A 72,089-nucleotide genomic window follows, 5' to 3' on the forward strand; every position below is an offset into this window, starting at 1 on the left:
AGATAGATAGATAGATAGATAGATAGATAGATAGATAGATAGATAGATAGATAGATAGATAGATAGATAGATAGAGAGATAGATAGGTAGATGGGCACTATAGATAGAAAGATACTATAGATAGATAGATAGATAGATAGATAGATAGATAGATAGATAGATAGATAGTTAGATAGATAGATAGATAGATAGATAGATAGGTGGATGGGCACTATAGATAGAAAGATACTATAGATGGATGAATACTGCAGCTAGATGCAGCAGATACAGCCATGTTGATAGATACCTTTGAGCGACAGATGGTCAGACTCCAGCTGAGGACCCCTTGTGAAACACATAAAGTGACTGAGCATATAAGAAAAAAGGGTGTCTTGGTTACTTAATAAGACCACGTTAAACGTCACTGAGCCCAGTGGACGTACTCTGCCTCGTCCGCAGACCACCGTGGCTGCTTCTCGCAGTCGAAACACGACAAGGGGATCATTCATACATTTGTTTACTCCTTCAGTCTTTTGCTTGGTTTGTCCTGACTTCAAGGCGCAGGGTCACGCCAGCGCTGTGATGTAACCGGCCAGCTCCCACTTCAGCTGATGGACGGCCTGCGGGCAATTTCTCCGCAGACTGCGCTGACCCACTTTCGCCATTTGCCTCCCTATAAACAATCGCTTGTGTGCTTACGTAAGAGTTTCAGACCTCGTTTCGAAGGGAACCGCTTTGCTTTGAGGTAATGTGACTTCCAGACCAAGAACTAGACCTTCTTTTTTTTTTTTGTTCAAAAGTTGAAAATGAGTTGTGTGTGAGGTGAGGTATCTGGGAGTCTTTTAATCGCTGCATCCTCAGTGCTCCACAGTTCCTGTTTTTTAAGACTCGGCCCACGCAAACAAAGGGAAAGGAATTCTAACTGGAAATGGCCAAAGCATTATAAACACCTGCAGATGGCTATGACTCAAATAAGAGACGTGGAATGTGGCGGCCGTCATGTGAGCGAAGGCCCTCTCTCGAGCTCGCTCCTATAGTTTCTACCATATGCTGATAAATCATATGGCTTACTGTAAGCCTGTACGCCCTAGGTCATCATTGCAGCCGTGAAAAACCTGTTTTCGTTGCAAAACTTGTTTTGTTTTTTCCCTCCGAGCCTTTCAGCCAAAACATCATGACCCACTTCCAGAGTGGGTCTCTTGGAGTATTTAGCGTCAAACGGATCCTTGACATTTGAAGTAGTAGAGTGGCGTACGATATGTTTCGCAGACGTGCATCTGGTTCTTTTAGGAAGTCTTGTAAGGCACAAATGGCTTGTTGGTCAAAACGTACTCTGCGAATTGGCGGTTGCTAAAAAACGCAGCAGAATTAAAGGGCTCCTTGGAGAAGCACCAGGAGTTCTGTCATTGGCTGGGAGAGATTGAAAATAAGGCTAGGTGCTTTGAAAACAGAGGGCCTCGCAACCCCACATCACAAGCGGCCTAAAGTCTCGAGTTTTTTGGCTGACAAATGACTTATGGTGGTTATTCCATGTGTGTTTTTGAAATTCTGTGGTTTAGTAGCCCACTCCCGATGCACATTCATATGCTTTGCAGCTGCACAGCAGATATAGGGCAAACAAAAGTAAAGTGCACATTTTCTGGGCGGTGTGCAATAACATCAACATGCTCTGATGGGCTTATGATTAGTACTTGGGAATAATACTTGACATTTATTTTCACCCTTTGACTCCACCTGTAAATATCTGCTACGTAGGGCACACTGTGTGGATTGAAGCATGAGAATATTTGCCTTAAGGTGTTATTTCTTAAACTGCAGGCACACATCCTACAGCTGGACTACCCAGTCTGCCAGGAACAGCAAACCACTATAAAGTAGGCAGATATGTTTATGAGGCAGGTTGGGGGTTGGATTTGCATTGTAATCTATTACACTTGTTCACAGCCAAGGTGCCCAGACCGCACAGGAAGTCATGAAATTATTTCCTGAATCTGAAAAATCTTCATTTTATCAATGACTTTGTTTCATCAGGTATTAAATATTTGATATACTATATGTCTTCTATTCGAGGACTCTAGCCTTTAGCATCCAAGTTCTCCATTATATGTATTAGTGTCTGCCACATTGGATTTTAGACGTTACTTGATTTTGGTTTTTTTTTTTTTTTGAGGGTTCAGAAGCCAAAAAGTTTAAGAAGCACATATTTTAACAGACCACGCCTTTGCTACTATAGTATGATCTATAGTGGTGCAGTGGTGTGTGTGTGTGTGTGTGTGTGTGTGTGTGTGTGTGTGTGTGTGTGTGTGTGTGTGATGTCAGACAGCTGTTGCTGGTTGTCCAAAAAAAAGTGGAAAGAAGGGAAACGGGGAAATGGAGATGTGCCAGTGAGCAGCAGCTCTCTATGCATTCCCAGCAGCAGGTTTCCTGAGTCTCTACGCTGGGGTACATGTGTCCACCTCCCCCCAACTCTGACGTAGACATAGGCCCCCCACACGATTTCCCGCTTTGCATCCGTTGACCTGATTTTCTGCACCACAAATTATACCAGGAGTACAGATAGCACAGGCCTCGCAGTTGTTATTTAATGCGGTCGTATATTATCATAAATCCAGCCTTTTTTTCTCTGGGAGTGCAAACTATTCATTCGTTCTGGAGGTTGAGACCGTGTCAGGCCATGGAGTGCAGTGGAGAACCCGCTGTTTTTAGGATCTCAATCCAACCAAATGCTACACTTAGCTGATTTCTCAAGTAGTCCGCCCCCTCCCTTGCTTATCAGCGAAATCACATAACAAAGTGGTGGTGGTGAATGGATAACCCTGCCTACTCACTCTCAGTAACACATGGCTGAGACCAATCGTTTCAGAGATTGGTTATAGAATTTATTCAGGCCTACCCTTTGCTCATGAGGTTTCCAGTGTTGCATAACGGATCCCATTGTATCTCAGATAAATTCAAGACAAAAATCTCCTTTTTTGATGAATGATTTCATCGTAGAATGATTTCATGCGAGATTTCATTGTAGAAACCAACACTGCGTAGTTAGAAGAAAATCAGTCCTGAAATGGAGAAACCACAGGTCCAATACCCACAACAACTTATTAGGCAAACAGTATCCATGTATCCTTCAACAAAGTCACTAAACCTTTTCCCTCAGCTGCCAGGGACTTTTAAGCCACATTCAGCTCAGTGTTGGAGTTAAGTCTTGTTCATCCTTCAATGCATCGCACCCATTGCTGTTGGAAACATCGCCATTGTTGTTGTTAATGGTACAATGGGCCAAGTTCTTGACCCTGACGTTCCAGGTGTGTGTGTGTGTGTGTGTGTGTGTGTGTGTGTGTGTCCATCTGACAATATCTTCCTCTTTCTGTATGTGCCTCTGTATGTCAGTGTCTACGCCCTTGTGCTTTTCATGTTTTCCTAGTTTGTCAAGTTATATCTGTATGGCTGTCCGTCTATTCATGTCTGTGTTTCTATAGATCCACGTTCTCAGGTGTTGTGTATGTTTTTTTTCCAGTTTTTCTATTTGTCTCCTTTTCTGTCTGTCTGTTTGTCCGTCTGTCTGTGTCTGTCTGCCTCGGTCTGTCTGTCTCTCTCTCCGTCTCTATCTGTATAAGCTTTCTTGCATTGCGTACAGTAATGACTGGTGGTGATATTGGGTGTGTGGGTTAATAAATGTATTATAACCATCAATAGTTCACACTGCATCACATCCGAGAACCAAGTTACAGCAACGACACTATATACCTTATTATATCAAGTGCTGTACAACAACACCATAGAGAAGTACCTACAAGAATTGCCTGATGCCCAACCCCCCCCCCTTTCTCTCTCTCTCTCACACGCGCACACACACACACACGCACACGCACACACATTCTAATTTTGTCAGATAAATGTTTCAAATCCACAATTCCTTGTAGGGTCCAAGTAGTGTCTCCTCCAAAAAGCTAGCATGGGAAACAGAAAAAGGAATTCTTAGCTACACTTGCTGTTAGCCAGTCCTTTCATTGGAAACACAGACTTGAGATTTTGCCATTTGTCCTGTTGTGTTATTTGATCATCGTTTGGACGATGCGTCCCCAGTCTTTTCTCTTCCAATTTTTGCTCTAAAGACATCAAAGAAAATGGATGATTAGGTAAATAATCCACCTTGTTCATGCTAACGCCTGCGCCCACCTTCCCCTCCCCGCTCTCCTCACTGTAACGGTACGGTACTGAACGAATTTTGCCCAAATGATCAGCAGATCAAGGGGGCGTGGCACGCCACCTGTCACTCACTTACTACAAAGCTGATGTGTGGAAGCTGATGCTACTGTGTTTGGGCTATAAAAAAATAAGCCCAGTTCGATATATCCTGTGTTTTTCTTTGACTATTTGATGCTGTTGCTGCTCAAGGTTTTCCCAAAATGTAAAATAATCTGTTCTAAGGTTTTTAACAATAATTATATCATCTTTATTGTAAAAGATAGGGAGGGCTTTTTAGCCCTGTTAGCCCATTTATACCAGCCCTGATTGGGTGTGTATTTTGTTGGGAGATGTTGTGGGCCAGTGGGGAACAGCCCAGGGGCGTGTTTGAGTAATGAGATGGATGTCCAGTCAACTGCCTCACCTCCCTCCTTCCTCTGTAATTACGTACGCTGTGGCAGACTTACCGTCACTGTGTGTGTGTGTGTGTGTGTGTGTATGTGTGTGTGTGTGTGTGTGTGTGTGTGTGTGTGTGTGTGTGTGTGTGTGTGTGTGTGTTCTCTGATAATCACTGCTGTGCTCAGTGCTGTGTAGAATATAGTATCTCCGCCTTCACTTCCAGGACCCACAAACTCTCTATTCACAAGTTTAGATATTTTTTGCTGAGAACACTGAGAAGTTTAGAACAAGACTTGTAAATAAACACATAAATTGTTAAATTCAGAAATATGTCATGCATTTTCTCAGACTGGGTCTGAGGTTCACATCCCGGAAAGGTGGGGTTAGTAGTCTTGCATATAGAACACCATTGAAATTGGCTGTTTTAATACCGCCAATTCACTAATTGTATATTCAGACAACAACTAAATGCCTGGAATGTGAACTGAATGTAATGGCATCAACAGCCATTTAGGACTCGTCTAATTGCCATGTTTTTGGATGAAAGGCTGAGGAAGTGAACCGGTGAAAGGGGAGGAGGGACACTGGAGGCTTAACGCTCTTGGCAGACAGCTTGAGAATGCACGAAACGAGCGATTAGCATGTTACTTTTTTGCTTTACTGGCACTTTCTTCCTGCTCCTCCCTTCCGTTATGTGTAGAATAGACTTTTTTATGGTCTCTTAGTATTTCACATACTGCCTGTTTTACCCACACCCATTCAGTGATGCTCCCTACTTTATCAGTGTTGTCACGCAACAGAAGAGTTTGAGTTTATCTTTGTGTTTTAGTTGAGATTTTATTCATTGAGAGACAAGTGTGCACATACTAGGATTTGTTCTCGGAGAGCTACTCAACATGAAGACACGGCGGCATCAAAATGATGTTCTGGGGAAGAACAAACTGAATACTTCCCAGTATCCATAGAAGAGTATTTACATCACTAAGCACATAAAATACCAAATGTCTTAGGTTGGTGAGTAAGTTAGGAATTAGAGAAATATAGGTATATTTGTGTACAGAGGAGGGAAAAAAAACAAGCACTAGTGTTTTTAAATTGGCAAAATCTGTAAATGCATTTATTTCCATGGAATATAAATGCCTTTTTTTGCTAAAGAGATAAGGCATTAATAATGTTTTGTCTTAAATGTATGCTTGTGATGTGTTTACATTGCATTGTACAGTATGTATTGATCACACTATATGTCATAATCCTGGTGTGTTTTGTCTTGCACTGAATTACTGTCTTGTAGTGTGTCAGTACTAATGTGCAGTAATGTGCCAGCAGCATTTAACCACATTAAATCCCCTGTAAAATTGTTGCACTTGGCAAAAGAAACTGATTTCAATTTGTATTCTGATTTTATTTATTTACAGCCAGATGGTTGTAAATATTTGTCTGCATTGATGTAGTGTTAAATGGGGAGGCAGTTCAAACTGGTGATCATAAAGGCCAAACAACCATCAATACAGACAAAGACTACATTTCTTAAAGAGTTTGTTTATTTTTATGTATTTATCCTATTCTCTTATAACTTAAGTCGATACAACATACAATGATGTTTATGGCGAATTAATGTCTTTCTAGATGAATGTCAACCAGAAAGGAGTGGGTAAACACAGTTTAACAAATCAAAATTTTAATACAATGATTTATGGCGTTTTACCCCCGTTTATTTCCCAGGGGCTTCGCTGGCTTTTCGTTCATGCATGTTTTTTTTTCTTCTTCACTGAAATCTAGTCTCTGCTGCAGTCGTATTTCTATTAATTTAAGCACAATGAGAGAAGAAGACAATATTGTTCTGCGTGAACGCACCAAACGGACCATTGACAAAGCAGACAATCGCGTGTATCCTACCTAGCGATTGATGTTGCTGCGCTGACGTCACCCAACAAACTCTCAAACCCGGAAGAGAAGAGTGTTGGCGTGCGGATTTTCACGTTTGCTGCACACATCAAAATGAGCCCACCGACGATTAACTCGACGAACTCTGTTTCAACTTCAAAAAGTAAGAATGTATGAAGCAAACGTATTCTTCCTTCACCACCGTTTGCCTTGCAAGGCGTGGAGTCATGTAAGGCAGCTGTGTAGGTTGGGTGTTAGCGTTAGCCGCGCTAACAGCGGAAGGGTTTAGACAGATAGAGATGTTCTGTTTTTGTTTTTCGTAGGCAAACTGACGCTATTTATTATGTTTTATACATAGGATCCTGCTTGGGGTCAAACTGAACGATTTGATTTCGTTTAACCTTGACAGGGTGACAACGCTTATGTTTTATCTTGATTAGTTTTCTCGTCCTCAACCTTGAAGACAGCTGATGGGTTGTCTGTAATGTTAACTGACCCCAGCAGACAACATTCTGATGTCCACTGAAGATGGATATGAGTCAGTTACTATTCCTAACTGTTACTATATTATTGTCACAAGCAAGGCTTCTCATCAATGCTAGTTAGATATGTTATTTTACACACACAACTGTCTTATTTTAGACGCAATTAATGTTAAGTTAAATGAAATGCATAATGTTAGATTGATTCCTTGGACCACCTTGCTGCATACTCTTTACACACTAATATTGTAGATGTCCTATGTACCCAAAGAAGCTTAGACTTTCAGCCACCACTCCAAATGCATTCAATGTATTCAACAGTTTTCTTTTTCCTTTTTTTTTCGTGCACACAGAGAAGCGAGATGCCGAGCGCTCTGTGAACTGGACAGTAGAGGAAACCCAGGTGTTGCTATGCGCCTGGAGCGATGAGCGCATCCAGAAATGCCTGGCAGAGAACCTCCGCAACCGGCATGTCTTCAAACACCTGTCGGTCCGCATGAGTGAGCTGGGTTTTTCCCGTAGTCCACACCAGTGTCGCCTGCGAGTCAAAACCCTGAAGGCCAACTACGTTAGAGCCAAGCAGCAGAGAAGTGCTGACCCCTTTCAACTCTGCAGCTTCAAGTACTTTGCTGAAATGGACGCCGTGTTGGGGAGGAGGTCACTGGATGGTGCAAGGGAGCACAATCTTGACTCTGAGGAAAGGATGGCAAGGTGCTCTTTTGGCGCCACTGATATGATAGGAAATGTTAGGCCTCATTTAGGCTTGACAACTGAGATAGGAAATCTCCATAGTGGTTCTTCGGAAAGGACAAGGAGGCAACATTTGAGCTGTTCAGAAGAAAAAGGGTTTCGACAGACATGGCAACCAGAATCCGAGGTCAAGTTGGAAGACGACAGAGAAGAGTTAACAGATGAATTTGAATTCAGTGACACACAAATCTCGAGACTACAAAGAGATAGATGCCATGACAGCTTTTTAGAATCCACTGTTCATCATGAACCTGGCGGTATGTACTGAGGTCATACATTACAAGATTTATCAATGTCTATTGTAGTGTGATTGCAGACATGAGTTAGACATTTCTTTTTTCATTCAAGGCAACTATACAAAAGCATCACACAATTTTTTTGTGCTTTCAAGATATTTAGGAAAACTAATTTGAAGGCCACATTGCCCAGACAGCAAAAGAATACATTGTCTGGAAAGCTTTTTGCAGCAATCTTACCAAACTCCAAGAAGTTTCTTGTGTTGTGCGAATAACTATTCTTGTAGTTTTTTATATTTTCTCAAATAATTGTATAGTCCTAGTTTTACCTATTGCCACCTCACTTGACTACAACCTCATAATCATTAGCTTTCTAAAATTCCACATCCATCTTGAGCCTACTGGTTGGCTGTATTGTGTAATTATATTGCTCATGATTGGTCAGTGTCTATCACATGACGCGTGCATCATATTCCTGAGTTAACCCATCCTCATTCTTTCCTCTGGATTTTAGGCACACCAGCGGAGAGCAACCTCAGCACTCCTCCCCCAATCACAATCCCACCTCCGTCCTCTGCTCCTCATCCCTCTCATCCTCCTCTCCCCCAACATACTTCCTCACCCCTTCCTCCTCCACCAGACCCCAGCCCAAGCGCCATCCCCACCTCCAGCCTCCCCCACACTGAGTCTCCCTCCCCCGATGCCACCCTTAGGCACCTGTCAGAGTGTTTCCAGCACTTGGTATCGGAGACGCGTGGCCTCCTGGTGCAGCTGGAAGGCCAGAGGCAGGAGGAGGTGCGCAGGCACCAGGAGCTCCTAGCCCACTGGCTGGAGAAGGAGGAGCGCAGGCAGAGGGAGGCAGCCGAGCGAGAAGAGAGGAGGGAGAAAGCTCGCATGGAGCATGAGATCAGGGTGCTGGAGCTACTCACCAGCCTGGCCCGGGAGAGGCCAGGGATGGGGGAACGTGGGTGTAGGTGTGGAGGTGTCGGGAGTGGTTCAAGTCATATCAGCAAAGATGGAAATTAGGTTAATGAACTCTGAAGGAACTTTGGCAGAGCTAGTACAAGAAGATCCATGACTCCAGTTGGTAATTGATCAATTTTATTGATTTGTGTTGATGTTAAATCTGCCAAGAAGTGAATTACATTCACCTGTTGCCTCGGGTGTGGAAATAAAAACCCAGGAATTTCTGATACATCAGGTGACTATAATGAACTACCTGAAAGCATAGAAAACCAGCAGTACTGGTGGCATCTGAAGAATCACTGGCCTTTTGCACTGGGTCAATAACAGAGCAACATTTAAGGAGCTAGCAGAGACTCAATAGCTCTTTCCGAATTGTTCATACTACATACTATTATTACATAATAGTGTGCAAAGTGTTAGTATGCAGAATCATGCATACTGAATAGATGTGTGTGTGTGTGTTTGGGGGGGGGTTACTATGGAGCTTATGTCCCATAATTCTTTGCACCTTTGTTGTATCCATAGAAACAGTTGGCCAGGGGAAAACTTTCCTAAGCAAGTCACAGAGTGGTGACTCAGTTCATCTGGACACAACGTTTAGTGGGAGAAACATTTCATCACTCATCTAAGTGACCTCGTAAATCTAAATTGACTGCAGGTATCCCCAACCTTATAAACAGTACAGTTGCATAACGACTGAAACCAACAATTGGTTTCATATGCAAATAGGCGTGACCATTAACTAGAGTTTCAATGGCCATGTGTTGGGGGAAGGTTTGTTAGGTTTGGGGACACCTGCAGTCAGTTGAGACTGACAAGGTCACTTGGATGAGTGACGAAACGTTTCTCCCACTAAACGTTGTGTCCAGATGAACCGATTCACGTTTCTGTGATCTTCTTACCCGGATTACCGAGCTCAATGCATAACATGCAACACTTTCCTAAGCAAGATGGATGACAGCAAAGTGAGTGGGGGTCAGCTGAAGATGTTTAACTATAAAACATGTCTTTAGCGTAGTGTATAATACCCTTGATGTCATTAAGAAGCTATGGTTAAATTGAAACAAGCGAGGCTAAAGCAAAAAAGTTCTTATTTGGAAGCGGCAAAGTTTTTCTTCAGGTGTTACAAGTGGTCACTTCCGCTTGAACCTGAGTCCACCAAATGTAACGTACATAGTATGCGACACATACTGCATTCTATATACTGGATAGTATACCCCAATAGTGTGCAGTATATATACATACTTTTAAGTATGTAAAATATACTAACAATTCAGACACTGCTAGTGTTGTAAACAACGTCAGGAGAGGAAATGCTAGGTGATTCGGGGGCTGGGTTCTCAAGTACTTCTGGTTTTCTTTCCTGCCAGATAGTAAGTTATATTTACCTGTTGTGCAATGGCTGAAAAACTCCCTGGTTAGATGACTAGAATACCTGGCAGGCAGAACAGAAAACCAGCAGTACTAGGGGCTCCAAAGGACGCAGTTGCGAACCACTGCTCTCGATGAAGGGTGGGTTCCCATCTCCATGCACCGGCCATCTTGATGGAAGTACATCTGAAAAACAACACACACATGGAGCTTGTGCAAGAATAGCGAGGGGACGTGTGGCTGCAGTGAAGGACAAAATGATTGGTCTAAACAGCGAGTGTTAACCGCTGACTGTGTTAAACACTGTCCAAGCACCCTGGTCTCGCTCACCTCACACTGGCCAAACTAACCCCCTTTTTGATTTGCTTGTTAAAACATCAGATATTCTGTAAATTTCAGAACACGTTCAACAAATGCAACGTTATTGCTTTGTCATCTTTTATAAAAATGATAATAATAAAACATTTTCTGGTGTCCATTAGAATGTTTTTACGTTCTTCATCCAAGTCCTTTGAGAATTGCGCCTAAAAGCAAAGTGGTGTAATTAGCACTGATAAAGAAGGTGTTAATCTTTACCACTGCCTAATAGCACTGTCACATCTGACAGCTGAATGGCTGTCTCAGCTCGCACCTGGACGACTGACAGCTCACGTGGGCTTCCCTCGCTTCTGTGTAGGCATGGATTTCCCCTGTGTGGCGAAACCTGCAGGTGCTGCTGGCACAGGTCTGTTCTGCATGATACCTGACAAGCTTCTTAAGAGACGAAAATAATACATTCAGAAGCTGTTTCATTAACCAGTAAAATTCACACGTACAAAGAATTTGACTTGGAAAACTCAGATTGAACACATATATGTCAGAAAAGTTCCTTCCTTTATTTGGGTTATGCTATATAGCATGACTACAACAGAAATAAATCTAATGTGTGATTGCTTTCATTATCTGCAACTGGGTGAATTTATCTAATAATCTTTGTTGGAAAAAATGTGAAAAAAAAACCCCAGCTCAAAACTCATCACAACTGTAATGCGGTTTATCTCTCTGGGAGAGAATTTCCAGCCCACTGTGGCACTCAAGATTATATGCTTGCATAGGAGACAAAACACCAGAGAGGATGACAGCTTATTACCAGTCTTCCACCCTTAGACGGTGTGTTGGCTGTAGCTTGAGCATGACATTAGCATGTGGTCTGTCCAGAAAGACAGTGTTACTGAACTTATTAACTCGGGCCAACAGTCAGTAAGCGCATGCCATCTTGTATTATGTGTGACATTTTGGTGGATGCCTGTATCCAGATTGCAAGCAGTGTGGATGGGCCAAAATGTGGGGGGTCACACCCCGAATTTCCGCCGGGTCACACAGCGATGTCAACATTTATATTTTTATACAGTGAAGGTTGTAAGTCTTTAATACTCTTTCTTTTCCTGCAATGCCCTTCTGCACAGTTGCGTATATTCATGTGTTGGAGCTGCTCATTACAACCCTAGTCTCTCATATTTGGCTGCTGAGAAATTGGGCTGAATGATCAGGGGTGGTGTCTAGCTCAAGGGCGCTGAAAGAGCATTCAATGAGCCTGTTTTTTCCAGACCATCCACAGGCTAGTGCAGACTACACAGTTCACAGCCATTCTCCACAGGTAGCCTTTCTGTGGCAATTATAATACTGACACTGAAACCAAAACGAAACACCCGATTTCACCTGAAAACAAAACCCACCAAATTTAAAGAAATACAACGACGAAAGTCACATATTTGAGTCGCAAACAACACAATGTTGTTGAGTTCGCAGACGTGACGTTGATGAAGCAGTCTAATATCGTTTTCCAGCAGCGCTGCTGTTGAGTTTCTCCGAATAATGGCGCCACCAATACAACTAAAATTCAAAATCTAACTGAAAAAAAAAGGTGATTAAAAAGGTTATGGGGAAATTACGATTCTTATAATAGTGTTTTTTGCGAAAAGTAAATATCTGTAAGCCTACCATTAGGATTAAGTGACATTATATGTGGATCTCATTACTGACCATGTAATCTTATTGTAGTGCCCTCACATTCTCCCTCTGGGTTTGTTTGGCCAAGAGAAAATCTGTATTAGGGTATATATACATAAATCTGTGCTAATACCAGATTGCTGTTGAGACATGAGATCCCCATATCAATAGTAGCCTTAATGTAGACAAATTTATATAAGGACAAGAAGTTTTGAGCTGGTGCTGAACAGGTTCCTACCGGGGCCCGTTTGCTGGGTATATAAGTATATGGTATACAATATATACTATAGCTGCTTCCTCAGGAGGAGCTGTTTGGGGATTTCAAACTTAGTTCTCTTCAGTCATCGGAAGTTCTACAGCAAAGGGTTTGGTAACTAGAGGAGAAACACTTGGGTTTTCTTTTATGCTATGCAACTTTGTTTCTTTTGGGTAATGAGCTCGGTCTGCGGTATTAATGATGGAGGGACCTTCGGTGTATCCACCCCTGTCTTTACCAAGCCCATTTTCCTTTTGTGCAGATTAAGCTGCTGGAGACGGCGTAGTTTTGCAGGCCAGACCATGGTTCCCTCCGATGGGGAGGAAAATGGGGACTGGGATTGAAAATGGTCCAAAATATCATCCAGGTGGTGCAGCTGCTGCTCAGCGACTACTGAATACTGGTCCTGTGTAGTTCAACAGGGAGGCCAAGGCACCAGCACTGACGGGAGCAGGGTGTCCATCCCTCCTGGGAATACCTACACTTAAATGTATACACCCCCTGCTGCAAGGCCCTTAGAAAGAATGGAGTAAAGTATGGTATATATTTCAATCAACTGATCAGTCAATCAGAACTTTATATTGTAGCTACATTTCGTGTATTAAAATGCAGTGCAATGCGCTTTAGACTATATCAAAGTGCACAAATCAGTATGTTATGATAAAAGAACATAAAAATATGGGATCAATAGAAATTTAGATAGATTTTAAAACCATCCAAGCAGTCGAGGAGCCATCAGTTGCTTTTACAGAGAGCAGTCACCTGTAGTTATTTGAAACTAAATGGAGGTAGAGATTGATCTGGCATCATGCATTTACTCGACAGATTATTTAAGTGACCGATCACACGGTGTGTAAGATATTTAAGAGCTATGCGGCCACATGTTTCCTCGGTAACATCCGACCAAGGAGAGACAAGAATGTGTATGGAGGGAGGGAAGGGCTGCTGGGAAAGTACAGAGGTGCGGAGGAGAAAGAGAAACTGAAAACAAGGGGGGGCGAGAGAGCGAGAGACAGACAGAGGGAGAGCGAGCGTATGTGTGTGCGCGCGTGTGGGCGCGCGCGCTCATGCTCGTCTGTGATTGGTCGCCGGGTCCGCTTCATAGTAGTATGCAGGCAGACCCGGGTCTCTGGTCTCATACAAAACAATACAGCGCTCCGACTCCGCACGGCAAGTCATCGGACGTAGACTATCGTGCCCATTCATGCGGCCTCCTCGAGCGACTCCTCAAACTGCGGAGTTGTGGGACCGGGAATACGCGATTTTTCCTCATTTGCAAATGAATATGTCGCGTTGGTAGACCTCTGGTCGGGGGGTTCAGCCGCGGGTGTTTGGGTTTAAAAACTCCGGGATTCACCGCCTCATTGGCCGCGTTCACCCCACACAGGAAGGTCCTGCCAAGCGCTCCCGTATCGCGACTTGAAAGGACACAGCGAATTCACCTACGAAGCCTTGATTCTGAGGTGAGGCACAACTTTGAATGAACATGTTCCCCGTGAGAAAGGATACCGAGTGTTTCGTGTTACTAGCGCTCCTTTCCCACCCAGCCGATGCGGGCTACCCTCCCTCCCCGTATTAGATTAGTGGGTGCTCAGTTTGAAAAGAGCGTCTGCGCTTTCCGACCCAAACAGGAATTGTCCGTCTAAGTGATCGCGTCGCGGAGTCTCCGGACTTTTTCTTAAATTCTCTGGCTGATTTGGACCTGGCGGCAGTTTAAGTGTGTAAAAACTATTACCTTCACTTTATTCGCGAGATATGGCAAATGCAGATAATATGTCGTATCAAAGCATTGCCTGCGTGTTTTCTCTTGATTGCCATGTATTGTGATAAATGCCCCCCCCCCAAAAAGGGGATTTCTGTGGTTTGTATCAATAGTGGACTATTTTAACCTCCCCACCCCCCTGATAAAAGGATTGCCTCATCTCGTCCTACACCAGGATCAGTGAAGGTAATCCCATATCTACCTGCTTAGCAGTGTCTATAATAAACACGCATTCCTCCTCGGTCATGTGCTCACAAGTGAAATCCGTTTATCGGTGATAGGACGGGACTTTGTCCGTGGGACAGTGACAGGCTGAGAAGTGGAGAGTTGTACAGCGAGAGGGCGAAGTCGCCACCACCACCACTACCACACTACTGGGTCATTTGTTGTGTGTGTTGTTTGTTTTCCTGTGAGCGTTGTTTCCCCCCAAATGTTGAGACTCCTCATAGGAATCTATGGGAAGAGGGGACCATCTAGTCACAATTCAGTATTATCATTCACTGTTTAATGGTATCGTATCGGGATGAATTTTGGATATTGTTGCGTTGTGATACACGATCTAAATCAACAATGCCGAGAATCTGTGACCCAAAATTTGTCACAAAATGAGGTCTGAAATATTTTGATATTAAACGTTATAATACCAAACGATTCCGCCTGATGAATCTCAGTCAGAGTCTTAAACATGGCACTTTGGCATCTGTAAGCCGATATGGTGATATCTATCTTATCCGTCTATATCTATCTGTCTATATCTATATATCTATATATAGCATATTGCTATCACATGCAGTTCCCTGTGGTGGCAGTATTTAGCACCGTGTTTTAAGGAAACTCCATGAGAGGAGAGAGCTCAGATGGCTCAAATGAAGGAACCGTCCTCCACATCCTCCTTCACATCTTTGGGGAAGTTGTCTTGAATGCAACATGCAGGTGAAATCTCTGGGGAATATCCCACGCAGCGTCAAAGTCACGCTGCAGTTTGGGAATTTAACGTTTCCTTTGCTTGCTGGCGTGCACATATCGAATAGAAACCACATCTGATACCAAACTGGTGTTGAGGGGTCCGCGTGTTGCTGTCGGGGGAGCGATGATGCCAGGTGACCGTTTCCAATAGACAAGACATGTCTGCGGCCCTCGGTGTGACAGGTGCATACATGCATACAAACAAACTTTGTGCCGAAATGCCCCTAATTAGTGGTGGCAGAGGTTGCCATCGTGGGTGGTGTTAACGGGGAATGTGGTGTCCATTCAGATGAAGCCCACATTTAGTGCAGGCGAGACATGCTTCACTGATGTTGTGTTTACCTACAAAACGGCTGTTGTAAAAAAAAGATCTATTATTTCCGAAGATTTTGCCGTTTTGTCTCTTTTCAGCCATATAAATATTGCAAAGAATTAGCCAGGTAGTGATTTGCTAGCGTAGGGTTTTGTGTTAAGTTGTACCTGTTAAGTGCAGTGCTGTGGCTATAGTAGTGTTATAAATGGAAGTGTATTTACAGTAGAGATGCAGGTTTGGAATGCTTTTATCACTTTCACACTGTTCAATACTAATTTGGGTGTAAGATGTGCACTGTTAAATGCCTCTATAGTAAGAACATGTATTTGAGTCTGTATGTATTTTACCTCATTCCAGCTGCAAGAAAAGAACAAACATCAATAATCTGAATTACTATGAACTACGATGTTAGTCTTTCTTGTTGAGTTTCGTGACAGCTCATCCTTTAGTTGATATGTGTGAACAGCCCAACAGATGATTTTGTTTCATCAGTTTTAGCCAAGTTAGTTTCTTGGCTAATAAAATCTATTCTCATTTAATATTTAGGCTACTTCCACTACCCGACTGTGACCACTTGACCCAGTTCGCTCAGCTGGGCTGAGTGGTGCAGGCACTCTGCTATCTCAGCCCGACTTCTTTAAGGCACGGCTGAGTGAGATTCCTCATGCCTTTAAGAGTGTTTACACAGGGGACGAAAGGGGTGTTGGTTTAGGTTTCTCAAAGGCTCTCCATCTTTCTCTTTTTTTTTCTTTCTGTGTTTTGGATGTCCAGTCCCCTCTCTCCACCTCTGAATCTCACACCCTTCTCTCCCTTAACTTCCTCTTTGACATGCTCTCATATACCCTTGTGTTTGACATTTATAGAATAAACAGTCCTTTCTATCTTGCTAGCAGTTGCTAGCGCTGCCCTATCATATCTCTCAGGGTCACAGGGATATTTTGCTAGGTGCCGCCATCAGGCTCTGACCCTTGCACGCCTTTGCCGTCGGCTGCTGTTGATGTTGGCCATCCAGAAAATGCAAGTTATTCCTACTGTTGTCATTGCTGAAAGTCTCTCCAGATAGGCTTGCCGACTAAATGAGCAAAATATAAATTGAAATGGTGACTTCAGTCTCGGTTGTGGGCCTTGGGAATGTCTCCCCCCGTGTGTCCAGGTTGCTTTTACAACCTCGGCCCCGCTGACAGGCCCCCATCGGAGGCTGTCATTAAGAGCGTGGGCCGGGTGGGACGAGGCTCAGCTGGCTCTTTGATTTTCTGTGCAAGCAGGAGGCTAAATGGCAGCCGTGCCCCTGGGGTCACTACCGCTACCCCACCCAAAGCTAGTGAGCGGGTTGTAGTGAGGAAAATGGCCTCCTCAATCACCGCCAAGGTTACTCTCTGAAAGACAATCTTTCATGTTAGCGATGGGGGTTTTACACTTGATGGGACATTTGAATTAAAGTTGCCGTGGAGAGAAGTCTCCTGTCTCTTCAGCACCCTTTCAGAAAAATTCCCCACAGGGAAAACCTTCAATGGGAGTTTATGACATTTCCATAACCTTTTGGTTCATCATTCCCCTGAACCAAAAAACAAAAACCCACATTTACTTCCTCATTCCTCTACTCTTGCTTGCTTTCCTATAAGTTCTCTTTTGTTCTAGATCATTCCAGGGTCACAAGAAATTTATTTGTGGTCAGATGATTATAAGTGTGCCGGGTGACCTGGACCCTTGACCCGCTTTGCTGTTGGTTTTTGATAATGACGGCAATCTACAAGCTAGAGTTCACTCCAACGTGGCAATCATCGTAATGGATATGAGCTTCTTAGAAGTTTCAAAGTTGAAAATAAGTGCTGTGCCCTAAGTGTACATAGTGTTATTGTCATCATAGATATCATAGAAGAAGAAAGAAAGAAAGCCACTTTATTTTGTCATTGTACGGGTTACAATGAATTTGTTCTCTGCATTTAACCCATCCTATTGTAGAGGAGCAGTGGGCAGTTAAAGCACCCGGGGGCCAACTCCAGTTCTTCTTTCTATTGCCTTGCTCAGGGGCACAGGCAGGAGTATTAACCCTAACACGCGTGTCTTTTTGATGGTGGGAGGAACCCGCAGCACCCGGAGGAAACCCACGCAGACATGGGAGAACATGCAAACTCCACATAGAAAGGCCCCAGGACGGTCTGGGGTTTGAACCCAGGACCTTCTTGCTGTGAGGCAACAGTGCTGGTTAGCACTGGGCCATGAATCATGCAAGTCATATTCAAAAATGTTGCAAATATGATGAAGCAGGAGACACAATGTGAACTGTGCATGTCTTTCAGTTTCATTTCCAAGGGATCCACTTTTTTGTCCGTTAATTGAACCACTTCCCATTTGGGGAGGGGGGGGTATGATGCTTGTGGCACAAGACTAGCATAAGACATCTCTGAGTCAACTTCTCACCCGGGCAGTCATCTGAGGAGCTGCTCACCATGTGATAATCCGCGGTTGACTTTACTGCCAAGAGAACAACTTTAAATTTATTGGTGCGTGGGCCAGTGGCTGTTTTTAGCTGGAATATTCTCGGGTGTCCATGTCAGTTTTTGATGTGATTCTCTCTGGCTGAGCGAAAAAAAACAAACATCTCTTTAAGCCATGATTTGCCGTAGACAAAAGTCAAACAGGCGCTGTTTCAAATTTGAAGTGAAGAGCTTTCTTTCTTCGAAGTTGAAGCAGATGGCTTCACACAAGCAGCAGGGCAATAATTAAAACCACCCTTCCAACCTAAACAAACCACTGTTTTCAGTAGTTTGGGAGGCGAGCGGTGGGCATTTTGTTTGTTTATGTTTTGCATCTAACCACACAGTGGCGGGGCTAAGTCAACAGCAACATGTCTTTATTGTCTCGGCGGGGGGTGGGGGGGGCTCGACATGTGGTCCGGTCTGCACTCCCACCCCTTTCTCGCTACTAACATAGCGGACACCTGGAAGCCAAATGTAAATCAGTGTGTCTCAGTTGTCCGGGCTTGTCGCCGTCCAACGTTTTGTCATTAGACCTTTATAGGATTAGTTTGGCGGTCGCAGCTGGCATCGGTGAAGCTGGAGCGCTGCAGAGAGAGAGAGAGAGAGAGGCTCTGCCCGGAGGAGAGTTGGTGGTAGTTGTAATGGCAGCCCTACCAGCACCATTCACTATCCCCACAGTAAATGGAATATTTGGCCTCGGGGTGGCGTCACACTCAGCTCCTGACCTGTTTATGTTTGTTAGAGATGCTCAGATATAAGTTTGTGTGTGTGTGTGTGTGTGTGTGTGTGTGTGTGTGTGTGTGTATGTGTGCGTGTGCGTGTGCGTGCATGCTCCCATCTAAACTCACACACACAGACACACACATAAGTACATATAACTGCAACTGATCGAAGAGCACTCTTTGAAATCACTCTTTGAATGAACTCTGAATGAGATTAGAGAGGAAGATAGTGTGCTTTTTTTTGGTGCTGCGATCCTCTCTCTCTCTCTCTCTCTCTCTCTCTCTCTATATATATATATATATAATTTTTGTTCAAATGACACCATAGACATGCCTGTTGTCTTCAAGACCCCCCCCCCCCTTCCCTCCTCTGATTTGTCACCGTGAAGTTTGATGCTAAAGATTCACATTTCCAACTATTTCGGCGATCCCAAGTGAAGTTCTGCTGATGCAGCGCTCGTCTATGACCATGCCATCGTAACGAAAGCGAGTCGGTGATCTGGGACTGCTGGTTCAAATCCCAGTTAGCTACATTTCGGCTCGGGTATCATAGCCATGCTCTCTACGTTCTTCAGTAGCTAATATTTTTTTTTATCTTGTATCCTTTGGTTTGTGGTACAAACATCTCGGTGTTCAGCAGCAGAGGGCGGGGCTGAGTGTCTCCCCCAGGTGGCAACAAAGGTAACAGTGTGTTTAACATGCTGCTGCCGGGAACACAGGGAACATAGGCTTCACACACTCCTCCCTGGTTGAATAAGGGTCATATTGATTAAAATAAATTATAGGGAGGCGTCCTGGTGACTACACCCATTATTATGTAATATGTAGGCTCGGACACAAACGCAAACCTGGTCCAAATCCAGCTCTGGGCCTTTACTGTAAGTCCTGCACTCTTTCTATTCCTGTCAGGTGTCATATCCCAACCAGTAAAGGCAAGACATATATAATCTTATGAGTGTTTACAGTTTCATGTGTAGGAGTGTGACTGGCCGTTCCCACCAGTATCCCTCCACACCCCCACCAGACCACTGATCTCTCTCCCGCTCGCTCGGTGGGCGAGCCACATGGCGCGGCAGATGCACAGTCTGCTGTGCTGACTCCTCACGCTCGCCATTCTCATGGAAATCACCATGGCTGTCTGGGGGAATAATAGCGATGGTTGGCGTGTGCACGCTTGCATAATGGAATGACACGTGTGTGTGTGTGTTTGTGCATGTGTTTGTGTGTCTGTGTGTATGCTCACATGTGGGAAAGCAACTGTATGCAGGTTTGTTGGAAAAGCCTGCCTTGCAATGAAGCGATTTTATACATTTTTGTTGTAATCCCCGGAAATGGATCACTGAGTATTATCAAAATGGATTCTACAGAAACACAGGTCGGCCAAACTCATTCAGATAGAAATATCTGTCTCCTCAGCTATTGAGACATTGTAATTATGATCGTTACTTATAATACTTACCGAGTACCTCCCAATTAAAGTAGTCACTATAATCAGCTAAACAACCGTCTTTTGCCATGTGATCATCGGATCGACAGATATCCTGTAACCCTGTTTCTGTTCAGGTTAGATTTATATGCATAGGTTATTTAACCTGGGTTACACCTGCTTGCCCTCTCTGATGACCCTTGACCCCATGCCTAGACCATAGTCACACTATAACCTAGCCCATTGCGGGACAAAACCCTAGTAGAGGAGGCCGCTGGTATCCATAAGGCTAGTTCCAGCTCCAGATAGCGGCGTGGAACATTGTGAAATGTGTGATGCTGTAGTTCCACAATGAGTGGACAGAGATGCCCTCCAGTGCCACAATGTGACCTGGAAGAAGACCCCCCCCACACACACACACACACACACCTCCCTGACCACAGAGATGGTGGGATTCTATCTGCAGTAACCTAATAATAATATATGTAGGATAACTACTTTACACAATTAGATGGCTTGCTGGATGATGGCTTGGTATTTTGCTCATGCATGAACTCTTATCAGCATCGTCTGTAGCATACCAACACCCTTTTCTTTACTGTTGCTGATGGGTTACTTTTCTTGTTTGAAATATGCTGGTATTCCTCACAGGCTTGCGTAACATTGTCATGTTCGGGTCAGTGTGAAATAAGCTGCCCGCCGCTTCTTACCCTCTGAATCCATGTCGAATCTTAATTTAAATTCTCATTTGAAGATGACTTTTTAAGTGGACTCTGCACACACATGGCTCAACCTGAGCTGATTGAGCTCGATCGCCGAAATTGGACTTTTACTGAGAAACCCCAGTATTCTGCTTTTCACTCACTCAAGTCAGAGTTCGAACTTACTTTTAAGATTTCTTGAGCAGTATTTCTTGAATACCCCGCGGATGGCAAAGAGCTGAATTGAATCGGAGTGTTTGTGTCTTTGTCCCTGTTGCATGGCACCGCCAGTTCGTACCGGCGTTTGGCAGCAGTGAAGTGGATTAAACTAAAAGGCTTCTCGGTTTGGCAGCTGGCCATAAGGCGACATATTGTCGGGGTGTGGGTGGTGTGGTGGGGTAGTTGTACCCTTTCCTGACCTTAAATGTGAAAGGGTCCCTTGTGAGGGAGATGGCCATTTCCTGGGCCAGGACTCTCCATACGTCTGCCCGGCATTGCAGCGATGGTGCCAAGGTCAGAGGTCAGGAGGCTGGTGGCTTAGGAGGGGGTTGGGAGGGTGGATTCTATAATGGCAAATGTTGGTTTGATGCCAACACAGGCTGGGCATTCAGGTGATTGGGCCTCTCACTTTAAGACAAATCTCTCTCTCTCTCTCTCTCTGGTGAACACATGGTGTGGGTAACATGAGTGGTTTGTTCTCAGTATGATGAGTAACTCCACTTCCCACGGAGCAGTATAGGTCTTACACAACAGCCACCTCATAGCACATTACTGCCCCGTGTTTCAACCAGCACTCCTGTAAAACGCCGCTCTCCTCTTTCAGTTTGTTTCTTTGTGTGTGCACGTGTATCTTCACATGGACACAGAGAGCGCTCTTTGTAAGCGTCTTTTTTGTGTATCATCACATGCCTTTTTGAACCAATGATTCCAGAACATTGAATTCTCAGTTACCTCATCTGCCAGTTTGTGATTATTTGACTCAGGCGGCCATTATGTGAAAGTGTTGGAGGATGACTGGGTTGCTGTTGCATTCTCTCTTTAGATTTTGCAGGAGATAATTTTATTTTTCTGCCAGATGTTGCACAGTACATTGCATCACGCTGCTTAGTTAGGTTTTGCAGTAGTCCTCTGTAGCTCCACAGGTGGGCACCTATCAGCACCACTCTCATAGGTGGTGCAGTGGACTAATATTTCAGTGACCCTGCACCGAAGTTCGCGGTTCGAATGCCAGTGTTGCCCCTGGCTCGCCCAGGTGGCACAGGGAACACAGCTGGCAGTGCTTTTTTTTTTTTTCTAATATTTTTTATTTCTGATTTTTCCCTTTTTTCTCCCAATTTAGTGGCCAATTGATCCCTATTTTAATTCAAACACCCACCCTCGTATTGCATGCGTTCGCCAACTGCATCTCTCCGGCTGGCAGTCTCGAAGGAAAGCGCCTCCCCACTTTCGTGACAAGGCGAATCCAAGCCGAACCACTGTTTTTCCGACACACACAGAGACGCATTCACATGACGAACACAAGCCGACTCCGCCCCCCTCCCGAAGACAGCGTTGCCAATGATTGCTGCTTCATCGAGTCCTGCCATAGTCGGATCTGACGAGACCGGGGCGCGCTGGCAGTGCTTTTTCACCATTTTCACGTACAAATAAACTAAAGCTTTAATCAGAGACCTTGAAAGGGATAGCAGGAATCCAGCAAAGGAAGGGTGTTCACCGAGTCCAAATCATTTCCCAAACAAACACCGCCGTCTGCATTTGTCTCTGAGAAAATATCCAGCAGCTATTTCTGGGCTTGTTTTGCCATCCACAAGTCAACTTACGGTGAAATACCCCCTGACCAAAAACCTCAAACAAAATAAGCCATTGTCTCCCCTGACAGCTCTTGTTTTTCCCCCATTTCCCGTCATAGGACAACATGCCTCAGACGCCGCCGTTCACTGGTCAGCTGGGGACCAGTGGTTACAACAAGAACCTATACCAGACAACGGAGGAGGGATACGGTGGCCTGTATTACCATGACAACAACCTGGTGTCTGGCTCGCTGGAGGCCCTCATTCACCACCTGGTCCCAAATGTGGATTACTATCCAGATGTGAGTGCTTCTGTTTTGTTGACTCTTCCTGGTTGTTGCGGGGGTTCTTTTTCCTCTTTTTTTTTCTCCCCCTTTCTCATTGTTGTTGTCTTTCAGCTAGTATGCTGGTTTAAGTTTGAATGAAAGTCAGAATGCGAAGGCTTTTGTTCCTTGAGGAAGGATTCGGAGCGTTGAAACCCAGTCATGTGCTGTCATGTTTGATAAAACCTCTGTTTTATATTTTTCCCAATTGTTGGTTCATTCATCGCTTCCTCCTTTCTTAGCTTTCCCATATCACTGCATAATATATATTGCTAATTGTTTTGATTTGCACCATTTTTCAGATTGCATTTTTACAGGTCTCAGTTCCCCATCTGGATTTTTTCCCTTTTTTTAACTGCTGAGATAGGCTCCTACATCCCCGCGACCCTGAGAGCAGGATATGCGGTTAAGATAATGGATGGATGGATGCATGGATGTTTTGCTTTTATAGGGCAATTGATTGTGTTGGTCATCGAAATCTAACCGAAACTTCCTCTGCTCTCCACAGAGGACGTACATTTTCACCTTCCTCCTCAGCTCCCGTCTCTTCATCCACCCACATGAGCTCATGTCCAAGGTGTGTCACATGTGCATGGAGCACCAGCGACTCAGCGACCCCCAGGCTGACAAGGTACACAAACCACACAACCAAAGTACCGTTAAAACTAAACCTACCTCCACTCTTGAACACCGTGGGCCGGTTTCCCCAAATGCAGATGAAACCTACAGTCACCATTCAAAATTCGGTTTAATCCAGGAATAGGTTTAATCTGTGTCTTGGAAACTTGCCCGATAGGTTTATGAGGAGGTAGTGGGGGGGGTCCTCGGGGATCAGGGCAGAACCAATATGCAACTTCTGGTTTACTTTCATGGTAAAAACCAATCACTGAAAAGTTCTTTTAAGATATTTTTTTCTGAATCAGTCTGTTGTCATAGCCAAGCAAGTTTTCACATTCCAGGAATTTGACTTGGTTTTGGTCACAGGGACACTTGGATATCGTAGCATTTTAAAGCAGAAAGCAGTGATTTCCCCTAGCCGTCTCTCCCTCTGGCAGTGAGAACTACAAACAGAACTACAAGACTGCAAAAGGTGTAGCAGTTGTTGTCATATATGTGCCGTCAGGTCAGCAGTAAACGGTTCCCACCCTTGTGAAAATGGCATCCTTGGACCAAAGCTAACACAATCTGATGTATTACAAACTGCCTCAAACTATATGGGAGCACCGTTTTACTGGAATATTGATTGCAGAATTGGAAGATTAGCTGTCTCAACATCGTCACCATGTATGTTTCAATCATTTTTTTTCCTACTCAAGTTGGAAATTGTTGGTTTCATCCAGTCAAATATTTCAGCAGCAGCATATGGAGAGCATCTCCAACCATGGTGAAGATGGTAGTTTGTATTATGTAACATGACTCTGTGGTCCAGATGGATAAAATAACCATTTATTAATGGAAAAAATGCCAGATTTCAGCTTTAAAAATTATTTGTACACACATAAGTTTGGCGTCGTACGTTTATCAAAAATGTGGATTTCTTTGTAAATAAGATTAGGTGATTTCAGTAAAGTCTATATATAAGAGGTATTATGACAAGTTTACGGTTGAACTGGTATGTGTCAGGTGTTTGTGAAAGAAAATCTTTCTCATGTCTCATGTTCACGCCAGTGTTCCCGTTCTTCCGCTTAACCTTTCAGATGAGAATCAGGAAGATTGCCCCGAAAATCCTCCAGCTGCTGACAGAGTGGACAGAAACCTTCCCATATGACTTTAGGGATGAGAGGATGATGCGCAGCCTGAAGGAGCTTACCCACCGGCTGGCCAGCGGAGATGAGGTGAGGCCTCCTGTTGCATCCTGGACTAATGCCTAAAAACCTCTTCATATTTCTGCATATACCAACGACCATACACCAGAGAGCAAAGTTCTTTATACTCCTCTATTAAGCAACAAAAGAAAAGTTAGATTTTAAGTTGATTATGCGGTTGGTTGTTGTTGCGCCATTGTCTAGCAGGAAGTTCTTTTATATCTAGTTTAGCTGCTACCACCAGCCTCTGAATGCAGCTTTGTAGGACATGTGTGGTGAAGCAGGTGGGGCAGGAGTGACTGGGGGGGGGGTAGTTTTTCAAAGCAACAAAGCAGTTGTCAAGCCAGGCCGAATCAGAAGAAAAGCACTATTGTTCACAGCCTCGCTAGTTGTTTTGTTTTTGTTTGTTTTTTCCCCCATTTTGGTCATCCCTAGTGCACTCCTTCTGAGGCAGCATTTGAATTGTTCAGCCACCGCTGAGCCAACCCGCCATTGGCTTAGGGCTGAATTCTCTACCGCAGCGCTGTTGTGATAAGGATTTCTCTTTCTTTGTCCCGTGCACTCTGCTATCTCCTCTGTCCACTCTGACATTGCACATGATGGCCCGTTGCAGGGCATGTAGACACAGGAAAGTTGTTTTAACGGGCACATAATGACTCACGCTACGCAATCCATCAAAAAGGAAATGCTAGCTTAAGCTAATGTGGTCAACAAAAGCAAATGCGGCACTGAGAGCTTATCTTGCAAGTGTTGCTGCAGTGTTGGATCACTTGTTTTTTTCCCAACCTCGTATTATGGTCTTCGAGCCCCTTCCCATGCCAATTAAGTTAGCACAGCCCTGGTATCCAGTGTTTGTCTCCTTCACATCGCCAGAGGAAGTGTTTTACCCTCTTTTTAAACCCTCGCCAGAACAAACAATTTGATTAGAACTAGCAGTGATGACTCACAGTGTGATTTGTGCATGACTCCATGGCTTCATATGCTTGTTGTGCATGTGTGTGTGTGCATGCAATGATATGCAACAGGGGACTTGTTAGGGCCAGACAGTGATGGAGAGCACAAACATCCATCTGTTCTGATGAACGGCCTCCCCCTCTCACCTTGCTGACGGCAGTAAAACACAACCCCATTCCCCTTTTCTTCCAGGCTTCACATGACCCGTCAATACGACAAGCGAGTATTGATCTAGATTTAATCTAAAAATCAATAGATTTCATTGCACCACTTGTATGTGTGTGTACACACACACACACACACACACACACACACACAGACTCCTCTTGCCTGCAGTCTATACCCCTTGTCTATGTGCATCCAACCCATACAGTTGTAAGCACCAAACTAAAGTCCGTGTGTAGACAAAGTGTAACTGACTGTAGGGAAGCAACAGTGATGCACACATTCAATCCCCCCCAAGTCCAAAGTATGAGTATAGACCACCCTGGATCTATGCAGACACACACACCTTTTTGATTTCACATTAGCCTCACTGTAGATGGCATTCACAACCAACCCACCCACTGATGTTTTGATAGTCACAGCAATTCTGCTGAGTCTAAAAGTGAAATCCTGTCCTCTCTTTTCCAACAACACTCCCTTGGTACTTCCCCTAAAGTTGATGCTGTGGTCACTGCTTTGTAAAAGGACATTTTACCAAGGGAACTGGTAGTAAACAGCAGCTTGATGTGCCTTAACTTGGGCTTGTGACTTGTACCATCCACCAGTGGGAAAACAGGATTTTGGGAAACGTATTCCTCTCCACGTCCACACCTTGGGGTCCCCCAGGAGGAGCTGGAGGGCGTTGCTGGGGAGAGGGAGGTCTGGAGTGCCCTACTTAGTTTTGCTGCCACCGCGACCTGACCCCGGAAAAGTGGCTGATGATGAATGAATGAATGAATGAATTTTCCTCTCCATTTAAAATGACTGTCGAGGTGGCCTTGAGGCTCACTTCACACCCCCACCCTCATTTTCAAGTGTGCCTATCCGGCATCAAGCTATAGGGGCCCACTTGTACTGGGCTGCTCCCAGCTGTGATGGGAAATGTGAGTGTTACTGATAACGGGGGGCTCGGTCACCTGTCGCCTGGATGGAGAGCAGTGAAAAACACAAGATACACACGCCTTCAGCAAAGCAACCTTGTGCACTACTTATCTAGCCCTTGAGTAATAGTCTTGTGTCGTGCTAGGTACTGGAAACTCTGCTTGTTACAATGTGACCTTGTTGGTTCTTCGATGAATGGGTGTTTGGAGGAGGTTTTACGTACGTACATCAGGTTCGTGTATTGCCATGAGCAAGTGATGGAAAGATCAAGTCGTGGTATTGTTCACCCACAGACCCATGCACAATAAATCCAACTTATTAGTAAACAGGCTTTTGTGCCTGGAGGAGTGCTTTCCACTGCACCGTCTTCCTGTGCATCTCTTGGAATCCAATAGAACATGATGTTTCCTCATGAAAGTTTCCTTTTTTGTTTGGGGGGGGGGGGTCTGACAACAACCGTCACACATGCGGTGATGGGAAATCTGTAGCTGACCTCTGAGCCTGATGCTGATTCTTCACAACATCGACCTCAGTGCTCTGGGAAACGGATGATAGGGATGCGAGTCCAGAATAGATTTCCCTCTAACATCTGCTTGAAGCCGAACGCATCCAAACCACACTTATACATTCCCGGACCTTGATCTGCCCAGTAGGGCTGTCATTATGGTTGCGGCTGGATATATAGGGAAACGGCAGCTGACAAAAGTAAAGAACCACTGTGATCGCAGCCTGACCTCGTTCAGTACCAGAGAGTCATAGGCTCCCGACTGAAATGTGCAGGTCCGCAGAGTCCCGAGTCCTCCCTCACGTCTACTGCGGTAATTGTGGCTGATTGAGAGAGAAATGGTTTCTTTCTCATACATCAAGATTAACCGCCCAATGCTTTCATTATGAGCTATGTTCACACGGGGTTTTTTAGATAGAGGTAGGTAGGGAGAGATCGATACACAAAGACGGAGAGAGACACACACATTGGAGAGTTTGATGGATAGATTGTTGTCCTCAAGTGGGGAATTCTCTTCCACAGTCAGTTTCTCAAAACACTGCAAGACACTTAAACATGAGGTATTCAAAAACAACATAAAAATGAAACAAAATGCAAAATCACAAAGATACACCCAGTTGGTAAACACGGCAGTATTCAGCATCTGGGTGGTGTGGTGGTCTATTCTGTTGCCTACCAACACAGGGATCGCCGGTTTGAATCCCCGTGTTACCTCTTGCTTGGTTGGGTATCCCTACAGACACGATTGGCCGTATCTGCAAGTGGGAAGCCGGATGTGGGTATGTGTCCTGGCTGCTGCACTAGTGCCTCCTTTGGTCAGTCGGGGCGCCTGTTCGGGGGGGGGGACTGGGGGGGGGGTAGCGTGATCCTCCCACACGCTACATCCCCCTGGTGAGGCATGTGGTAGGTAGTCTGCAGCCCTCCCCGGATCAGCAGAGGGGGTGGAGCAGCGACCGGGACGGCTCGGAAGAGTGGGTTAATTGGCCGGATACAATTGAGAGAAAAAGGGCCCCCCCCACCCCAAAACAAACTAAACAAAAAAACAGCCATATTCACATAATAACTTGACATACATACAGCTACATAATAAACCTTTCACAGAACAACTACAGCAGGTAGTCAACACAGTCAGTGGGAGCTGTTATGCTCTACTTAAATGTCTTCTTTTCTCCAATCCTGCGGCTTGGCTGACTTAATAAACCCAGTACAGTTACTTGCTCGAGTCAGATGGTACTCAACAGGAAGCAATGTTACATAGCCAATGGAAAAAAAAGGGGGGGGGCAATAACACTAAGAAGCTGCCTCACCCAGGTTCAATGCCAGGGTCAATAGTGCAGGAACTCGGCGTCTTTGCCACCCCGTCACCCCCCATTTTCCACGCTGTTTGTGAACAGCGGTCATCATGATGAGCAAACACACCTCCCGCCGCTTTGAAATGTCAGGCACGCTGTTATTCCTAAGAAGTGCTGCTATATTTAGCCACCCCTGGCCCGTCCTCTTGTTTGTAGTGGAGACAGAAGCTGCAGCAGATGGTGAGCTTTAGAAGTGGCAACTGGAGGGCTCCTCACTGGTGGCTCTTCTTACTGTAGTCCAAATGTCTGTGAGTCTGGCTGAGTGCCGGTGTAACGTATTCAGTTATGACTTAGTAGGGAATATTGTTCTGAGTACTGAATTAAGGTAACTTCATAAGACAAGATAATATTAGATGGCCTTTTATTTGTTTAGCAGCGACACTATCCTGTTGACTTTGAGGCCCATATGCCAGCATGTCCCCTGGGGATACCCAGGAGCGGAGATCTTTCTCTTCATTAGCTTCTCTCAGCTGTCTTGCTGGCTTAGCCAGATCACTCAGGCCTTGTCCTTGGTTTCAACTTGGTCTTAGGATCTTTGCTGTATTTCCTTTGCCTTGCACTTGCTTCACTGTCCTGTCAAAAAAAGCAAAGCTAAAGCTCGGTCTCCAAGTCTTCTCCACTCACAGAATTCTGACTCTTTTCTCCCTCTCATTCACTTTCTCTATCCTGTGTCAGAACAGGCATTATATTGCACTAAATAGTAAACATATCATAGCCAAGAGTGCATGTCATGTCACAGGCAGGTAGTGAAAGGGTACAGTAATAATGGTAGATACTCGTAATTGAAGTAATTGATTCATATTGGTAGAACAAGGTTGCAAACCTGTTTGAGTCATGCTTAGAGGCAAGAGCAAGGTTTGTACCTTTATGCATGCAGCAACAGGTAGCCAATGTAAGAACATAAAAAGAGGGGTGACGTGTACACGGAGGCAGGTGGGAAACCAAGCACACAGCATAGTTCTGGATTCTTTGCTGTTGTTTGAATTGCACCAGCTGGTAGACCAGCAAGAAGCCTAACCATAAGAGAAGTAGAGCCTGGAGTGGGAGCTGGGTAGTATGTTTTGATGGGTTCGGTCTGATTTTATGGCTGTTACATAAAGCAAAGCAGCAGGAATGGGGAAACGGGCATAATGTGGTCAAAAAATGAAAGTCCGTCTCTTACACCCCAAGATCTTTGCAGAACCAGAGTCAATGTAAGACGCTTTCAAAGGGATGACCATTAGCTCTGTTTTGGACAAATTGAGCTGGGGGTGCCATTCTGTCATCCAACCAGATGTGTCAATGAGGCAAGCCGCAACTCTTGTTGCTGTGGCAGCACGGTGTCCCTGTGGTTAGCATTGTTGCCTCACAGCAAGAAGGTCCTGGGTTCGAACCCCAGACCGTCCCAGGTCTTTTCTGTGTGGAGTTTACATGTTCTCCCCGTGTCTGTGTGGGTTTCCTCCGGGTGCCTCCCACCATCAAAAAGACATGCATGTTAGGGTTAATACTCCTGCCTGTGCCCCTGAGCAATGTGTTAAATGCAGAGAACAAATTCATTGTAAGAATACAGTTCATTGTAAGAATACACATACATACAAAAGAAAACACACACACACACACACACACACACACACACACACACACACACACACACACACACACACACAAGTGCTAAATCTTCCATCTTTGTCAGAACTGCCTATCACCATAACCTCACCCACAGTAATGCATACATGGGATTGTGTATATATTTACCTGTATCCTCATCATTCCTATGGCAACCACACTGGCAAAGGGTAAATTCATCATAGTTCAGCCCCTCAAGAAAAAATTCAGAAAAAAAACCCTCCTTAACCCAGACAGATTGATGAGGGTCCACTCACTTTTCTAAGCGCCTGAGTACTGCTCTGACGCCTCAGAAAACCAGGCAGGGAGCAGATGCCTGATTGCTGTCTGGGCACCGGGCCTTCGCATCCATTATGGGATGTTAAGGGCAACTTGCCCAAGGAAATGTGTTCCTCCCTATCCGGAGAAAAAAGACTTGTTTGCAGAACCCAGATAGATATTGGAGGCTGCTCTGGAAGTTCTTACAAGTGGAAGGGATGTGGTTGGGAACAAGAGGCCCTCTCGCCCTACATTTTCTTTTTTTCCACCTTCTGTAGCTCATACTAGTATGGAAAGAGACCATAGTGGACCCTTACACATACACACAAACACACAGAGCTCTTCTGAAAAACAAAATCAAACGCACATGGCCCCTTCCCCTCTACAGACACTCTTATGCAACTGTTGCTTGTAAGTGTGTCAGCAAGGGATCAGTTATCTAATAGTGGTCTGTATTGAGTTAGCGTCCAGGGAAAGTCTCCCAGCATAATGACCTTTCATACCCGCGGGGCAAGAGAAGGTTTGCTGTTCTGTCCGTCTTAGCCCACCAGTCCCAAATTAGCCTTGTGGGAAGTGGCTTACGTAACTTGACCAGCCCTCTCAGCGATCACTTCATGTTGTTGTTTTCGTCAAGTTTGCACTGTGACCAAGGAGATGCTTTGTTCCAAAACGGAGATGAATAGCAATGTTAGATTGTAAGGAGCGTTTTGTGGTTTTGAGCTGAGAATCAACAGTAGTTTGCACTTATTTCTGCTGATGTGGACTGAATATATGTGTTGTAAATTCCGCTCAGATTGTTATCACTTTCTACCACATAGCCACGGTTAGGGATTAATTTTAAGTACCTGCAGCTGAGTTGAATAAAATGGACGCGTGTCTGCTGCTGGATTGTATATGTGTCTGACAGTTGTACTTGCTATCGTGCTGTTGCCTTGCTTTTTCTCTGTCACCCTCTCTCGCTCTCTCTATCTCTCTCTCTGTCTGTCCACCTGTCTGTCCTATGCTGTACTTTGCACTTGATCACCAACCCTAATAATAAAAGTCAGAAAACCACTGGTACAGGGTGCGATGAGACAGATCATTTAAATGGTGTTACAGCATGTGCAGGCAGTTTTCTAACAACGAATAAACCACATAGAAAATAACAAAGCTCAAACAGACTTTAAAAAAGGGTTCCTCCAGAGACCAAGGTGAGCTCATCATCACTGAAGAGTTTCTTACTAGAGGAAAAAATTCATTTTAAGTTCTCCTAAAGTAACCTCAAATATTAAAGATTGATGAAAGTATGATTAAGGATTATGAAATTTAAATGAGTTTGAGTTCTCCAAGGAACCTTCTTAGGCCCACTGTTTTTATTATCAGAAGATCTCCAGAAGGTTTCATCGAGGCCTCAGGTGTCTCTACAGCATCAGCTTCAACTGACTGACCTCCCTTTTTCCCTTCTCTCTCTCTTTTCTACCACCCCTACTCCTTCATCCATATGTTTTTCAGGTGTACAGGAAGGCAGTGGGTCAGATGAGCCAAGGCCTGATCCGGAGACTGACAGTGCTCAGTCAGTATGAGGAGGCCCTGGTGAAGATCAACGCCACGGCAGCTGAACGCCTGACGGCATTGAAGGCTAAGCCCCAGGCGGCCATCCAGAGGGACATGCTGTCCATCTGCAACGACCCGTTCACTGTCGCTCAGCAGCTCACACACATAGAATTGGTGAGGGTTGGCCCAAGAGTTTGAAGCTCTGAAATAAATAAACCTTTTGTGACCAAATATGGAAAAACACTGCAATTAGTTGAGATTAGTTGTAATGGGTAATTGAGCTTTAAAAACGGTGCCTACAAATAAGGAGTCAGCATTTTTTTTTTTATAAAAATTTTGAATTGATATGCGACATTTGAATCAAAAGTGAATCATCTTTTTTTCCAGTAAATGAAGTGTTCTACACAATTGGATTGAACTGTTGTTTGTACTGTTTTGCACAAAGCCTGGCTGGGATGGTAGAGGAAAATGGATTAGAAGTTAAGAGAGCTCATCAGAGGCAGAAGTTAGTTTTGACAGCATTGTTTCGAACAGCCAACGCATCTGTGTTGACATGTAAATCTACAATGGAATTTGAATTTGCCCTCTCTGGGGCTGAGGACTGCCTTCTAAGGACCCATTGGCTTTCACTGTCACTCCATAAAAGTTTGAAGGACACCAACACTGGATCAGGACTGACCCAAACATGGGCAGCTGGAAATTCATTGACCTTTGCTTTCCTTTTCAGGAGAGACTCAGTTACATTGGACCTGAAGAATTCATCCAAGCCTTTGCTCAGAAAGACCCACTGGACAACAATATGGTAATCATGTCTGCATGCTTTTATAGAAATAATTCGCCAGATAGGAAAAGCACATGAGGTTATGCAACTTTATTGGCCTGAATTCTGTAAAGCTGAGGTCAGTGGAGACCTGAACTCTCCCTGTCTGGGCTAGTTCTACTGTGATAGCACAGTTTCCTCCTCAGACAGGCATTTGGCATATATTGTCTCCAGACTGACCCGCTCAGGGCTGGGTGAAGGAAACATTTCAGGGCAGGGAGACGGTAAATCCCAGACAGACTCTAGTAGCAGGCTAAATATCCGCTGTGCACACACACCTTCATCCCCAATTTCCTCTGAAAACATCCCACTGTCTAGATTGAACATGCTTGTGTCTCATCTCCTAGCAACCAGAGCTGCCAAGGTTTTCTTCTTCTTCTTTTTTTTTTTTTAAAGGGGGAGATTTTCTGTGTTTTGTGTGTGTGTGTGTGTGTGTGTGTGTGTGTGTGTGTGTCTCTCTGTTTGGCATTTTGGTGGGATGAATTGCAGGCTTTCTCTTGCGTTCTGCTGCTAGGCAGCAGGCTTTTTTGGGGGGAAGGGGTTCACGTTTTCTTTTGTGCCTCAGGGACCCCCTCAACCACACACACACACACACACACACTCAACAGCAAAATTGGAAAACAGGGGAGTTGGTCTGTGTGTGTGTGTGTGCGTGTGCGTGTGTGTGTGTGTGCGTGTGCGAGGTGACCTCTGGCGGGAACACTGCTTGCGGTGCGATGGCGTCAGGCCAAAGGAATGTGTAGAATTAGATCAAGAGGAATTGAACACAAAGCATCAGCCCACATAACATGAATAGTAAGCCACCCCAATTGTGTTTATGAACAGCACTGTGAAGAGCATTAGCAGCGTTACGGGCAGACTGAGCCCGCAGTTTAACGTTCTGTGCTGCTCACTCGGAGGAGGGAAAAAAAGCCAAACCTCAGCTTTATTCAGCCTATTCAATACAGTTCCATGCTCGGATTAGCTCGAACCTTAATCGATTCCATGTTTGTTTATTTGTTTTGTTTTTCTCCATGCTTCAGAGTTGCTTCAGCGATCATAAAAAGGCCAGCAACCTGGAGGCGTACGTGGAATGGTTCAACAGACTCAGCTATCTAGTGGCAACAGAGATCTGCATGGTAAGGGATCAGCCAGTGGGGTGGGGGGTTCTGGATCAGTGATGTAAGAAATAAAAAGGCGGGTGAATCATGACTTCCAGTTGATGTAAAGGCAAGCAACACACCATTATAAATCCATCATAATTACTTTCATAAATGCACCTGTCATGATGCTTTATACAACCTCCATTGGAGTTTGTAATGGCGCCTGCCTCCTTTTGTCGTAAAGGTAACCTTTCATGAAACGGTTAAGTTGAAACAATAGGTTTACTGGAAAGCAGGACTGTTTCTGGGGACTCATGTTGTGCTTTATGGTCTGTTTACAGCCCATGAAGAAGAAGCACAGAGCTCGAGTTATTGAGTTCTTCATCGATGTAGCACGTGAATGCTTCAACATCGGAAACTTCAATTCCCTCATGGCCATCATCTGTAAGTTAATATGTTCCTTTTAGTAGTTTTCTTTAAATCCGAGAGGACATTGTGGACATTCACATTTTCTGAGATATAGAATTTGGAGGCATTCATCAGAAGTGCTTTACAGCTCATGAAGTGTATGCTCCTCCTATTCTCAACTTGAATAACGGCAATCATTTCAATAAGAGGCATAACTTAATTGCATTTTTTTTTGTGGCTTTATTTTGGAGCAGAATTCCTTAGTTCATCCCCAAAATGTTGGTTTCTGCTCAGAAATCGTGTCCTCGGTCAGAACAGTGTTGTAAATGCAATTTGTTTGACAAGAATTTGTGCAGCGGTTCCATCTGTCCCCCTTCACGTTGTAGCTGAGACCTCATCTGACATTGCCCTCATTTGAAATTGCCCTCGTTAAGTTCTTTTTTAACCCAATGTACTTCGCTCTAATTACATTAGTGAGACCTGGCAGGACAAATAAAGGGAACCTCTACTTATTACAAACTCCTGCTTGTTATTATTCTCACAACTCGGGATGGGGAGAAGTCTCTGGCAAAACGCACATTAACTTGCAATGTAAATTTAATTTATACCGGTCACGTCATCCAGGTTAGTTTAAACAGAGTTTAGACATAACTTGAAATATGCACCTGCCTCCTACTTGGGGGGAAGTCTTAGATTAGCCACTAACATGGCAGAGCAAATAAAAAGTGGGAAAACTTATTAGAGGACCTGGAGGAACAATTTCTCAGTGGTTTGCATAGGCAGCTTGTATATGATTGCCTCTGTAGGCTCAAGGGGGTCAGGGCATAGGCAAGGTCTAGAGCCAGATAGCAAATCTGTGCGCAGAAAACCTACCCTGCCTAAATAAATCTATATAAACAGACCCCAAAGCATTGGCAGTGTTCCGGTAGCTTGGTAGCTCGGCCATGGACAGGACAAAGCAGCTCATCTAACATCTTCCAGGGAGGCAAGGGATGCCCGAGGTCCAAGGGCCAGGCCAGGGAAGAGGGCATCTCCTCTGGCTTACGGGCCCTGGCAGAGGAGAGTGGGGGTCAGGCAGGGTGATGCTCAGAGGGGAGGAGGGGGGGGGTCTAGGGGTGGATGGGATGGGGGCAGCTGTAAAGACCCGGGTTTAAAATCTCCCCAGGCAGATGGTCAGCAGTGACCAGAGAGAGTCTGAGGGAGGGAACGGGGGGATTGGGGTGGGGGGTGGACAGAAACGGAGAGAACGAACGATGGATGAAAGATGAATAGAGAATGAGAGAGACATGGTAAGAGACAAGGAAAGTGACTGACAAGAGGACAAGACAAAAAATGAAAGATAGAGAGAATTGATACAGAGGTAGGATGGATGGATGGATGGATGGATGGATGGATGGATGGATGGATGGATGGATGGATGGGGATGGTGACAGAGGGTGGATGACTAAATTGGATTGCCAACTGTCCCTATTTCTACATATCACTCTCCCCAGAGAGAGAGAAAACCACAAGGCAAATCCTTTCACACAAGCCCCTCTCCAGGGACCCACAGGCGAACAGTGTGTGTGTTTGGTGATTAAAGCGCAACAAACAAGGGGGAAGAGACTGTTTCCATCCAGCCCTGCGTTTTTAACGTCTGGTCCCTATTGCTGTTCAATCCCGTCTTTTTCATGCCTGGGTCCTATTTGTGTACGATCCTATCTCTTTAATGTCTGCATGATGTGTGGGTGCTGAAAAGGAGGAGGTGTTTTCTGAATGTCAGGATATAAAGTGTGTCCCCCAATGAGACGACTACATTTGCAGACACCTGTCTCTCTCCCCACTCGTCACACACACCACACACCCTCATAAGGCTCCATTTTGTTATTTTTAACATCAGTTTTTTTTTAGTCCTGGCTGCCATGCAGAAATGCAACGACAAACTAAATGACCTCTTTTTGAAAATGAATAAAATGACCTGAATAAGGAAATTAGACGCTCTGGGGGTGTGGTTTTATCAGCAGTGTTTAAGTTTATGTTTTGTAAACTGGGCAAATATGTGCCTCTTTGTCTCTGTGGGTGGATGGGTGTTCGGGTGGGGGAGGGGCTGTTATAAGGTTTGCTTTGCTCCAGTGCTGACCCTGAGTGTCTAAAGTCCTCCACCATCTCCAAGACGTGCACAAACAAAGAGAAACACACTCGCATCGCACACAGATACACATATAGAAAGTATATACAAGTTTATTCGTCATTTGCAACAATTGCAAACAGTGCAGATGGTGAAATAAAAGGCTTACTTACTGCTTACAATGAAATGCAAAGAGGCAGAGAAAACAGCATATATAGTATGAAGATGCAGACAAATGCACACACACACATCCAGACCCACATATAGCAAACGCATACTTAGATATAGATGCACACAGATCCAGGTACACTGAGATAAAAATACGCATGCACATTACAGACCTATACATACACATACTGTCATGCAAAAGAACACACATACACAGGGATACAAACAGAGACCCATCAAAGAAGGTTGAATCAGTTCATCTGGATACAATGTAGTCTGCATTTTATCCAGATGAACGGATTCGACCTTCTTTGATTTTCTTACAGAGATTATTGAGCATGCATCAAGACAAACAGATGAGCATGCATCAAGACAAACAAGAGACACAGGGATACATACAGAGACACATCAAAGAAGGTGGAATCAGTTCATCTGGATACAATGTAGTCCACACCCATCTGATGGGTATAGACTACATTGTATCCAGATGAACTGATTCAACCTTCTTTGATGTTCTTACCTGGACTGTTGAGCATGCATCAAGACATACAGAGACACAGACCCACACATGCAGACACACGTAAACAAACACATGTAGCGACACACAGGGACATGCACATGCACATATGGACCCCCACACACAGACACACTCTCACACAGAAGATCACCATATGGGAAGCGGCGTAATGGGTGGGGAGACGAGGCATGTGTTAACTTCTTTGTTCCTCTGTTCTTTGTCATAACTGCTTCAGAGGAGACGACCTGGGGTTGGGTGGCGGGGCGGGGCAGCAAATACTAAAGGATGTTGTCTGCTATGGGGGGGTTGTGTCTGGATGAATGGGAAAAATGCCATGTGTTAAGACGGGAGTGTTTTTGTGTTTGCCTCAACGTGGGATATCCTTCTCATTGTGTGTGTGTGTGTGTGTGTGTGTGTGTGTGTGTGTGTGTGTGTGTGTGTGTGTGTGTGTGTGTGTGTGTGTGTGTGTGTGCGCGTGCCCACGTTTGGCTCTTGCTTTGCAGCTGGGATGAACATGAGTCCTGTGTCTCGGCTGAAAAAGACTTGGGGAAAAGTCAAGACGGCAAAGTTCGACATCCTGGAAGTAAGTTGCTCCGTTTCTCATTTTACGGTCATTTCGTTTCACTGGCGTTCTTTTGCACGACCATTTCAGCTTCTATGTGAATTGCAGGTCACATGGACACGTTGTTCTACATAATTGTGTATTTCATCACTCAAAAAAAAAATTGTATGGGTGAAAAATGACAGCCTTCTGTGTTTGGATTTAGTCAGCATGGAATTAGAAGTTGCTGTTGGCAGCTCTGACATTTAATTGTTTCATGTGGGGTTTTTTGTTTGTTTTCTTCTGGTCTCATTAGTGGTGTGACTCCATTTGAAAGTGTGTGTATGTGCCCTCGCCTCTGCATGTCAATGTGTGTGTGGCTCTGGTGACTAACCATATTGTGGGTGACTTTGATGGGTAGGGGGCAAGTGTGTGTGTGTGGGGGGGGGGTGTCTCATGTGTGTGTCTGTGTGGAGGGGGAATCTCTCGACAGTGACTAGCAGGGAAAAGTGTGATGACGGAGATGGATGAATACAAGCTGTTTGAAAGGACGTATGCGAGTGGATGAGACTCGGGGGAGCTTCAAAGATCAGAGATAGGCTCACCAGCCCTGTACAGACATGACTCACACATAATCCAAACCAGCACAGATGGAAGAAGACAATGATGTCTTTATAACGGAACGCCCAGTCCATCGCTTCCCATCATAAATATTTTCTTTTCAGTTCCCGTAATCAAATCAGAATCCTGAATGCTTGCACATCAAAGGTATTAAAACAATTATATTTCATGTGAAACACTCAGGTTAGCTGAAAAATAGCCACGGTCTTGATTGTAACTGTTAATTTGGAGCTTGTTGTTGTTTTCTTTATTTATTTTATGTATTTCTTTTTTGGGGGGGGGTTATTCACTGTGGTTAAAAGGAACAATGTGGGGTGTCTGGGTAGCATAGTGGTCTATTCCGTTGCCTACCAACACGGGGATCGGCGGTTTGAATCCCCGTGTTACCTCCGGCTTGGTCGGTGGTCCCTACAGACACAATTGGCCGTGTCTGCAGGTAGGAAGCCGGATGTGGGTATGTGTCCTGGTTGCTGCACTAGCGCCTCCTCTGGTTGGTCGGGGCGCCTGTTTGGTGGGAGGGGGAACCGGGGGGAATAGTGTGATCCTCCCATGCGTTATGTCCCCCTGGAGAAACTCCTCACTGTCAGGTGGAAAGAAGAGGCTGGTGACTCCACATGTATCGGAGGAGGCATGTGGTAGTCTGCAGCCCTCCCCCGGATCGGCAGAGGGGGTGGAGCAGCGACCGGGATGGCTCAGAAGAGTGGGGTAATTGGCCAGGTACAATTGGCGAGAAAAAAGGAGGTTAAATCCAGGGGGGGAGGACCAATGTGGAAGAAACCAAAGCAGTCAGCTGTAATATATACACTGTAGACAGGACACAGTATTTCTTAGGCCAGGTGGAGTTTAAGGTGCCTGAAGTGGGACTAGACTTCAAAGGTGTAGGAGTGGTGGCTCTGTGGGGGGTTCAGGTGGGGGTGGGCCGTTAGCCCCAGATGTTGAGCTCTACTTGGGGCCCAGATCACAGACCAGCACCAGACTCGGAGGCTAAGCCCCAAAGGCTGTCAGGCGCACCCACACCAGCCCCTTCAAATCAGGAGATCTGAGGCTGCACAGATCCAGAGATAAACCCGGCTGGGAACCCTGATGGGAACCTGCAGCCATCAAAGGCTCACGTGTCTGCAGATCACCTCATATCTCAGTTATTTCATTTACCTGCAACTAATTTTTCTCGTTTCTTTCTCACTGGCCTTTATTTTTTCTTTTGTGCTTTGTTTATTCTGTTTTTCCTGTTGTTCCCTCTTCCCCTCTGCATCTCTTTCTCGCTCGGTTTTCAGTTCTGGTAGTGTTTTGCTGTAGGGGGAGCATAGCGTGTGTCTGCTGCTGTAATGTTGATTTTGACAAAGGTCAGAGGTCGGGGCTCAGCGGAACCATTCCCTGGCTCCCCATCACATGACAGACACTTCATGTCAGACCAATAAGCCGTTAGATGAGTTATGGGGTTGTGTCTGTGTGCATATATGCATGTGATACGCACGCCATGTGTGTTTGTTGGAGTCAGTGTGTGTGTGTCTCTATTTTGCAAAGCCGGTTTTTGACTTGCTTGAACAATTGTTTTTTAAAACATATTTAATATAAAGCTCAAACTGCAGCCAAACTGATGCTGTGCTTTTATTTCCGTTCGTTTAGCACCAGATGGATCCTTCCAGTAACTTCTATAACTACAGAACTGCACTGCGGGGAGCCACACAGAGGTCCATCACTGCCAACAGCAGCAGAGAGAAGGTGAGGGTTTGGCTCTTGCACCACTACATGCATCTCTCTTAGTATGGGAGGAAGCATCTTGCAGTTTGAGGTGCTTTGCCGTCGGTAAACATACACAACCTGAAGAGTAAAACTCAAGAACTTGTATGTTTTTCACTCTAGAATTCAACATAAATACAATCTAATCCAATCCAATCTTAACAGCGCTTATTTCATGAAAATGTCAACTATGATAACCCATCCACTTGTTGTTCCTTTTATCTTCCACAACTAAAATACATTTTTACATTTTACCCAGGGTTAGAGAGCAATACAAACATATTTTAACGTGTGACTCTGAAAACAGGGCTCAGTTAATCAGGCTAGGGTGAAAATTGTATTAAAACCACCATTAGGGAGGGCGTCAGGGTGGCATGGTGGTCTATTCCGTTGCCTACCAGCATGGGGATCTCCAGTTCGAATCCCCATGTTACCTCCGGCTTGATCGGGCATCCCTAGAGACAAAATTGGCCATGTCTGTGGGTGGGAAGCCGGATGTGGGTATGTGTCCTGGTCGCTGCACTAGTGCCTCCTCTGGTCAGTCAGAGCGCCTGTTCAGGGGGGAGGGGAAACCGGGGGGAATAGCATGATCCTCCCACACGCTACATCCCCCTGGCGAAACTCCTCACTGTCAGGTGAAAAGAAGCAGCTGGCAACTCCACATGTATTGGAAGAGGCATGTGGTAGTCTGCAGCCCTCCCCTGACCGGATCAGAAGAGGGGGAGGAGCAGCAACCGGGACGACTTGGAAGAGTGGGGTAATTGGCCAAGTACAATTTAGAGAAAGGGGGGGGGGGGTTTGCATATACAAATGACAGAAACAATTCTGGAATAACAGGGAGGGAATCAAATAATGGGTTTCCGCAGCTCGTTAGAAGGTGATTTTATGGTTATTTTGAGAATAAGCCACAGCAGTGTTGTGTCGGTGGTCCATTCTCAGAGTTTTGGTTCTAGAATTTGTTCAACCCCGGGTCCAGTTGACACACAGGCAGTTGATGGAGTTCCATTTTTCCAATTCTGGGCATTCTGGTTACTGGAATTTATCCAAACAAGTTCGGAGTACGCAGGCTGTTCTCATATTCCCGTTCTCATTTTAGTTATTTGACTTGTACTCTTCCAAAGCGAGGCGTCCAGCATCGGACTCAAAGGCACTATGTCAAGGCCAGTTCTCTTCAACAAAGATCATATCTTTGTCCTTCCTGCTATGCCCAACAACTAAACAAAAAAATATTTTGAAGTGTTTTGTGACGCATATTGCTCACCCATACTACTGGCACAAACAAATCATTCCATCACACTTTGTTGCAGCTAATCCAACAGTTACGTAAAAAGTTGAGATGGTTATCAGGCCTCTGCTACTTGTGAGACTTGGAAGTCGAGAACTTGTAAAGCCAGCCAACTCCGGGGTCAACAGCAAGCTTCTGTGTGGCTGTGTTTATCTAGAGCGTCCCAGTTTTGTTTATTCCTAACACAGAAGACTTTAAGGAGGCCTGGTAAGAGGACCGAAGTTGCATAACGGTGTCTGTGGCGCTCACAGGGGGTCACAGATGTCAAGACATAAAGTAGGCCAACGATAAGGGCCGTGCTGGACGTCACATAGATGACAAGCCTCCCATTTCCTCCCTCGTCCCCCTCCATGTTCTGTTCTGTTCAAGAGAGTGAGGCAGGAGAAAAACATGGCCACCTGCCAAGTAACATAACGTTCCCTGCTGCTCCAAGACTCCCGCCCTCACTGCGTTTGAACCAGCTGCACTGCTCCTCCTGTCCCAGCGCTTACCAGCTAGCGGTTAGCCTAGCCCAGCATCGTCAGCTGGTGAAGATATTTCTTTTCCACTTGTAGACAGAGTATACTGTAAATATGGATCCAGTTGCGAGGTTTGTGAGTGTTTAGTGTCGGGAGGTTGCCGGCTAGTGCAGTGTACTGAATGAAGCTCAGGCCCGATACGCAAACAAGGGCGGACGAGGGGTCATGAAACGGAATGTTCCCAGGATTCTGGAATGTTCTTGTGACCCGTTGTTCCTGGTGGGGAGGCTGTTTATGTATCTCATCAACGCGCATCAGAAAACTGTTGACCTTGTCCAAGAGACGGTAGTGGCTCACCCAGCATTTATGCAACATGTTCTACCTTCTCCGTGCTCTTTGCAGTTTGGCCTTTGCCTTGTACCCCTCGTGACGACAGTGGAACCGACATGACTGGGCAGTTGTTGCTGCACTGATGACATGCCGTGTTTAACAAATGTACAACTGCTGAACTAATGTCAGGGTTGGTGTGTCAGTGCTTGGCTGAAAAGCAGTAGCACACAGGCTATTTACAATGCAAAGCACCCAAGTGTCTTGAGTTTCAATCCAGTTACACCACATGATTTGCTTATTCCATCTTTTTTTGTCAATTGGCTGATAAGTGGAATATTCCAGAGTCTCTGACTGGTTGACCTCTTCAGTACACTCAGTCTGTAGACTTTCAGGAAGGGTTGTCTCTATGTGATACAATTTTCCAGCATGTTCGCTGTCATGTAAATTACCTATAACCATGTTTCAGGGGTTTTGTTTTTCCTTTTTTTTGGGGGGGGGGTGCATGTTATTTTGCACAAATTTGATAGATTGTAGAGAGACAAGGAGGATATTTGGGGTAAAGAGTGGAAGACATGAAATCAAGTTTGGACTCAAACAGGCCAGAATCAAACTCTGGTCGACTGACAACATCTTCGGCAACACATGGATAACCACCAGTAGGACCCAGCGCTCTTTTTAATTTTTGGTTTTTACTCAGTGTGAGGGCGTGTTTGTGCAGAAGCTGTGCGTGTCTAACACTAGTTTTCACCCTATAACCACAAAATATTCTTCAGTTGGGATCTTTGACTGCTCCTCGAAGCAACATCCTGTTCCAGCAATGTGTCCCACCACATGCCCTCCCCTATTTGCCACTTCCCCTTATCTTCAGAAGGCAGCCTGCTTGGCTTCAGTGACCCCCACCCCTAACCACAATTCCCAGATTCTCCACCCCATATCCCCTCATCCGCCTCACCACGAGTAGGGCAACTTAATGAGTTGTCGTAGTCCACGGGAATCACCACAGAACACATAAAAATAAATAGCTTAAAAAACACCATGGTCTCCTCAGAAGGTTGTGTTGATGCTGTTTTGTGAGTTTTTGTTGGTTAGTGCCGTTCCACTGAGCAACCCACCAAGTCATATTCCTGTTATGTGGAAGCTTAATCAACTGATCCTGAAGCCCAGAAATCCTGCAGATTTCTCCCTTAGGGGGATTTTAACCTCACAGACTCTTATTTCTCTCTTTCTCTCTCTGTTTTGTCTTTCAGATAGTCATCCCTTTCTTCAGCCTCTTGATCAAAGACATTTACTTCCTCAATGAGGGCTGTGTCAACAGACTACAGAATGGACATGTCAACTTTGAGGTAAATTTATTTTTTTTTTCTTTTTCGACCAGGGGAACGATCTTCCCCTGAATGTAATATACCTCAGTCTCAACCGTAAACATTTCTCCTGAGCCAACTTCCCTAGATTCAGAGCAACCTAGCCAGCTGAGAGGGTCTGGATAAATCTTCCCACACTGCGTATTATCAGACGGGTTGTTCTCAATTTGTCCAATACTGTCAGAGAAGAAGGGTTTGCCTGCATTAGTTTCAGCTGAGTTTAGCTATCATCATCATTTTATCAGATACACCCAAATATTTCCACTTGTCTTTGGACTCAGAAATTGAAAGGAAAATCCACTTGTCTCTCTTCTAAGAATGTTTCAGAGGTGTAGTCCCTCGTCGGGCTCAGCCTCTCGCTGTTCCCACTCAAAAACCTCGGGAAGGTGATGATCAAACTAATTGGATGTTAATACCGTCTCCTCTCTCTTGGTGGCATTGCAGAAATTCTGGGAGCTTGCCAAGCAAGTGAGCGACTTTATGACGTGGAAGAAGGTGGAGTGTCCATTTGAGAAGGACCGGAAGATTCTGCAGTACCTGCTCACTGCTCCCGTGTTCACAGAGGACGGTATGTAGCCTCCATCCACCACATTCATGTGTTCAAGATGCATTCTCATTTCAAGTAAGTGCATGTCCAGTGAAATAGACTTCACACATACACACACACACTTGTCCCTTCGTGTCAGCACTGGTCTCCCACCTGAATTGACCTGTGATCCACATCACAGGTCAATTCACTGGTTCGGGCCTTTATCATTCACTTATCAGCTGACACAGACAGACCAGCGTGGCCTGTGCAATCCTCAAGACCACCAACAGCCGACCGTCCATGAGCACCCTTCACCCCTCTCTTTATATATTATAAAATTAACTGTAAAATAAATATTTTATTTTATAGAATATTTTAATTTTTTACAAAATTGAATTTAAATTTTACATTTATTTTACATTTTTAAAAAATATTTTATTTTATAAAATAAACTCTTAATAAATGAAAAAAAACATAGGCTTCAGCCTAAAAAAGGAACAGAGTGAGGGATGAGATATTCCTCCAGAGTATGTGTTTAGTTCAAATTCATAGTTTGCGATATTTCTGCAAGTCCCACCCCCTTTAGTTATTTTTGCTTTGGTTGACAAACTTTTACAATGATCTCCAGTACTATCGGCCTCTGTGCCAGTTATGGCAAGAGGTAAGCGATCACTCAGGAGAGTGTGAATCATTGTCCTTGTTACTGGTTCCCCAACAACACCTTTCTAACATTTTCCGTAGTATTACGTTTACGCCTTCATTGGTGTGTCCTCTGTTGCTCTCAGTAGGGTATCAGAGGTCAGGGTGGGAGGAAGAAGAGACGCTGGTTGGTGGATCACTGTCAGTCATTATTACGTAAAACATTGAATTGGGTCTACAAAACTGTCAGGCTACGAAACAGGAAATTGTGGTGTTCAGCTCCAACTAACAGAACATCCTTTAAGCTATCAGAGCCAGTCCCATCTGCAGAGTCCTGACAGTGGGCACAGTCCCGTCTGCAGAGTCCTAACACTGGGCACAGTCCCGTCTGCAGAGTCCTGACACTGGGCACAGTCCCGTCTGCAGAGTCCTGACACTGGGCACAGTCCCGTCTGCAGAGTCCTGACACTGGGCACAGTCCCATCTGCAGAGTCCTGACACTGGGCAGAGCCCACAGGGTCACCTCAAGTTGAGCCAGCACACCATTTGTATGTGTGCGTGTGCATATGTTCAACAATGGGTCAGCCCTGCCATCAGATTTATTGGATCATATCTACCAAGCAGTCTGCCCTTATCTCAGGTTACATAACGTTGTTTGTTTGCAGTATTTGCAAAGAACACGATGTCAGCCGGTCATCTTTTATGGTCGCCAAGAAAAAGAGGCACTGAGTGTTGCAAATTTTGTTTTTAAGGAAGGCTCTTGCCCGGATAAAAATGTTGAGCTCGGTGCTTTGTTCCCCTGTCTCTCCGGAGAGGTCGGAGGTGATGGGATACCCATGCCAAACAGGACAGAGAGATGTGTGTTGTGTTTGGGGTTTGTAACGGAGCAACGAGGTTTATTTGGAACGGACTTTCTGAAATGTTTGCGTTGTTTTCTGTCCTCCCTGCAGCGCTGTACCTGGCTTCATACGATAGCGAGGGACCGGAGAACAACATGGAGAAGGACAGGTGGAAGTCTCTAAGGTGAATAATACCCCCCGCATCCCAATCCCACCCTTCCCACAAGGGTTGAGTCTATCAACCAATCATGGTGTTCACGTCACATGTCCTACTGTGTCCCAGCAAAACCTTTGAGATGTAGGTCACAAGTGCACACTGACCCGCCTGCTAGTCAGTAAAACACATCACACAGGCTCTCGCATCACTCACATGTGGAGGTTAATGTGCTCATCACTCATCTAGGTCATACGGTCACACATGTACACAGACTCCCGTGATGCCACATCAGTCATGTTTACACAATTACATCCCTTACACCCACACCATGCCACCCTTCCTCATGTCATAGCTGCTTGAGCATGCAGTATGTGTGTGTGTGTTGCACACCTCTAAGAAGATGGATGAGGGAGGGCTGTCTTTGTTCAGCTGGTTCTGACATGGCGGAGGAGGCCCCCGGGGAGCTGACAAAGGGATATTCGCTTCCCCGACCTGTCACAAACAAACCAGGCACATTTCATCTCTCAGCTTGAACCGAGTGAGTCCACCGGCGCACAGGGCTTTTCCTCTTGGCGCACCATAGTTATCGAGTGCCAAGTTGTGAGAGAAGAGTACATTTCCAAGCGTCCCCAACATGTAATTTCTACCCGAGTGCTGCCCCCTATTGTTCAGCAATGTTAATAACAATTGTGAGTCAATCAAGACATACAGCTTGACACTCCCTTTAGGGGCCCTTTAAACTGTGACAAAAAACAGACTCAGCGTAGCTGGCTACTGTTATTTTGAATGTAGAAGTTGGGGGGCGGGGTTATTTGGCAGATATTTAGTCTGATTACGTTTCAGCAATGCCAAAATATCACACTTTGCATCCCTCTCTCTGGACTCAGGACTACCATGGTGCGTCAGAGATGCACAAACACGGCCATCATTTATGGACACTGAATGAGCGTGTGTCCCACGGGCGGGTTCATGGATGGAAAAGACCGACACATTGTCAGCAGAACACATGTTGTCTCTCTTTATTTTCCTGCAGGGGCCGGCCCGGTGCGCTCTGGTGCTCGAGCCATCTCGCTCTCTTCATTCAGAGTGTTTGAATGACTTGGCTCCTTTCTGTCTGTCTGTCTGGCCGTGTGTGTCTGGCAGCGGGTTCGTCAGTGTGTCAGCCCGGGGTCCGGCTTCACTGCAGCATATAAAGGACAGGTTGTTAGATAGACACACCTGAGGCTGATCACTAACCAGCCCCCCCTATCATGTCTGCTCTCCCACGACCCACGCTCCCTCTCTCTCTCTCCGCTCGCAGCCGAGGCTAAACCACACCTCACTGGCACCGAGTGATTCATAGCCAGTTCTTGTATTTTTAAACTAGGTTGAGAGACGGCCACAAACAAGACATAAAAGATGCCTTGAATTGAGGGGGTCAAAGGTGAAAATTAGTCTGGTGCATGCGTTGGAACTGGGATCGCATCCAGGACCTCTGTGTGCATGGAGGATGGCTGGTCCTCCACGATGGCTTGGCTTGGCTCGGGTGGATGCACTGGGTCGTTTGTGTGGTCACGTTTTTTTGATCGCTCGCCAAACCGCTCTTGCCCCGTGTGCTTTCCCCTCCACACTGCAACTCAATCTGTCGCTTGATTCCAGCCCGGCTCCGTCAACAGAATGTGCTGGTCGCCTCTGAGAAAAAACCCCATGGGAAACGTCTCCGTGTGGGCGGGTGAAATGGGATGTATCCCCCTGCCCCCATTCGAATGTCGCAGATAAGAGCTACAGAAGAGTGTTGAGGGGTCAGACGACTCAAAAAACATTTGTTTGGTGACTCACTGGGTTTGACATATACGGTTCTTTGGGCTATTTAGGGTGTGCGATTGTGTGAACACCAAAGAAGGTGCAAGATGGATGAATAAATGGCAAGGCAAAACGGCATCTGCACACGGCATGTTGTCCTTGTTGAGCTGGTTTATTCACACACAAATTCGTCTCAAGTGTGCAGACTCGAGTTTTCTGCAGCCATGTTGAAACCTACCTTTGACCTCACCTGAAAGCGGGTGGGGGCAGTTTAATATAAAGTAATACCAGCGTGCTGATGAGGACCTCCGAACGTGACCACGATCGGTCACAGTCTGCAAATGTTCCTCGTGGGTGTAGAGCTGGACTGTTGGGCGTCCGGGTGGCGTAGCGGTCTATTCTGTTGCCTACCAAAACACCGGGATCGGCGGTTCGAATCCCCGTGTTACCTCCGACTTGATCAGGCATCCCTATAGACACAATTGACCGTGTCTGCGGGTGGGAAGCCGGATGTGTGGGTATGTGTCCTGGTCACTGCACTAGCGCCTCCTCTAGTCGGTCGGGGCGCTTGTTTGGGGGGGAGAGGGGGAACTGGAGGGATATAGGGCGATCCTCCCACGTGCTACGTCCTCACTGTCAGGTGAAAAGAAGTGGCTGGCGACTCCATATGTATCGGAGGAGGCATGTGGTAGTCTGCGGGGGGTGGGGGTGGGGGGGTGGAGCAGCAACTGGGATTGTTGGGATTTGAGTGGATTGTTGGGATTTGAGTGTAAAGCACCACCTCCTCTGTCATTGTGTATGTTGCTAATGATCTTTTTTTCCCCTCTCTTCCCTTCTGTAGGACCACTTTGCTGAACAGAGTCTGAATCTGAAGTTGTGATGGAGGATCATCTGACAAGCAGCCGTCGTCATCGTGCAAACAAAAATATTCCCGTTTTGGAAGGGAAACGACAATCTCCACTGGAGAGGACGATATTTTTTTGAGTGTTCCTCTGGCTCTCGACCTTTGCTTTCCCTTGTTCTCTCGCTCTTTGTGCTGTATATATTTCAAGACGGCTGTTTTATTTTCATCTCTTTGTATGGATTTTCTTTTTTGAAAAGAAGAAAACGTTTCGACCATCACAGCAATGACCAGGGATGTGCTTCTCTTGTCCAAAGCATTTGCAGACCTACCATTTGTTTAACGTACACTATCGTCGGGTTTATGGGGAAGCTATCCACTGAAGCTAGGAGTTGGCTGCGGGTTCGGCCGGCTTGTTTCCTAACGGGTAGGGCAAGAAGCTTCCCTCTCTTCAGTAAACCAGCATTTCTCTGTACAGAGAACACCTCTGAGCCTCGCACCTGCAACGCCGTTACTGGGTTTTGTAGTTTCACGTGTCATTTATATGTTTGATCCCCGAGTATCTCTCACTCTGTGTTGTCGACAGCTGTCCTCTCTCCCTCTGCGGGTTCTCTTTTTTTGTGATGTGTAAAATGCGCTGGCTGCAATTGGGAGGTGGTGTGTGTGTGTGTGTGTGTGTGTGTGTGTGTGTGTGTGTGTGTGTGTGTGTGTGTGTGTGTGTGTGTGTGTGCTGCTTAAAAGCCTTGTCACCCTCAAAACTCAAAACAGGAAGCAGCACTTACACTTTATCAATAGCCAACTCAACCTTACGGCGTGTTCCCGCTGTTGCAGATAATCAGTGTTAAAATGACCTTCTGCTCTACTCCACCACCCCCCACGAGCCCCCCCCCCACGAGCCTGGCTTCCCCGTAAGTGAGCTGACTCGGTTTGGCCGTAGGTGGCGCTCCTCCCCTGATCACACCTCCAGCCTGTCCATAGAAAACTGTGTGGCTGTACTGCCACCTGGCGGTTGAAAGAAAGGTGAACGACTTCAAGTGGTTGAATGAGTTATCTGTCATAAGTAATGTGAACACAGAGGATTTCTGTTTACTCCCTCTAAAGCCTATGCTAAGATCATTTCCTCCTTATGTAAACTTGTTTTTTTTTCAGAATATAATTTCCTTCATGTGTGTTTTATTTATAAAACTATTGTCTGTGTAGCTGTATTGTTTCATTATGCTGATATTTACTATAATTTAATTTTGTACTAGGTACATAACATACTTAAGTAGTCATCAGATATCAACCTAACTATTTTTTTATACATGTTTGTTTGTATTCGACACATTCAGGGTACTAGCGCACTATGAAGTTAAGCTGGTTGACTGATGTCTAGCTTGCCTTGACTGGTTTATTCTCCAACACAGAGTGCTGTTGTGTGGTTTACCATGTAAATGTTTTTTTGTTTGTTTTCCTTCTCCTGTGTTCGCCTGTTTGTATTTGAACTGTTAAGATGGACTAGAGGAACCATTTATATAGTTGTGTTTTAAAGAGAAAGTGAATAAATGAATGCTTTAAGGTGGGTCGTTTCGTTGTGTTTCTCTATCGCGTGCTACATGTACACTAGGGGATCTTAAAGGGCTGCTTTAGTCAGAAACCTTACAGAATAATCTTCACCCACACAGGTTCTTGTGCTGTCACCTCCTGCATGTTAGCTAAGGGACTGGCCGATATGACACTGGTGTCACCACACATGTCATGTTTTCACATCAGCAAGAGAAGTGGATGCCACCCAGATAGCATCCGGCCATTTCAGGCAATGATGCAGCACCTATGGCCTTCTGGCCCTGACAAAATGGATGTGAGCCTGAAGTGGCCCACATGTATAACAGCAAATATGGCCCAAATATGCCAGATTAAATGTGGGCCTTTTTTGGCAAAGATGCGGTGTTCTCGGCGACATGTAATCTGGATGTGACCCTGAAGTGGCCCGTGTGGTAAATGGTGAATATGGCCTAAATATTACAAAACAAATATGGGCCACCTTTGGCAAATATGTGGCACACGCAGCATTGTTATGGCTTGGTTCTGGCCCAGATCTGGCAAACGGGAGCGGACCACCCAAATGCCATCATTCCACGCGGTATGTGGATGTGGGCCGGATGAAGGTGTCAGTGTGGGACGGGTCCGGGCCACAGTAATTTTGCTATCTGGGAAAGGAGCATGTAGGAATCTAAGAGGTTTGCAGGGGGGTAAAGAAATGCATGACCTTAAAGTACCCAGAACGGGAACCCTTCTCTATGCTTGAGTACTTAGTCTAACAGGTTCAGCATGATGGAGTTTGTTTGGTTTTTTCTCCCCAATTGAATTTGGCCATTTACCCCACTCTTCTGAGCCGTCCCGGTCGCTATTCCACTCCCTCTGCTGATCCGGGGAGGGCTGCAGACTACCACATGCCTCCTCCCATACATGTGGAGTCACCAGCCGCTTCTTTTCACCTGACAGTAAGGAGTTTCGCCAAGAGGACGTAGCACGTGGTAGGATCACGCTATTCCCCCCAGTTCCCCCTCCCCCCGAACAGGTGCCCCCGAAACGACCAAAGGAGGCGCTAGTGCAGCGACCAGGACACGTACCCACATCCGGCTTCCCACCCGCAGACACGGCCAATTGTGTCTGTAGGGACGACCGACCAAGCCGGAGGCAACACGGAGTTTCGAACCGGCGATCCCTGTTTTGGTAGGCAACGGAATAGACCGTCACGACGGAGATTTCTGAGGGCAAAGATAAAATACAGATAAAACCAAAGCATATTAGTCCATGGGCCAGACGATATTTCGGTACACTCAAGGTGGCAAAACTTAATTATAATTTTTGAAAGGATCCATGTCTGTAGATGATATTTTGGTATGATAACCATTCCTGAGTGGCAGCTGTATCACAGTTATCAGCTCATGAAGTTAACCACCCGCTAAACTAAATTGCATTTTAGACGCTGGTGCATATCCTGGTTTAGCCTCATGGTCAGGACATTTTTCAATGTTCTATAATATTGTCTTTGGTATCATTTTAAAGGGGACCTTCTTAGCTTTCATTCAAGCCCTGTTGTGGATATTTCTCACAAATATAGAGGTCACTTGAGCTCTTCAACCCGTCAATAACACACATCTTTCTGCAATGTTCGCCTAAACTATATACTTTCTTTTAGCCCTGTGGCATCTAGGAATATCAGGGACACAAAACACAAAAACTGGAATACTCACAGGACTGTAAAGATTCAGAAAACGTATAATATATCCATACTATTTCATTGTGTGAGGTGATTGTGAGCCTTAAATGAGAACTAGACCAAAGCCAGTTAGGTCACAAACTGGTCTCTATACATTTGTTTAAATACACAATCAAAATACATGATAAAAAGGAATACCATAGTGAGGTAATGAACTATTTTAATATTTTAAACAACATTGACATTTACATATACCTAGTCAATGATACATGTAATCCCATATCATTAGTGGGTATATGTAATGGTAATGGGTAGGGTAATGGGTATATGTGAATATGGTTACATTATTGTTATCAAGCTCTGGGTAACCAAGTCCAGAATCAACATCCTGTGCATCAATAGACTACTACCACAGTAATACCATCAGAATCATCACACTGTCATTCATCAAACTGCTCGTTTCTCTCATCATCTGACTCCCCAAGTTCAAAGTCCAGTTCTGGACCATCCTGCTGTTTTTGGTTACTGCAGGTCTGTAACCTGCACATGTCTGTGCATGGAAGTCCATTTGACAGGCACATGCAGCTTGGCATTTTGCATGAATGCACACACTTGCATGTTAGCATTTCCAAGACCACATCTGGTGCAGGTGGGGAGCGCATCCAGTAAATGGCCAGCTTGCCTTCATCGTTTGTCCATCCATACTCAGTAGGGCTTGGCACCACAGGGTTAGCCTGCAGACAGCACTTCCATATTGCTGCCTGATAGTTGGCTCGTTGAACATGCATAAAGAGACAGTCTTTACATGGTGGCAGCTGGCTGGACTCAACCTCTCCCCTTTTGGCGCAGAAGAGCTGGTAACGCAGTTTGTTCACCTCAGCAGTGCTGCTATTAGCAACATACATCCGACAGGTGAACTGCTCAATTTTCTGGAACAGCTCATCACTCACATTCCATGTCTGTCCCAGTTGACTAAAAGTCTCTTGGCAGGAAGTGTGCTTTCTCACTATCTTCAGGGCATTCAGCTTCCCTCGACCAGCGAATGCACTGACAGTGTCGCAGCCTGTGAAGGCATGTAAGCCAATTAGGCTGTCACAGATGCTGTCTCCAAGTGAACTTGCCAGTTTGGTGATGTCGACAAACCGTGTGCGGTTCTGAGTCCCACACTTCTGGTAGATGGGACAGGTGATGTCCTTCTGGAAGCCAAGACAAAGCACCATGACATCAGTGTCCTCAGCTGTGATGATAACTGACTTTGAGCCCGCATTTGCTGCATGCAATGCATGCAGGAGCAGACGGGTGTCAGCTTCTTCATGTGTGGAGTGCAGTTCTGCTGCTTCCTCACACCCATCTTCTGTCAACTTGTAGCAGGTTTCCTCACAGGTCATGTACAACACCTTGCCATGCAGCATAGCTCTGTATCGTGGGAGTTTCCACTCTTCCACCAGAAACTTGATGAGACTGGTCTTGTTGGAGGAACTGCACAGAAATGTTCTCCACTGCTGGACGTGGTGTCCCCCTGCAAGATTCTTGTACTGGAGAGTGATGTCTCCACCCCGGTTCAGTCGTTCAGCATCTTTGATCGAAGTCTGGTGATAGACATCAAAAACAACATCAATCCTCCCACTCTGTGCTCCCTCATGGAGGACCTGGGTCAAGGCTGACTCTGCCACCTGTGCAAAGGTTTTGTTGTTGCCATTCATTTTCTGGACCAGGCTCATCCAATCAATGATGGAAGTAGATGGGATTGGGATGTCTTCTGCAGGAGATACATTCTTTTCAAGCTCTCTGGCAAGTGCAGCCTTGTTTGTTTTTCGTAAGGACCCATCAGCATTTGCCAGTGCCCATGGTAGTGGGCCCAATGGGTAGGCAAGGACATCCTTAAGATTCACCTTCCTGCTTTCAGCCACCAGGATCATGTGACTGAAAAGGTTTTTATCTGCCTTCAGAACCACATCCTGTGCTTTCTTTCCATGAGCTTGTTTTGTGCTGACATTGGAGAATGTTTTCAGACTTTGCTTGGTCATCTTGTCGTGGAATTTCACAGGTGGTGGGTCTGCATCTAACCTTGTTTGCTGGAATGCTTGGTAGGCCTCTTCTCCTTTCTCAAGAGCTCTCAAGAGATCTATGGTCACATCAGGTGGAGCCATGTTGCCAGTGGAGAGGCTAACCAAATCAATCTCATCAGGGGACATAGGATTGAGCCAGTTATTCTCCATAAGGTCCATGAGAGACTGGACATCTGCTTCATCTCTCTTGATCCTTGGACTCTGTAGATCTGGATGAGACCATTTGCACCTGCCTTGACCTGTCAGGTCTCTCAGCTGTCTGAGGTAGATGCTTCTATACTCAGCTGTGAGATAATATTTGGTCACAGCTCCTGGCTTCAAGCTGAATCTCTTTGTCCCTCCAGCTGTTTGGGTGTCTTTGTTCACCGTTTCTTCTATAGCATGGTCAACAGGGATTCGGCCAAAGGGATTGGTGGAGCCCAGTTGGACTGAGAAGCCTCCTTCCATGAATTCTGTGTACACATCTGGGTGTGTGATGGGCAGCTCAGACATCTGGGCGTAGTAGTAGGGGAGGTAGCATGCATAATTCATCCTGTCATAAGCAAAGCACCATGGGATCATTGCTCGAATGCTAGCCAAGTGTAGCATCCAGTCTCCCTCTCTGGATGCTCGGATGAGCCCCAACAAGATTTCAACCATGTCCAAATAGGACATCCAGAAGTTCGAGAGGCTGCCGTTTCCACCTCTAAGGAACTCACGGTAGACTTCAAATAGATCCATGATGCGTGTACAAGAGCTGTTCTCGAGGACCTCCTTCAAAGCATGTTGTGAGACTTCTTTCCCAAGGCTGTCAATGGTCTTCAGTGTCTCATTCAGGTGAACCATGTCAAATCCTGTGAGTTTCTTCCAACCAGGACAGGAAACCATTCAAGGTCAGTCGCATGAGAGCCTCATACAGGAGCTTGTGTAGTCGCACTGCCCTGTTGTACTTGCGGCCATCCATAACACCAGCAATTGAGCCTTCTGCAATCATGCCAGACTCAATGCAGAGGTCTTTGAGTCCAGCATCTTGGAAACGCTTTCCTATTATTGCCAGCAGTGTGCAGATGGTGTGGAATACCCCAACCCCTAACGATGATATCATGGAACTTGTCATGGTGTTTCCATGTGATCTCGACAGCCTTCGCATACAGGGCTTGGTCAAAGACACAGACAATCTTCCTCAGGCCTAAGCACTGCATGATGCTCAGTGACTGGTTAAGCACCTCGTTGACAGTAGACATTTGTGTCGCTGGAGCATTGATGGTAGGCAGATAGCCTATATTGTCGGGGATGACCTTCATCTCTCCTCGAGTCAGGATGTTGAAGCCTGTCCAGCTGCTGACTGACTGTTCTTCTTGTTGTGACATGCGTGCTAGGACCCAAAGAAGGTTTTTCTCTCTGGCAAGCTTAGTATTGGCTGCAGTATCGGCATCTGACTTTTTGCTTTGTGGTGGCCCTACCCGTTGTCCAGCATTGTAAGTTGGTAACATTGGTGGGGGTCCATCAATGCCTCTCTTCTTTGTTTTGGGAACAGTGGGCATGGGTTGGACAGGAAGTGGGTTGACTGGCTTTGCTTGCACAGCAATCCCATTGACTCTGTGAGATGTTCCCTCACCACTGACAGTTTCTTCAAGACGGTCGATATTGTCCCAGGCTAAAGTTGTGAATATGCCAGGATGGATGTTAGCTGGAAGGGCAATGCCACTCCCTGATGATGAGAGTTTCTGGAGACACAGGGCAGTGTTGATCTCTTCCATCTGTGAATAGGACACACTGTGACCAAGTCGGTTGAGGATGTTTATCAACTCTACATTTCCTGTCAACGATTTGACACTGAATGGCAGAACAATGTGCTTGGAAGGCTTGGTATTTCCACATGTCACTGCATATACTATGTCATGGCCAAATGACTGCAGAAGGCACTGCACTCTCTGGGATGCATGATCAGGATCATTTGAGCCTGTGAGTAGAGAGTACAGGAAGATAATGAGCGACTCTGGAATGGTAGGACATTCTGCTTCTGGTTTGACTTCAGGCGGCCAGGTTTGAGGAACATCTTGACTTTTAATGTCTGCTCTCAATTTGATGGCTGCTTTGGCTATAACATCTTGTGCACTGACACTTTTCAGGGTCTGCAGCTCCCTTTTGAGAGACTGATTTTCTTTGGCAAGTTCCCTCATGGACAAGTTATCGGGATAGAGGAGGAATTTTCCTTTCTCATCAGGGAATATCTGCAAGGCTCCAGCAAACTCACTCTCCAGGTTTCGCCTTATGTGCTTCTTGGTTGATTCCTTGACTTGGGCAATGCCTTGGGAGTTCATTGAAGCTACCAGTCTAGAAGAGAGATCAGTCATTGTCATCACTTGAGGATTGCCAAAAAGCTCCATCCTGATGAAGAGGAACAGCTCATTGTATGCCTTATTCACAGCAGCTTCATACTGGGCTGCAGCAACATCATCTTCATTGCTGGCAACCTCTCCTCTGGAAACCTCTTCTTTGGTGTAAAGTCTATAGCATGACCTGTGGTAGTGCCCTTCAGCTGCTACAAGGTCTCTACTCACAATGGCAAGGATTCTGCTGTCCCTTTTCTTTGTGGCTGCACTCCTGATCTTTGCATCAGCTCGCAGTTCTCGACACTGCACCAGTACTTCTCTCGTATTCTGTCTCTTGGAATATTTGCTGTTTTTCTGACAAAATATGCACTCTGCATCATAAGTCCTAGATGTACTTGGAGCATGTCGAGCTACTCTCTTAGATTGTTTCTCTTCAGCAGAGACACAACTTTTCTTTTCTTTTGCAAGGAGGCCATCATGAATTTGCTTCATAGTGAAGATACTGCGACACTTTCTGTGGTAGTAGATTGCTGGAATCTGTCCCTCAGGAATGTCTTTTGCCAGTTTCAAAACTGGTGCATGATTTCGTATCTGAGCTGCCCTGAGCAGAGTTCTCCATGAGTCGACACTTTGTAGTGAAACCAGCTTATCTGTTTCATCAGAACAGTGGATAATGCACTCCACCCGTGGGCGCTTTGGTATTGGGTAAAAACTTGCTTGTTCACCAGTGGCCATATTCAGTCAGTTTTCACCTGCCACATACAAACAAATACATGTAACTTAGGTGTATGAACACTACTAAAACAAAGTTTACTTTGCTTCACCAGCGTCATATTACCATTATTTATCTTACATAGCCACAAATAGATACATTACCTAGTTGCTATGCAACAGCTGTGTTTTGTCCACATGAGGCCGCTAAAATCAACACAAGATGAAAGTTCCTCGTAGCCACTTTAACTAATCATATTAACACATACATTAAAAGAACATTTTAACATTATGGGAAATTAGCTTACAATCTTCTCCAGAGTGAGACAAGAAGATAGATACCAGTTTCCTCTATATGTGTTTAGTAGAAAGCTATCTGGCTGCACGTTAGCCTAGCTTAGCACAATGAATGGAAGTACACAGTACTGGTTATCCTTGGTTGTTGGCCAACTAAGAACTGTCCCAGAGTTTAAGCTAGGCTAATCAGTACCAGGGGTGTTGAAATGCTATATTTGTAAAAATCTGGGCAAATACACAATCGTGAGAGGCACAGAAACAGGTTTCCTGAAAGAAAAATGAAATAGCTGCTCATTTGGAAAGGTTATCATGTATTATTTTACTTCTGTTAGTGTACCAAATAAAATGGCACCAGTGAAATTGTGTCACCTTGGGTGATATCGATATCTGGTCTGACCCATGGACTAACTGGCTTTGGTCTAGTTAGTTTCTTAGTAATAATGCCCTTCTAATTTAAGGTTCACAATCACCTCACACAATGAAATAGTATGGGTATATTATACATTTCCTGAATCTTTACAGTCCTGTGAGTATTCCAGTTTTTGTGTTTTGTGTCCCTGATATTCCTAGATGCCACAGGGCTAAAAGAAAGTATATAGTTTAGGCGAACATTGCAGAAAGATGTGTGTTATTGACGGGTTGAAGAGCTCAAGTGACCTCTATATTTGTGAGAAATATCCACAACAGGGCTTGAATGAAAGCTAAGAAGGTCCCCTTTAAAATGATACCAAAGACAATATTATAGAACATTGAAAAATGTCCTGACCATGAGGCTAAACCAGGATATGCACCAGCGTCTAAGATGCAATTTACTTTAGGGGGTTGGTTAACTTCATGAGCTGATAACTGTGATACAGCTGCCACTCAGGAATGGTTATCATACCAAAATATCATCTACAGACATGGATCCTTTCAAAAATTATAAGTAAGTTTTGCCACCTTGAGTGTTGTTACGTCTCGCCGCTCCACACCCGCTCTGCAGTGTAAGCGTACCCGGAGCTCTGCCAACTCCACCTGATGCCTGTTTCCTCGTTACCCCTCCACTCACCTGTTGGCAATCACCTCCCTATATCTGGCTGTGTCACTCTCAGCTTGTTGCCAGTTCGTGCCGTTCCCTGGGAGAGTACTTGTGCTTGTCCTGCTCATCGAAGTTTGTTTACTTACCTGGATCTTCCCTGGAGATTTCTCTGTTGGACCTTCCTCGTTGCTCCCCTTCCCCTGTGCGCTGCTTTCCGTTTACGAAGAGGATTTCTTCACTCCAGCGTTGCTGTGATTTTCCGTTCTCCTTTGGTATCCTCCTGTTTACCCCCCCCCCCTCCTGCCTGGATTAAGGGCCGACTCCACTGTTCCCGGATTAAAGGGCGACTCCACGGTTCCCGGCTTAAAGGTGGACTTCGCGTTTCCTGGTGAAAGTGGACTTCCTGAGTTTTCTCTTCAATAAATTAGCCTGTTGGTCCCGCTATATTGTGCCTTCTGTGTTTGTGCTCTTGGGGTCGGGTGCAAACCCTAACAGTACGAACTGGCCATGACGACCCCAGCCAGCACAGACGGCACACCCACAGCCAATCCGGTGCAAGCAGCCCTAGTAAAACAAATTCAGATTACCAACGCCCATTCCCAGCAATTACAAGAGGCTTCGGTTGCTGTGCAGGGTCTCCAGTCTCAAATTCAACCCCTGCAAGCTTCTGTGGAAGCTTTAGCTGTCCAGCAGACGGCGATGGCGAGTCAGCAGGCAGAGATCATGCAACAACTGCAGACCATTTCAGCAGCTCTTGCCAACCAGCAGCTGAACCAGCCTGTACCGCCAGCAAGTGCGCCCCCTGTGGCCGCCGCTCCAGTAGATCCTCCGGTTCCTGTTTATTTACCCCGTGGAACCATCATTACCAGTCCACGCCCATTTGACGGTAACTTTGAAACTTGCTCTACCTTCATTATGCAGTGTGAGCTTGTTTTCACACACCAGCCCACCGTGTTCTCCAGTGATGCTGTTAAGATCGCTTACGTGACCAACCTGCTCAGTGGTCGAGCAGCGCAGTGGGCTACGTCTTCTTGGTCCATGGGGGCCAGCTACTGTAACTCTTATAGAAACTTTGTCGCAGAGCTACGTAAGGTTTTCCACCATCCGGTAAGCGGTCGGGATTCTGACTCACGACTGAATAACATCCAGCAGGGCGGCGCCAGCGTCACAGATTACTCCGTCGACTTCCGCCTGGCTGCCGCTGAGAGCGGATGGAATGACCAGGCCCTGCGTGCCACTTTTCGTAGAGGATTGAGCGAGGCGGTGAAGGATCAACTTGCTACCCGAGAAGAACCCTCATCTCTGGATGACCTCATTGCTCTCGCTATCCGCATTGATGGACGTATCCGGGAGAGAAAGCGTGAGAAGGCCTTGCGTGGAACTTCCTTCAATCCCAGAACTACCTCTGCGTCAGACCGAACCGCTGTTCCCGTTTCCCCGGCCAATCCCTCCTCTGACTCTTTCGCGACAACGCCACCTGGGGATGTAGAAGAGCGGATGGAGGTAGGACGTGCTAGACTTACTCCTGCTGAACGGGAGAGCCGATTCAAGGCAGGTCCTTGCCTGTACTGTGGTCTTAAGGGGCACCGACTCCGCGACTGTCCCTCACGGCCAAAAGATTAGGCTTACCAGTGTAGCACACTTGATAAGAATGACACTTACAAGGGCTGGTGTTTTTGTTGTTTTACTCCATCTGTCAAATAGACATTACAGAGGACACGTTTTCAGAGCATGGCTCACTATACGAACGGCAACACTCATCTCCAATTTATACACAATAAGAGCACCAAATATATTCTTCCATAAATTCACATTAGTCTAGCCTACCGCGAGCAAAGCTAAACAGTATATAACGTTACGGAACATGGGGGGATCAAAATAGCAACACACATAGGCCTACCTTCATATTTACCCAGTGTGGAGACACTAAACATAGTAAAGGGACAGACTAATCACACCTACAGACAATGTCAAAGCCAAGCTACAGAACAATGGGTTCAGACCGCGGGAGCTATGGCTATGCTAACGTTAGCAACTCGCTAGCAATCTAGCTAACGTTAGCCAGTGATATGACGTTATCAAAATAAATATGAAAGTCCCTTCGTGGGTATTTCTAATAGGCATCCATATCCCACCTCCACATCATATTTAATCACCATCCTAATTCCATATGTCTAACTAGTCTGCTTACCTGTCAAATAGACATTACAGAGGACACGTTTTCAGAGCATGGCTCACTATACGAACGGCAACACTCATCTGACGACTCTATGTCCCAGAGTGCACGGCGAGAGCCAGCACTACGTCACACAGGCTAGAAGCAATTAACCTGCAGTGCCCTCCTGTGGCGAGAACCGGCTATCACAACAACACAGCAGACAATTCTCCTCTTTACTATTAGTGAGTGGTCAATGAAGGTAAGTATATAAAATAAAAAATAGATGGGGGGCTACTAAATCCCAAGTACCCCACACTCTCCCCTCAAAAAGATAATGGCGTCCCGACATAACAAATCTACCAGTCCACATTGCATAACTTTTCATTGAAAAGATAGGTTATTACTAAGCAGGAGTCAATCTGGATACTGTACTGTAATCAGTCATAACATATAACACACATCTCCTATTAATGGTATATGTTTGCAGTAAATAATGTGCACTTGAATCCACTGCTTCGTCCGTCTTGAGGCCGGGGAGCTATAGTATCTGACTAAAAGCAAATAACTTTGTAATAGTAATATCCCTGGTGGTAACAGGTGTGTTCTAAAACCCCAATGCTACAGTAACTCTGTGTCTGGTGATCACAGGACAACTAAAATCACATAGCTATAACAATTGTAACATGTCAAAAGTTTTTTTGTTTTTTTTGTTTTTTTGTTTTTTTGTTTTTTTTTCATTTATTTATTTATACTGAGTTGTCTGATTTGCTTATCTACCAGACACACTAGGCTGCCCTAGTCTGTGATAAGTAAACACTGGTGTAGGTTTTCTATTTCTCAAAGGATATGCTTTTTCTCTGGCAGGCTGCACAGCTTCCCCTGGAGGAGGCTGCAAGGCATCTTCTGGTGGAGGCTGCAAGGCATCTTCCAGGCTCTTGTCGTCATCGGGCTCATCCTCTTCTTCAGCTCCAGATGTCTCGCCATTCTCTGACACTGTCCCATTGTCCTCTATTGTTGCAGGCTGCTCCGCAAAATCCTCTTTTGTTTGAGCTTCCCCGCTGCTGTCTTCTCTGGGGTGAGGAGGTCATAGAGAGGCCTTGCGATTCGGGAGAAGTTAGGTATGTAGGGCCGGTAATACGAGATGAATCCCAGCATCTTCCTGAGTTCTCCGATGGTCGTAGGTTCTCTCTCCTTCAGTGCCTGGACCGGGGCCACATCAGCGGGGTCCATTGTGTATCCATCCTTGGTCACAAGCCTTCCCAGGAACCTTACTTGGTTTTTGAAGAGTTCACATTTTCTTGCCGTCAGCTTGATTCCATGGCTTCTGTAGCGGTGCAGTACTCTTCTCAGGTGCTGGAGGTGTTCGTCGAATGTGGTTGAGTGGACCAGGTTGTCATCTAAATACGGCTGACAAATGTTGTCCCTCAGCCCAATCAAACATTCCTCCATGGACCTCTGGAACTCTGCTGGTGCTGAGGACAGTCCGAAGGGAATTCTCACCCATTCATATAATCCCCACGGGGTGATGAATGCAGTCAGTGGACGGCTGGACTCCTCAAGAAACCCCTGGTGATATGCCTTCCCCTGATCCAAGACAGAAAACCAGGCACTCCCCTTCAGGCTGTCGAGCATATCCTGGATGCGTGGTATTGGATGGCGGTCTGGGATGGACCTCTTGTTCAACTCACGGTAGTCACAGCAGAGGCGGAGGCTCCCATCCTTTTTCCGCACACACACGATTGGGCTTGAGTAGGGTGATTTTGACTTAGTTATCCAGCCTCTGTTCAGTAAATCCTCGAAGTATTCCTTCACTTCTTTATGAAGAGGCTTTGGGACTGATGTGTATGTCCGCTTCACCGGTGTGGTGTCACTCAGGCGGATCTTGAGCTGGAGTGATGGAATAGTCCCCACATCATGGTCATCGCGTGCGAACACACTACTCTCCTCCCGCAGTAGCTCTCTCACCTGCAGTTGTTGTTCAGGTGTCAGGTGGTTCAGAGGGACAGGCGGGTCCCATAGATCTTCCTCCTGGTGTTCCGTCTTGACATCACCTGGCCCTTTCAGCTTTGTTGTGTCTCTAATCACAGGTCTTCGTTCTGTACCTGTTGTGGAGGTCCCTGGGATGACTGGGTTCACTGTACTAGTCCCATCCACATCCAACGGCTTCACGGCGGCAGGGTAGATGGCTCTAGTTCTTTGGGTCTGCCCCAGGGGAGTCCGTGGCGGCAGTGTGATGTCATGAGCTGTGACGTTAGTCACTGGGACAGCGATGCGTGACCAGGTTCCCTTCTGTAAACATACAATGTTTTCATCCACCTTCAGGCCCTCTGGCCACTTTGGGTTCACATTAGGCTCAAAGAGGACGTTCTGGTCTGCTTGGAGGGGCCCTGCTCTAACACCACACTTAACAATCTTTGTCTGGCCCGCCGGAATAGTCATGCTTTCTCGGCCCACTTTAACCATCCCCTCACCTTCCATATCATCTTGGCTGTTTATCAGCTTCACGAGGACTTCAGCCTTCTTGTAGTCAACCGCGAACGCAATGCTTAGTGCCTTTGTGATTACACTTGATGGCTGTCCAGCTCCAGACTCTAACAGGTGTTCAATTACATTGTAACCGATGATCGGTTCTTCTGCGGTGCCCTGGTGTGTGGTTACTAGTATTGGCACAGTGAGTTCCATTGGTGGAGTCTGAGTGGTGCTATTCGGTGCTAACTGGACAGTCACTTCCACCCATCCAGAGAAAGGAATGGTTGTCTGGTTTGCTGCTTTACCAGTAAGGGTGCCAGGGCCAAGGATCTCTTCTGTGCTTCTCACCTTGGTGTGTGGGAGATGTTTTCTCCTCCATTCTTCACTGATTAGGCAGACCTGCGACCCGGTATCCCACAATGCCTGTGTGGCTACACCATCAATGTAACAGTTTATCATGTATTTCTTTCCAATTAGGTTCAGCAGCTGTGACTGGCGTTTTGAGGAGATATGACTCACTGTGGGTGCTTGCTGTTCCCGCCCTGCCTCGTCTCGCTGTCGGGCAGACACTCTGGCTTCTAGTAGCTGAATACTGTTGTCGATGAGCTTGCTGGTGACAGTACAGCTAGACGTGTCTACCTGCTCCGATTTTTCAGGCCTCTGAGCTCTACACCCTCTTGAAAGATGGCCACTCTGTCCGCATTTGAAACAGTGGTTGCACTGGTCGCCCCTTTCACTGTCTTGACAGGCTTTGCATCCGCGCTTCCTCACAGGCTGCTGCTGACGAGAAGGTCTTTGGCCAGAGGAGTGGTTCATGGCTTTTCTCATCTGTTCCATTTCTCCTTTCAGCTGTTGGATTATCTCGTAGAACGCAGACTCCTTTTGGTTCCCTGCCTGTGTCTTAAGGGCATTCACACTCGCGGATGTTGATGGCGACGACTCCTGACCCCCGACCACTGCAGCTTCCGCTCCTCGATACTGATGTGCCTCAGCTCGCACTTCCCGCACTCTGGTTTCCTTACTGTGGGAGCTCTTCTTGAATTTCCGCTGTCTCTCTGACTCGAAACTTGCGGCCTCTATCATCTTAACAATGAGAACATCATCAGTAGTTGCTTGATCATCGAGATAGCTCTTGAGCTGATATTTTACCTGGTCACTCACTAGCCCAGTTCCCACAGCTCTTAGGAACTTCTTCTGTATCAGTTCAGGGCTGTATTGTTCATCAGAGCCAGGCTCTCTCGCTGCTGCTAAGAGTCTCTCTTTACATGCTATGGCTCGGAACAGGAAGTTCTGTGGTGACTCCTGACTGTCCTGTGTGATGTTGATTAGTCGGTGATATAGGTCCACAGAGCTATCCTCTTTGAAATGGCCTTTCAGAATGGTCCTCAGCTGAGGGAGTGTGAGTTCAGTTTTGATCTCTAACAAGTCACGGAGAGTCAGCCCAGGGCTGATGGCTCGGATTACAGCCTCTATTATCTCCAACTCGCTGTGGCCTTTTCTCACCCCCATATCAATCTGATGCGTAAGATTTATATAAGACAACTTGTCTATCTGCCCCCGTTCTCCTATTTGGCCATTTATCTTAAAGTCTCTGCGTATGGTCACTTCAGGGGGTTGGATTACTGACGGAATTGGGTTTGAAGGTTGACTAGGTCTACTTGGTTCTTTAAGACTTAGTTTCTCACTGAGGCGTGATATCTCTTCCTCAAGCGCTTTTGTGGATGCAGTAAAGCTGGACTGTAAGGCCTGATATTGTTCATGTAAGCTTGCCAATTCAGCAGCATCCTTGTTAGTACTGTCTGCACCTGCACCAGTATGTGACTCCGCCCCTCTCTGCTTCATTTCACTAGAGAGGTCCACTAGTCTGGACAGAAACTGACGTGCTACCTCTTCATCCTCCTTCTCAATTGCTTCATCCACAGTTTCACTAATAAGTCTGATCAGCGCATGCCTCTTTGTCTGGTTTTCAGTGGGGACTTTAGCAATAACACACACCTCTTTTAACTGGTCCAGCCCTAACTGCAGGAGGGTCTCACTCAGCCTGTCTTGCAGTTGCTCAAGCTCCAGTTCCATTGTTGGTCACGTGTTCTCACTCCGCTCCCCACTTCTTCTCCTGACAATGGTGGCAATGGCGCTGATCCCGGGTTTCGGCACCAATATTTGTAGCACACTTGATAAGAATGACACTTACAAGGGCTGGTGTTTTTGTTGTTTTACTCCATCTGTCAAATAGACATTACAGAGGACACGTTTTCAGAGCATGGCTCACTATACGAACGGCAACACTCATCTCCAATTTATACACAATAAGAGCACCAAATATATTCTTCCATAAATTCACATTAGTCTAGCCTACCGCGAGCAAAGCTAAACAGTATATAACGTTACGGAACATGGGGGGATCAAAATAGCAACACACATAGGCCTACCTTCATATTTACCCAGTGTGGAGACACTAAACATAGTAAAGGGACAGACTAATCACACCTACAGACAATGTCAAAGCCAAGCTACAGAACAATGGGTTCAGACCGCGGGAGCTATGGCTATGCTAACGTTAGCAACTCGCTAGCAATCTAGCTAACGTTAGCCAGTGATATGACGTTATCAAAATAAATATGAAAGTCCCTTCGTGGGTATTTCTAATAGGCATCCATATCCCACCTCCACATCATATTTAATCACCATCCTAATTCCATATGTCTAACTAGTCTGCTTACCTGTCAAATAGACATTACAGAGGACACGTTTTCAGAGCATGGCTCACTATACGAACGGCAACACTCATCTGACGACTCTATGTCCCAGAGTGCACGGCGAGAGCCAGCACTACGTCACACAGGCTAGAAGCAATTAACCTGCAGTGCCCTCCTGTGGCGAGAACCGGCTATCACAACAACACAGCAGACAATTCTCCTCTTTACTATTAGTGAGTGGTCAATGAAGGTAAGTATATAAAATAAAAAATAGATGGGGGGCTACTAAATCCCAAGTACCCCACACCAGGACCAAGGGAGATCCTAGTAAGCCGCCTTTCCTTCTCCCGTGGGTCCGAATCTCGCGGCCATCTTGTTCCTATTGCCTTAGTCTGGGCGGGCCAGAGACTTTCCCTTGGAGCCCTGATTGATTCCGGAGCAGATGATAGTTTTATGGACCTTGACTTTGCCTCGCAGGCAGACATTCCCCTTGAGTCTCTTGGGACCCCCATTGATGCGTTTGCCTTGGATGACCGGAGATTAGCCTGTATCACACAGCGGACCGTCCCCGTTACTCTCACCGTTGCAGGTAACCACACAGAGACAATGCAATTTTACATCATACGTTCCCCGCTTAATCCAGTTATCTTGGGACGCCCCTGGCTCAGACACCATGAACCCCACATCTCTTGGTCCACAGGCACAGTCCTTGGATGGGGCTCTACTTGCCATGCCCAATGCCTTCGTGCAGCTCCTAGTGCTACGCCTTTGAGCTCGCCTACTCCCCTGCCTCCTGATCTCTCCTCCGTGCCCCCTGTGTATCATGACCTTGGTGAGGTATTTAGCAAGACCCGTGCTAAGTCACTCCCGCCTCACCGCCCGTATGATTGCGCCATTGATCTCCGTCCTGGGGCTACTCTTCCCAGTAGCCGCCTCTACAACTTGTCACTCCCTGAGAAGGCGACCATGGATGAGTACATCACCGAGTCCCTTGCTGCAGGTCTCATCAAGCCCTCGTCTTCCTCTGTTGCTGCAGGGTTCTTTTTTGTGAAGAAGAAGGACGGGGGACTTCGACCTTGTATTGACTACCGGCAACTGAACGCAATCACCATTAAGAACAAGTACCCGCTTCCACTTATGAGTTCGACTTTTGAGCCTCTCTCACAGGCGACCATCTTCACCAAGCTAGACCTGAGGAGCGCTTACCACCTCGTGCGAATCAGGGAAGGCGATGAGTGGAAGACCGCCTTCAAAACACCCCGAGGCCACTATGAGTACTTGGTGATGCCGTTCGGACTCACAAACGCACCAGCAGTGTTTCAGGCGTTTATGAACGACGTACTCCGTGACATGTTGGATGTGTTTGTCGTCGTTTACCTGGACGACATCCTCATTTTCTCCCAGTCTCTTGAGGAACACGTCCAGCATGTTCGCAGGGTACTGGAGCGCCTCCTCCAGAACCAACTCTACGTCAAGGCGGAGAAGTGCCTGTTTCACTCCCCCTCTGTGGATTACTTGGGATTCATCGTAGAGAAGGGACGGACCAGAGCAGATCCCCGCAAGGTCCAGACAGTGGTGGACTGGCCGGAACCTACCAACCGTAAGGAGCTGCAGAGTTTTCTAGGGTTCGCAAATTTCTACCGGAGATTCATTCGCAACTACAGCCAGCTGGCAGAACCGCTTACTGCGTTGACCTCCCCAGCCAAACCCTTCATCTGGTCTCCTGCTGCCAGCTCTGCTTTCCAAGTCCTCAAGACAAGGTTCACCTCGGCCCCAGTGCTGCTCCATCCTGACCCCAAGAGACAATTCGTGGTAGAGGTTGATGCCTCGGATTCAGGCGTAGGGGGGGTGCTCTCCCAGCGGTCGGCTGAGGACCAGAAACTCCATCCTTGCGCCTTTTTTCTCCCGCCGATTTCTGCCGGCCGAGCAGAATTATGACGTTGGAAACCGGGAGTTACTGGCTGTAGTGGCTGCTCTGGAGGAATGGCGCCACTGGCTCGAGGGCGCTGAGCACCCGTTTCTCATCTGGACGGACCACAAGAACTTGACTCACCTGAGGGCAGCCAAACGTCTCAACAGTCGTCAGGCTCGGTGGGCTGGCTTCCTTAATCGTTTCAACTATGTTCTGACTTACCGTCCTGGGACACGCAACGTAAAGGCTGACATCCTGTCTCCGCTACACCCGAAGGAAGGCGCGTTTGAAGAGCCTGAACCCATCCTCCCTGCGGCTAGAGTGGTCGGTGTGGTCACTTTTGGTCTTGAGTCGGCTGTTCGCACTGCCCAACGTGCTCAACCCGCTCCGAGTAACGTGCCACCCCGTCGCCTCTTCGTCCCAGATGCTGTTCGGTCTCGAGTTCTTCAGTGGGGTCATAGCAGTCGTTTCTCCTGTCACCCAGGAGTTAGTCGTACCCAGTCGTTCATCGCTCGGCGCTTCTGGTGGCCAACTATGCGGGAGGATGTCAAGAGCTTTGTAGCGGCCTGCACTGTTTGCGCCCGCAGCAAGGCCTCTCACCAGGCGCCATCTGGTCTGTTGCAGCCACTCCCTATTCCTAGCCGCCCCTGGTCTCACGTGGCTTTGGATTTCGTTTCCGGACTACCACCTTCTCGGGGAAACACTGTGGTTCTCACCGTCATAGACCGTTTCAGCAAGGGCGTCCATCTGATAGCCCTTCCCAAACTTCCTTCGGCTGCTGAGACCGCGGACCTCTTGATGCAACATGTCTTCCGGCTTCATGGCCTGCCATCAGATGTAGTCTCCGATAGAGGTCCTCAGTTCACCTCACAAGTGTGGCGTGCATTTTGTAAAGGCATCGGAGCCACAGTAAGTCTGTCTTCGGGCTACCACCCCCAAACAAATGGTCAGACCGAGAGGGCAAACCAGAGCATGGAGACAGCGTTGCGTTGTGTATGTAACAGCAAGCCCTCCACCTGGAGTGACTACCTACCGTGGGTAGAGTACGCCACCAATTCCCTGGTCAGCTCTGCATCTGGACTTTCTCCATTCGAGGCATCCCTGGGGTATCAACCTCCCCTGTTCGACCCACAGCAGGATGAAGTGGCCGTTCCCTCCGTACAGCTCCACTTGCGACGCTGTCAGCGTGTCTGGAGGACCATCCGGACAGCACTGCTCAAGGCTGGGGAGCGCGCTCGCAGAGGGGCTGACCGGCGACGTACCCCTGCGCCGGAGTACAAGAAGGGACAGAGGGTCTGGCTGTCCACGAAGGACGTTCCCCTCCAGACAACCGACAAGAAACTCTCGCCCCGCTTCATTGGTCCTTTTGAAGTCCAGAAAGTCCTGAGCCCGGCAGCTGTTCGGCTGAAGCTGCCTTCCTCCATGCACATTCATCCTGTCTTCCACGTCTCTCGAGTTAAGCCCGTCTCCAGCAGTCCTCTTATGCCCCCGGTTCCTGAGCCTCCGCCTCCGGAATTTGTAGATGGTCATCCTCAATGGAAGGTCCGCCGGCTGCTTAAAGTCCGGCGCTGCGGCCGCGGGTTCCAGTATCTCGCGGACTGGGCAGGTTATGGACCTGAGGAGCGCAGTTGGATTTCGCGGAAGCTCATTATGGATCCCTCTCTCCTCGCCGACTTCTACCGTGCCCACCCGGGGGCGCCAGGTCAGTCGCCAGGTGGCTCCCGTAGAGGGGGGGGGGGTACTGTTACGTCTCGCCGCTCCACACCCGCTCTGCAGTGTAAGTGTACCCGGAGCTCTGCCAACTCCACCTGATGCCTGTTTCCTCGTTACCCCTCCACTCACCTGTTGGCAATCACCTCCCTATATCTGGCTGTGTCACTCTCAGCTTGTTGCCAGTTCGTGCCGTTCCCTGGGAGAGTACTTGTGCTTGTCCTGCTCATCGAAGTTTGTTTACTTACCTGGATCTTCCCTGGAGATTTCTCTGTTGGACCTTCCTCGTTGCTCCCCTTCCCCTGTGCGCTGCTTTCCGTTTACGAAGAGGATTTCTTCACTCCAGCGTTGCTGTGATTTTCCGTTCTCCTTTGGTATCCTCCTGTTTACCCCCCCCCCCTCCTGCCTGGATTAAGGGCCGACTCCACGGTTCCCGGATTAAAGGGCGACTCCACGGTTCCCGGCTTAAAGGTGGACTTCGCGTTTCCTGGTGAAAGTGGACTTCCTGAGTTTTCTCTTCAATAAATTAGCCTGTTGGTCCCGCTATATTGTGCCTTCTGTGTTTGTGCTCTTGGGGTCGGGTGCAAACCCTAACAAGTGTACCGAAATAGGAAATTTTGGGCTCTGGCCCATGGACTATATATAAATGATAGCGATACACAGGCACCTCACAAGGGGCGTGTGTGTGTGTGTGTGTGTGTGTGTGTGTGTGTGTGTGTGTGTGTGTGTGTGTGTGACAGAGAGAGAGAGAGCAGTAGACAGACAACATGAAGTCAGTCCCCTGACATCTACCTGTAATCTCAGATGCAGAAATCTTTATTATCTGCATTTGAAAGAAACGGGCTGGCTAGCGGCGGAGCCTCCCCTGTCACCGAGTCACTAACCGTACGGTTCAACTTGAGATAAGAAGAGTGAGCTGTATGCTGTCCACCTGACCTTAACTCCTTCCTTACCCCGTTGTTCATTAGAGACCTCAGTTTCCTTCCCTACAGGTTATCATTTCTCTCTGGGGAGTATGAGTACTACTCATAGGCACAAGGCTAAGTCGGTTTTACAGACTAGTAAATCAGTATATGACGTTTCAATGAACTAAACAAGGCAATGTGGCCATGTAATCTTCGTATTCACACTCTGAGGTGCAAACTTGTGATGCAGTTGGCGATTTCTATCCGAGAACTGCGTCAGGCTTCCGGGAACAGTCCAGACACGTATTTGGCTCTATCTAGTGACCATATATAGTCAGTGCAACACTCGTTTCTTCCCACACTGGTTTCTAATCACTACTACGTTTGGGAGAATAGGCTAGCAACAGAAAATAAGCAAATAGACATGAATAATCCCCCCCCCATTTATCTAGCCATCATGGTGAGGCACAGGGCAGGTTAGGGCGCCAAGGGAGACCCTTCCGGCCGGCGGCCATTAAACTGTAACTCCTCCCCATTCTACCACAACACTGACCCGTTCTGAAGCAACAGCATTCATTAACCGACATTTTTTTAAATACTCAATTACTGCGTACTGTCATTCACACTGTAATAATGTAATTTAAGGAAGACCCATATACCCTGTACAGTACTACTGATGAGATTTATCACTTACTTGAATTATGTGGAATTATGTGCAATATGTATCTATCCGGCTTGCTATTACATGCAACATACTATAATAAATGTGCAATAACCGTGAATAACTGTACCCGGTACAATAACTGCATCTGCGATATTTCTATCTTTATCTATTTGTATTTTTATTTTTTCTACTCTTGCGCCTGACCCATACTGCTTCTTCTATATATACATATACATGCATACCGTTATTCTATTTTATTTTATAGACACCAAGTCTGTCAATTTATTTTAGTTCTGTATATTTTATACATTCTCTAGTTTTGCTTGATGTTCTTGCTATCTATCTATCTATCTATCTATCTATCTATCTATCTATCTATCTATCTATCCTGTCATCGGTGGTGGTGTGTTATTTTTAGCAGGATGTGCTTCGGGCCACGGCTCGTCACCAACAATAACTCTCAGTGGGAAAACCGATTAATGATTTGTTGACTCCAGAACAACAGATCTAGGGAGGTCCATAGATTTAAATAAATAAATAAATAAATAAACGCAGTTAGCCTAAATTTCGAACGGACTCGTTTGGTATGAAAGACACGGTGTAGTCTAAGTATGCCGAACACCAATATGTAGATAAAAAACATTTCTGTAAGTGTTTTAAACGTGCGTATGATGATGTACTGAATTAAAATCGACGCGTTTGTTTTATTTTATTTTATTTTATATGATTTGTGGTTGGGCTCCCACGTGGGCACACCTGACCTGACCGGGTCAATCACGCTCCGCCGTCGCTCGCGCCCCCTCGCCCCGCTGCGCGCACAGCGTCCATCGAGCGTTCCAGTCCGCGCGCCACGGCAGAGCGCTGGGAGGCGGCTCGCGGCTCCAGGGTGTGACGTCCCCCCCCCCCCCCCCCCGGCGCGCGGTTGATGGTGTGATTCCCACCTGCCAGTCTGCGACCTGCGGCCGGAGTCCGTAAGTACCCAACTCTCTTCAGCTGCTTCTTCTTCTGTGTTGTTTTGTCTCTCGTCTCGGATAAACGTCAAGGCAGAGATGCACGGCCGGTGTGATTACTTTCCAACATGTGACTTGAGCGTCCTTCACGATTTACTGTACTACTATTCTTATAACCCACTAATCCACGGGATACTCGTTATTAACAACGGGATTCACTTTCCGGTATCAATAGCCAAGGTACAGGCGATGTAAAGTCCTCCCCATCAAATTATTGGGAAATCTGAAGCATGGCTGTCATCGCTCAAACAACAGCACTCGTCATGCTCACGTGTGAGAGCGTAGATGGAGAAATCCTGATGTTCTTCTCAAAATACAGCGCCTGTGTTGGTGACGAGCAAAACACATCTTGTTTGTGTGTCACAGTAGGAATTTCATGAATGGTGCCCACTGTGTGTATGTGTGCGTGTGCGTGTGCGTGTGATAACACAAAAATGATTGTTCTTTGACATTTGTCTCATACACATAACACTGGGACGTGACGCTTACATGTGGCTAGTAATTTGTAGATTTGTGGCGCCATTAAAGTCTTAAAACAGTTAAAAGCACACACATTTTCTCATTATTATCAGAAATGTAATTATTGTTAATGCTTTGGGTTAACTGGTGTTTCTGCCATTCCTGTGTAAAATGTCGTTGTGTGATTC

The 72,089-nt window shown here is 46.2% G+C and overlaps 1 protein-coding gene across 1 annotated transcript; it reads left to right on the top strand.

Moving 5' to 3' along the window:
• The first annotated feature begins 13,645 nt into the window (after positions 1-13,645).
• On the top strand, positions 13,646-49,859 carry rasgef1ba (RasGEF domain family, member 1Ba). The gene is made up of 14 exons (XM_056275549.1): positions 13,646-13,960; positions 22,777-22,959; positions 23,489-23,611; positions 24,678-24,815; positions 32,037-32,252; positions 32,806-32,880; positions 33,921-34,016; positions 34,322-34,424; positions 37,684-37,763; positions 39,969-40,064; positions 43,403-43,498; positions 43,961-44,084; positions 45,635-45,707; positions 48,304-49,859. Exons 2-14 carry the CDS (start codon positions 22,783-22,785, stop codon positions 48,326-48,328), a joined length of 1,422 nt encoding a protein of 473 aa, XP_056131524.1. The 5' UTR covers positions 13,646-13,960; positions 22,777-22,782; the 3' UTR covers positions 48,329-49,859.
• Positions 49,860-72,089: the final 22,230 nt, after the last annotated feature.

Source organism: Lampris incognitus, chromosome 1 (genome assembly GCF_029633865.1).
Source record: "Lampris incognitus isolate fLamInc1 chromosome 1, fLamInc1.hap2, whole genome shotgun sequence".
NCBI lineage: Eukaryota > Metazoa > Chordata > Actinopteri > Lampriformes > Lampridae > Lampris > Lampris incognitus.

Bases quoted from the DNA above. Each gene is read 5' to 3' on its own strand.
- rasgef1ba (XM_056275549.1), top strand. From the start codon at position 22,783: ATGCCTCAGACGCCGCCGTTCACTGGTCAGCTGGGGACCAGTGGTTAC. The intron at 34,017-34,321 runs GTAAGGGATCAG...GTCTGTTTACAG, and splicing joins TGGCAACAGAGATCTGCATG to CCCATGAAGAAGAAGCACAG. The intron at 40,065-43,402 runs GTGAGGGTTTGG...TTTGTCTTTCAG, and splicing joins CCAACAGCAGCAGAGAGAAG to ATAGTCATCCCTTTCTTCAG.